The 63617-nt window shown below is 39.9% G+C and overlaps 1 protein-coding gene and 2 long non-coding RNA genes across 3 annotated transcripts; 1 reads left to right on the top strand and 2 right to left on the bottom strand.

Annotated features, from left to right (window-relative positions):
• The first annotated feature begins 2891 nt into the window (after positions 1 to 2891).
• LOC125261145 lies at positions 2892 to 4681 on the top strand. The gene is made up of 3 exons (XR_007183223.1): positions 2892 to 3567; positions 4065 to 4132; positions 4488 to 4681. It is a non-coding gene; the product is annotated as an uncharacterized LOC125261145 (long non-coding RNA).
• Positions 4682 to 12528: 7847 nt separating this feature from the next.
• Positions 12529 to 33975, bottom strand: LOC125261147 (leucine-rich repeat-containing protein 52). Its single transcript, XM_048179748.1, has 2 exons — positions 33336 to 33975; positions 12529 to 13563 (listed from the first exon to the last, which is right to left on the bottom strand). The coding sequence occupies exons 1-2, from the start codon at positions 33973 to 33975 to the stop codon at positions 13277 to 13279; spliced, it is 927 nt and encodes a 308-aa protein (XP_048035705.1). The 3' UTR covers positions 12529 to 13276.
• A 5758-nt stretch (positions 33976 to 39733) lies between these two features.
• Positions 39734 to 41185, bottom strand: LOC125261146. Its single transcript, XR_007183224.1, has 2 exons — positions 41102 to 41185; positions 39734 to 40228 (listed from the first exon to the last, which is right to left on the bottom strand). It is a non-coding gene; the product is annotated as an uncharacterized LOC125261146 (long non-coding RNA).
• Positions 41186 to 63617: the final 22432 nt, after the last annotated feature.

The raw sequence follows: 63617 nt of genomic DNA, 5'->3' as shown, positions 1-63617 counted from the left end.
TGATCCTCTCCTGGGTATGTAAAATCATCAGGGGAAAAATGATTGCTGCAGACCCTCAACAACTTTAGTACGTTAATGGGTGTGTTGATATCCAGCAGAAGAGCAATCAACCATAACTTAAGGCAAGCAGGCTCAAAAGTTGGCAATACGTGGAAAGTCACACAGGTTTAAACAATGAGTGACGTATAAGCGCGAGAGATCACTTCCGGTGCTTGCGTAAACTACGCCAGAGCGCGTACACACCTCACGCACTGGATGCCATGGTATCGTTTGTGTCTTCAGTTATGTGGCTGTTTGCTATTACTCCGTGAGATTTATTAAAGACTGTTTTTGTTTGATTCCTCATCTTTGTGTGATCATTGCAGCCACACCCCTGACAGCTAAAGTCATTTTTGCTTATTAGTATGGATGAATTTAGTCTCAGCCTCAGACGTCATGCCCACGGACCATTGGCTGAATGTCTGATGCATATGGCAAACTTAACTGGAAACACTTCAGGACTTTCAAAGTCATCATCTGGTTGGTTGAACTCTCCAGGATGTCCGGGAGACGCATGTGTCGCGTTCTTTAACCGCCTGGAAACAAATGTTGTGATGCTAAACCCCCTCATGGAAGAATGCCGTCATGTTTACAAGCCCTTACCAGGATCAACTAAACGCTGGATTTTCAAAAGTTTGTGGCTCCATTGTTGCAGTAAACTTGTACAACGCTCTAGAATTAATAATTTATAGATGCACGCCAGTCTGTTATTGTAGGGGCATCGACTTTACATTTTCATGCCCCTTAAACGTGATGCAGAACAAAACAAACTGTGATTGGTGGCGTTACATGTCAGTCAAATGTCCTCTTGGGTGGTCCTTGGCCAATGAAAGCTGCGATTGAGTCCAGACCTTCTGCCGTCAGTCTGAAGGTCTGGCTACACGAGACTAGGTTGACTAAGATCATCAAATGTCAGCAGAAAATCATTGGTTAATAAAGTAATTAAATACATGAAGTATATTTGTGTAATTTAAAGGTGCAATTTGTAAAATTTGGGAGGATCTAATAACAGAAATGCAGTATAATATACATAACTGTTTTCAGTGGTGCATAAAGACCTTACATAATGAACCATTATGTTTTTATTACCTTAGAATGAGCCATTTCTATCTCATACACTGCGGGTCCCCCCTCCATGTCAAGTCACCATCATGCGCCGGCATGTTTCTACAGCAGCCCTAAATGGACATACACTCTACAGAGTGCGTTTAGTCACTATGTTGTTCTTCCTCCAAAACGCTTGTGTTTTTAGAGACAGCTTGCATCACTGCATTCAATACGCACAAAGTAGAAGCGGAGTCCGTTCCTTGTTAGAAAATAGAAGAAACCTCATTGCTTCACACAGGCTACTCTCTGCTGTCTCAGACGATGACATCTTTGTCTTGTTTCAGCCAGATGGCCACCGTTTGAGGAGTACTGAATCTGTTTTGTGCAAGTGAGATGAAAGCATACTCACATTTAGTCTAGAGCTACAATAATCATCATGTTCATACAGCACACACAACGCCTCTGCACCTTATTCCCTTGTTCTCTCAATATGGGGACAGGAGAGGTGTCAGTTAATAGGTAAACAAAGCAACTTGCATTACTTATTTGAAAAAGTAACTCGGGTGTTTTGTTGCACAATTTACAGTAATATGTTACTTTACAATTAATTGAAAAGAGCAACTGATTTCGTAACTCGTAATACTTGTAATGCATTCCCTTGTGAAAAAGAAGTGCACTTAATTGTATTTAAAGTGTACTTTTTGTGTACTTCAAATCTTAAAAGTATACTTTTTAAAAAGTGCACTTGCAGATAATATAATATAATTAAAATTAAAGGCCACTTAATTGTACTTAAAAAGAATATACTTTAATGACAATATTTATTAACACACTTAAGTGCACTTTTTAAAAATGAACTTTGTAATAATGTCTAATTAAGTTGTACTTAAAGAAATTACACTTTAATGACAATATTTATTAACATGCTTAAGTGCACTTTTTAAAAATGCACTTTGTAATAATGTCTAATCAATTTGTACTTAAAGAAATTACACTTTAATGACAATATTTATTAACATGCTTAAGTGCATTTTTTAAAAATGCACTTTGTAATAATGTCTAATTAATTTGTACTTAAAGAAAGTACATTTTAATGACAATATTTATTAACATGCTTAAGTGCACTTTTTAAAAATGCACTTTGTAATAATGTCTAATCAATTTGTACTTAAAGAAAGTACACTTTAATGACAATATTTATTGACATGCTTAAGTGCACTTTTTAAAAATGAACTTTGTAATAATGTCAAAATTAAGTTTTACTTACAGAAAGTACACTTTAATGACAATATTTATTAACATGCTTAAGTGCACTTTTTAAAAATGCACTTTGTAATAATGTCAAAATTAAGTTTTACTTACAGAAAGTACACTTTAATGACAATATTTATTAACATGCTTAAGTGCACTTTTTAAAAATGCACTTTGTAATAATGTCTAATTAATTTGTACTTAAAGAAAGTACACTTTAATGACAATATTTATTAACACGCTTAAGTGCACTTTTTAAAAATGCACTTTGTAATAATGTCTAATTAAATTTTACTTACAGAAAGTACACTTTAATGACAATATTTCTAAATATGCTAAAGTGCACTTTTTAAAAAATGCACTTAATTTTTACTTAAGTATGACTTTATAGTGTTTTAAATAAGTACACTTATTTTGATGTATTGACTAATATGCTAAAGCACATGAAAAAATAATTTATTTTAATTTCAATTTAAGTGTGTTGTTCAAAATTACATTTGTAAATGTATTTTAAATATGCTTAGTCTTTAATATATACTGTGTGCATTAATACACCAGAAATGTATTTTTCTTTTGAATTTCAATACACTTGCTTATACAGTATAATCCAGTACAATTTATTGTTGAAATTTTTATCACCAGCTCCAGCTCTAAACTCAATTAGTGTCAGTTTTCTACATAATATTTGACACAAAATGTCATTTGTGGAGTGCTGAATTTGTGATACTTAATGCAATAGTGCTGTACTTTACATATGTGTCTAATAATTTTAATATCATTATGTTGTTCTAAGTCGATTAAACATATTTAATTGCATTAGTTGCAAGCAAAGATTTAACAAATCTAAACAAAATTTATTTGAATTCATATTCAGTTAAAATACATTAATAATTTTAATCAGACTAAACTGTAAAAATGATTGACTTTTAGTTAGGTGAATGAGTCAAGTTCTCTAAACGTACAGTCGAACTACAACAATGAACTAGAAAAACTACAATTTGAACAGAAATTAAATCATGCACGTATTATAGCCTATAAACTTTTTGTTTAATGCGCATGCGCTAAAATACTACGTCATGACGGCACACTACTTCACCAGAGTTTGAAAAATGCACTTTCAGCCATCTTTCTGTGATCGCGATGCGCGAGGCAACATTGCTGATCAAAGAAGAAAACAAAGGAGCGCACGTTTGGATGACTAGACGTTATGTACTACAAATGAAGAAGCAAGTAAGTATCTTGATATGCTCTCTTCATTTTTATTTTTTCACCGTAACATAACAGTTCTTATTGCCATTAAGAGTGTAACTTGTTTAGTTTAATCGCAATATGGAGGTGAATTATTCATGTTTACTATAATTTATTTATGATTGCATTATAATAATTTCTTATATATGAATGTGATCGCGTGTGTGGGCGTGTTCAAAGAATTTGGTTGCTGAAAATATTTTAATTGAACTCTGACTTTTTAAATCATTTTAAATGACTTAAGGTTAAATTTGCAGAACTAAATTCAAAGATCTGATCTTGTAACATTCAAAGACATTTACATTTAATCCATCTAATCGCTATTAACCACCAGTAATGTTCAATATATTACCCCCTCTAGAAATACTGCTTATAATCTATTTTTCTTTTTGCTTTTGAAAAGTGAGGTGTTCAATTACTGTTTGTGTTTGTAATATGTAATATTTTTGTGCTTATCTAGTTACATATTCATTTTGTAGGATCAGTACAGATCTGTCAATGGAGATACAGTGCAAGCTGTGTGGAATCAAAGACCCGTATTGATGAGGTGATGTTACAAGTTTTGCCATTAATTCTGCCATTAATTCAGCCAGCACACCCTGATCACACATTACAAGCTAAACACTGCCATCAACTATCCTTATAGCTTTTAAATGCTTTGAATCTTTTCTATTTGCAAGTAATAAATTCTCCCTGTGCACTTACAAATCCCCATCTCATCATTATATATTTATAATGATATTATATCATTATTTTCAAAGCAAAACGCATTCTGTGTGAACGCCCGCTCAATTTGCTTGGGTCTTGGGTTATTTATCTATATTTGTGTAATTGATAGTTATGTTTAATTCCCTGTAAAGTAGGAATAAAAATGTTTATAAAAATGTTCTCTATTTTTAAAGGCCAGTGTCAGTGAAGATGGTGTGGCCACTGGAATCCTTGTGTTTGTGGGAAATGTGAAGGAGCTTCTCCCAGGATTCTACAACAGTGTTGACCTGATGACTGAGGTAATTCATCTTGGGTGATGCAGTTGCGGTCAAAAGTTTACTTACACCTTGCAGAATGAACTGCTTCATCAGGGAAGTACTAAATAAAAAGACAACATGCAAATTTTTATGATCCCTTTTATTGTTAAAATTATTTTGCAGATACTGCAAGATGTTAGTGTCACAAATCCTGTCAGTTCCCCGGACTACAGTTAGGGTGATTTGCCTACAGTGGTTTAGGCTGCAGGATGGCCGAATGACTAAAGAAACGTTATCAGACAAGAAACTTATAGTTTTCTACCATCTTGCTATTACCACCCACTGCCACTTATACCAACAACGGAAATAAGTGCAGTTATAATAGCAAAATATGTGGGAGAGCATTATGATCATCGCACATCAAAGTTAATACCGAATCTAAACTGGTTAGCACATAATTTATAATTGAAATAGTTTAATAATATTTGGTTTAGGGCTGCACAATATTGGCAAAAAAAAAAATTCTGCAGTATATATTGCGATATGAAAAAAATTCACCAGATGACTTAAATAGCTCTATTTGGAAAGAAGTAATCATTCTAGGAGGATTGGGTTGATTTTGTAGGTGAGTGAATGCACAGAGAAAATAATGAACAAATTTTAAGCATAGATAAATATAGAACAAAGATACAAATTAAATAAATAGTGCTTTATATTTTTCAGCTAAGTCTAACAGTATTCAGTAGGGCTGGGTATTGACAATTTTCACGATTCGATTCGATTTCTATTCACAAGCTTGCGATTCGATTTCGATTCAATATCGATTATTTTGGATGTATATCAGATACAGTTAATGACAAATTTTCTTGAGGAAAAAAAATCTCTCAAATAATGCTATAAACTAGATGAGGGAGTCACTTGGTACTATATTACTATAATATTGAAGGTTAAAATTAACTTATTTACATACAAACACTTAAATTACAATAAATAGGTTTTTTTTATAATTAAGTTATAATACTAACTTTAGAATTATATAATAATATTTCTACTCCAATTCGTTTTTTGAAATATAAACATTTAAATCATGGCTGTTATAAATGATTTATTCAAACATGCATTAAATACATAAATTAATTATAAATAAAATAAATATTTAAAATAAAATTATAATGAATATGTAACGTGGTGCATATAATTAGCAGTATGCTCCTCTCTATAGCTGACTAAAGAGTTTATGCTGAATATGATTTTTCTGAAGTAAATGTGACATTACGTGACATTGTTTACAAGCTGTTTTATTGACGTCTTTCCACGGTTGAAACACTGATCTAAGCGATTAAATGTGACATGTTATGGATCAGTTGTACTGTATCTTGTAACATACCTTCAGATGTTCATTCATATTTATTTCACACTGTAACTGGTTTTAAAGTGGAGGAGATGATTGTTACACAGTACACATCTTGGCTTCAATCACTATCAGCAACTCTTTGCCTTTAGGAATACCAAATGGGTCTAGGAGGGTGGTGGAAAAGGACATCAAATGTCTTTGTTCATTTGATTATTTTCAAACCTACAAAGGTGTATATAAACTTTGGAGTGCAACTATATCTATTGCTTTCATTCAATTGAGCCAATTATAATAATGGACTGACTCTGTTTACAAACAATTGTTTTCCTTCTGTTTATCTTTTTCCTCAAGGTATTTTTTTTTTTTTTTTTTTTTAACTTTCCTGCCTCTTTGGAACATGTCCATTTACGCATACTGTGTAGAGATGGTGCGCAGCTTCATGGACATTTGAGGTTTTCTGCCGATGGAGAGCTTCTGGGACATTGACATAAACAGCACTTTTTCCTACAACTTCAAAAAAGTTGGTGATAGACAATTTTGGTTTCTTGTTTTTGTGCCTTTGGAATTCGTCAAGTTTTTTGTTTTGTTTTGTTTTGTTTTGTTTTGTTTTGTTTTTCTTTTCAAAATTACATTCACTGTAATGCTGGAGAAAGATTTTAGAAGAAACCTTTTGGTCCTGTTTAATGTTCGTGCTAGTAAAGGTTTCAGAGCTTATAAGTAACTAGGTTCGATAACACTTTACAATATGGTCTCATTTGTTAACATCAATTAATATATTAGACAGCATGATCTAACTATGTGCATTAACTTTTTTACAGTATTTATTCATCTTTTGTTAACATTAGGTAATAAAAAATATAGTTTTTTCAAGTTAGTTAATAAAATGTATAGTCATTGTTCATGTTAGTTTACAGTGCATTATCTATTAACATATGTAACTTTTGATTTTAATCATGCATAAGTAAATGTTAAACTGAATATTAACCAGGATTAATAAATGCTTTAAAGTATTTTTCATTCATAGTTCGTTAACTAAAATAGTTAACTAATAAAAAGTTATTATAAAGTGTTACCCAAAGTTTTGAATCTTTTCTTTTCTTTACATTTTGTTTGTATCTTATGTATCATCTTATAGATCATACCGAATGATTTTTTCTGAAAATGTAAAAATGCAGAAAGTGATGGGTAGGTTAAGCTTTAGGCACCTTTGTATGTGAGGGAGAAAATGATAATAAGCCTCTCTGTCCTCCAGACTCTTTCTATATGAGAGTTAAAGTGTTGTAATTGTTTGTGTTTGTATAGTGTTTCTTGGTTTTTTCTTGTGCATCAACAAAAAGGTTTTTGTGTTTTTTTTTTATAGATTGTTTTGTCAATAAATGTAGAGGGTTTCAATTTGCATTTGTGTTGATTGTAATATTTTGAAATATACTAAATTGTAACTTCATTATTATATGTAATAACAAATGTATTAAATTAAATAAAGTATGTAAATAATGTAATTACAAATGTATTAAATGATATAACAGTGTACATGTAAATTACATTTAAGTATATTTTAGTTCACATTAATTGCTTGTCACTACATTCGGAAGTACACTTTTACCATATTTCAAAGTACATAAAAAGTTGTATTAAAGTTGCACTTAAGTAGTTTTATTGCATTTAATATGAACTTAATCTGTGATATATTTAAAATTAATTACAAATAGAATGCACTTAAGCGGCTGAAAACATTACATTTAATTCACACTTAAGTGTATTAATAACTGATATTAAAATATATTTTATTTTACATTAATTGCTTGTCAGTACATTAAGCAGTGCACTTCAACTATATTTTAAAGATACTAGACGCAATTATGAAGGTTATCATAAAGTTGTATTAAAGTACCACTTAAGTTGTTCAAAAAAATCACTCAAAAGTTCAACTTATTGCATTTAATATGAACTTAATCTGTGATACATTTGAAATTAATTACAAATAGAATGCACTTAAGCGCTGAAAACATTACATTTAATTCACACTTAAGTGTATTTATGTCATGATCACCGTCTGTTCCTGTCAGTTCCCGGACTACATCTCCCATCATCCTCTCTGCCACTCACCTGCACACACTTAACACTAATCACTAATCACCACACCCAGCTGCAGCTCATTACCAGGACTATAAAAGACTCTTACACACATCACCTCACGGCTAGGTCTTGTTTTCCCTGTGTGACATTTCCAAGCGTTGTTATTCTGTTTCCCTGTCTGTTCTGGTTCCTGTTGCTGATCCCTGTCTGGTTCTACAGTTCTGTGATTGTTAGCTGCCTGCCTTTTGACCTCTGCCTGTTCTCTGACTACGATTCTGCCTGTCTCTGATGTTCTTGTTCGCCCCGTTTGACCATGCCTGTACGACCACGCTCAACATTTAATAAAGCTTTGCATGTGGATCTTACTCTGAGTCCCGCCTACGTTACAGAAGACCTAGCCCCATCAAGATCCAGCAGCTATGTTGGGCGTCCTAGTCCCAGCATGGATCCCGCAACACATCTGGTCAGCCTTCGTCAAGGTAACTGCACCCTGGAGGTTCATATCCAGAAATTCCTGGACATTGCCCATTTTTCTGATTTACCGGACTGTGCCCTCATTGACTTTTTTGTTTATGGACTAAATGAACCTCTTAAGGGTTATTTAATCACCAATGGTCCCCGAGGGACGTTTATGGAATTCTTGGACTTTGCCCTGCTTACCGTTGGTTCACGTTTTACTGTGGGTGTCGCGGGGAAATGCGACACCGTAGTAAACCACGTAATGGCCGCCGCATCAGCATCAGAGAACACTCACAAAATGGCGGGCACTACGACTTCACATCACGTCTTCACTGATCTCCCAGAGCCAAGTCACGCCTCCGCTGATCGCCCAGAGCAACGTCACGCCTCCGCTGATCGCCCAGAGCAACGTCACGTCTCCGCTGATCGCCCAGAGTCCCGTCACGTCTCTAGATCCGTTCGACAGCGGAGAGGATTGTTGTCCAGTGTGAACGATCCTCCACTGATTTCAGCACGAGCGGCTGGTATTCCCAAGCATACACCAGCCGCTTCGCTCTCAAGTCAGCCGGCCGCGTCGCTCTCGAGCCCGCCGGCCGCGTCGCACTCAAGCTCGTCTGTTTCAACGCACTCAAGCTCGTCTGTTTCAACGCACTCAAGCTCGTCTGTTTCAACGCACTCAAGCTCGTCTGTTTCAACGCACTCAAGCTCGTCTGTTTCAACGCACTCAAGCTCGTCTGTTTCAACGCACTCAAGCTCGTCTGTTTCAACGCACTCAAGCTCGTCTGTTTCAACGCACTCAAACTCTCTGGATGTGAAGGACGAGATGGCCGTTTCGCCAGTGCCCACGGGCAAGATGGCCGCCCCTTCAGTGTCTGGAATAGAAGGGGTGGTCCCAGCCATTGAGTCCGCTCCAGAACCCGCTCCAGCCAGTGAGTCCGCTCTAGCCAGTGAGCCCGCTCCAGAGCCCGATCCAGCCAGTGAGTCCGCTCCAGCGCAGCCTGCTCTCCTGGTCTGTCCTGTCCTGGCCCAGAGGGCTGTGCTCACTTTTTATGTCTTGGCTGTCATGCGTGCATTGAGGAACTCGAGGCCTATTGACTTTGGAGCAGCCCGCTGTCGTCCCCGAGCAGCCCGCTGTCGTCCCCGAGCAGCCCGCTGTCGTCCCCGAGCAGCCCGCTGTCGTCCCCGAGCAGCCCGCTGTCGTCCCCGAGCAGCCCGCTGTCGTCCCGAGCAGCCCGCTGTCGTCCCCGAGCAGCCCGCTGTCGTCCCCGAGCAGCCCGCTGTCGTCCCCGAGCAGCCCGCTGTCGTCCCGAGCAGCCCGCTGTCGTCCCCGAGCAGCCCGCTGTCGTCCCCGAGCAGCCCGCTGTCGTCCCCGAGCAGCCCGCTGTCGTCCCCGAGCAGCCCGCTGTCGTCCCCGAGCAGCCCGCTGTCGTCCCGAGCAGCCCGCTGTCGTCCCCGAGCAGCCCGCTGTCGTCCCGAGCAGCCCGCTGTCGTCCCCGAGCAGCCCGCTGTCGTCCCCGAGCAGCCCGAGCAGCCCGCTGTCACTGAGCTGTCCGCTCTCCTTGATGTGGCCACTGAGCACCCTTGGCCAGCCCTGCCGCCGCCTGCCCTGCCGCTGCCACCGCCCAAGCGTTTTGCCCTGCTGGCGCCACCCAGGCCTTCTGTCCACGAACCTACTAAGGACCCTGCTGAAATCCCCAAGAACTTTTTTGGGGGGGGGCAGTATACCCAAGGGTGGGGAGCTTGTGGGTGGGGACCATGCCCTGCCACCTTTGGTTTGCAACTTGTTGTGGTCACTAATGGACTCTGACCCACCATGGACATCTTTGGACTCTGTCCCGCAGTGGCTGCCCGAGCCTCCTGACCGGCCGTGGCCGCCTGAGCCTCCTGACCCGCCGTGGCTGCCCGAGGCTCCTGGACCTGCATTGGGGACACCGTTCCTGTCTGCATGCAGGTCTCCAATGCACCCACCCTCCCTCCCTCCCTAGCTGTTCCTTTTACGCCGCGAGGACGCGCCTTCCGGGAGGGGGGCGCTATGTCATGATCACCGTCTGTTCCTGTCAGTTCCCGGACTACATCTCCCATCATCCTCTCTGCCACTCACCTGCACACACTTAACACTAATCACTAATCACCACACCCAGCTGCAGCTCATTACCAGGACTATAAAAGACTCTTACACACATCACCTCACGGCTAGGTCTTGTTTTTTTTCCAAGCGTTGTTATTCTGTTTCCCTGTCTTTTCCGGTTCCTGTTGCTGATCCCTGTCTGGTTCTACAGTTCTGTGATTGTTAGCTGCCTGCCTTTTGACCTCTGCCTGTTCTCTGACTACGATTCTGCCTGTCTCTGATGTTCCTGTTCGCCCCGTTTGACCATGCCTGTACGACCACGCTCAACATTTAATAAAGCTTTGCATGTGGATCTTACTCTGAGTCCCGCCTACGTTACAATTTATAACTGATATTAAAATATATTTTATTTCACATTAATTGCTTGTCAGTACATTAAGCAGTGCACTTCAACTATATTTTAAAGATACTAGATGCAATTATGAAGGTTATCATAAAGTTGTATTAAAGTACCACTTAAGTTGTTCAAAAAAATCACTCAAAAGTTCAACTTATTGCATTTAATATGAACTTAATCTGTGATACATTTGAAATTAATTACAAATAGAATGCACTTAAGCGATGAAAACATTACATTTAATTCACACTTAATTGTGTTCTTTTTAAGTATATTATTTGTGCAATAAGTACACTTTATAAAAGTATACTAAAGTGCACTTTTTTTTCACAAGGGTTACCCCAACACTGGTTCTCATTATGATATATTACCAATGTGTGTGTGTGTGTGTGTGTGTGTTTGTGTCCATGCAGGTAGTCACACTTACTGTATCTTCTATGAACACATTTCTTACCAATTGACCCTTTGCAAAGAATGTTGTTTCAAACGTGGAAAGATGTCAGTACACACCATTTTTCAAGTTCAAGTCCACCAAGGTTAATCTTCTAACTTCTGACTGCTTTGTCGGACAAAATGGCAGATTCGGCGTTATGATTGGTTTGATCGCTTGTCAATCCAACTCCCGGCAAAGGATCAATTAAACTTAATTATATTACATATGAAATGCATAACGAAAATTTGTGCAATATATGTTTTACGTTAACTCAAACTCTTCTGCCATCTCACTTTAAAACCAATCGTGATGACTCACCACCCTGGGTCACTTGACCGTAAACGATAAAATTAGGGCCTTGAAGTGACCATTACATGAACCCTTCACTAACAAATTTGTGGAAAGGGATTCAGTTTTTCACTTTCATTTGGAACGCCCCTACAAATGGCATCCCCCCTCTCAACTTGCTCTTCCAGGCTGCAAAAGCACTGTTAAGAATTCAACCAAGAACTTGTCACAGTTTTGTTTTCTGCTAACACGTCTGTACAATAAACTGTATATGGATCTCAACCCAAACACATCTGAGTCTGTGTCTATAGAATATTTTAGTCCTGGTGAGGACGAGGTCCTGAAAGTTCCTGAGATTTATTCAAAATCAAGAGGACAAGCCAACATTTACAAGGTGTTAAATTCAATTCTGGGTAGATTACTTGGTGGATTAATTCTAATTAGTTAATGATTATAAACTACATGACAAAAATTTGCATTCGGTAACATAATTTCTTAGATTACAAATGTTTTTGGTATTGTAATCTGACTATTTTTGATTACATTTAGTTTACTTTGATCTTATATACATTTAAGTAGGATAATCTTGTACTATTTTGACCTACAAAGATGAAGAAAAAATATTATGTTCTTTATAAAACAAACAAGAGCCTCACAAAAGCTTCAGACATGTTTTAAAAGCATTTCATGTAAAAGCATTAAACATTATAACATCAATGACATTATAAGGACGTTGTTAATATTTCAAAACACTACTGATATACCTTTCTGTTAGTGTTTGCTGATAAGAACACTGAAAAAAACATACAAAAGTTTACTTTGCACAGTAATGCTTTCCATGTCTTTCCTTAAAAGTGAAATGATTTCTATAAATCCTTAGGTCAAATGTTGAGTTTTGCCGCTTCTTGTCTCGTGACTGGTTTGTGCATGTGATTCGACAGCTCTCCCTAAATAATATATTACATGCATGTGTAATGTAATGCATGTAATATAGTATGTAATCAATAAAATAGTATTTGTACCCTGATTATGAGTATTATAAAACATATAATTTAATTACAAGTACTTCATTTTTGGAATCTGATTATGTAATCCATATAACATATAATCAGTTACTACCCAGCACTGTGACAGGGTTTGGCTGTTATTAAGATGTGCGCTACGAAAGGAGATTCTTTGGAACACTTTTAATAAAATGAAAATGCAATCAAGAGAGTACAACCAAAAATGCCATAAAACAACATCAACACAAGACAACGACTAGATAGAAACTGAGGGCTTATATACAAGGTGAACAAAGGACTAAACAAGACTAATTAACAAGACACAGCTGAACTGAGGACACTAAAATTACAGAGAAACTTAAATATGAACAGGATGGAGAAACAGATTAAAAGACAAACTCAAAACGTGACAATATGCCCTCAATACAGAATGTGATACAATATCTATGATTCTGATGTGCCTTGTTGCCTTCCTGTTTTACTTATGTTGCCTGTGAGGCAACATTTTTTCAACTTTGGCATGCAGCCTATTATCAGCTGGCTCATGATCATGATCAAAACAATTGTCACCTCGTATTCTGTCGTAGTTCCCAGTCAGAACTCATTGGAGTCAGGTTTATGCTAGTTCAAGTATTTCTCAAGTCCCCTCAACCACTTTTTCCTGTTAAGCCACTTTTATTTTCCTCTTCAGTCACATCAACATTTGGTCTAGCCTTCCTCCATCTGACACAACGTTGGCAGAACACTATTACCATGCCGGCTACCCATGCCAGTACCGTGCCTACTCCAAAGATGACAAAACCAATGGCCACAAAGAACAGGTAGTCCTGGTGACCCAGTCCTGGATGGCATTGTTTTCTCAGCCAAAGGCCCAATTCCGAGAGACGCTGTCCACGTATGTAAGAAGGACTTTCACACACTGTCTGTCCCTCTCCTAGTCACATAAAACACAAGAAAAAAGATTCCATTAACTCCAAAAACATTTACATTGTTGGTATATAAGTAATACTAATACTATTAAGTAAAACTATTTAAGAAGTGTGGCATTGTTGGGAGCACACTACCATGCTATTTACACTACTTCTATAGTATGCATTATATACTATGCACAAAACGATCATTTTTTAACAAAATGTGCAGTGTACATCCAAAGCACATCACATAGAATACTGTCATAGTTCGGTCACTTCAGTCGGGTTTATGCTTAGTTTTGTGACAGAGCCCTGACACTCATGTATCGTCTTATCTTTATGTAAGCGTGCACTTCGTTTCATGTGTGGAGCATGGTGTTCAGATCCCGGCACTCCTGTCTAGTTCGCCATGCGCTCTTGTCTCGTGTTTTTGTAGAGCACCAGATTTATGTTTTCATTTGCCAGATTTTATTGTGTTCTCATGTTCTCTGTTTTCATCGGCCGGGTGCTTTCGTGTTCTCATTGGCTGCATGTTCGTGTCATGTTTTGAGCACATGGCTTATGATTGTGTTCGCTGGCCATGTGCACTTGTTTTTGTCATATTCAGTGTGAGCACATGGCTTGTCATGTTTGTTTCTATGTACCATGTGCTCTCCTGTCTATTGTCTAAACCAAGCCCTTCTTGTTATCTGATTATTGGTTTATTTGCCCCACCTGTCCTTCCTCATTACCCTCTTAATTTATTTTCCCTGTTTTCTGTCCTGTGCTAGTTCGTTATCATATGAAGAGTTCAGATGCAAAAGCCGCTAAATGCCATCTCTGTCAAAAATGAGATAATGACATTGAACGAATGCTTACGGCACGTAGTACACGTTCAACAAATCACGTGCTTCAAATCCTCTAAATCGCAGCGTCAGCCCATTCAGAAATATCGGTTTGTTGGCAAAAGCCTCTAGACGGCACTTCCCTTTGGCAGCAAAAGCCGCTATATTCCGAGAACCAATCAGAAGGCGCGAATCGAATCATATGATTCCGAGCGGTTTCAATATAGCGGCGCGCTGACGAGATTTTTTTAGAGTCAGATTCAGATTGAGATTTTTAAAATAAAAGATGGAGTACGATGAAATGGATCAGCCTGTCCTACTAATATTGAATGGCAGAAGAAAACGTTATTTACCTCAGAACTCCGCCTGTCATAAGGCAAAATAGCCTACAGTGGAAACAGGCCCGGCTCCAGATATGAGATGAAAGGTGGGCCAAATGATATTCCAGGTGGGCCGGTCGGATTGGTGGAAGGTTGTTGGATTTTAATGCTTTAATCTCACATGTCTATTGATATAGATAAGGCAATTGTTAGGGTTGTTTGTTATTGTTATAAACTATTATACTATTTTGAAAAAAATCGCATTACAAAATATAATGTGAGATAACACACATAATATTTGCAACATTTATTATTTTAATTTTTTTGCACGAGCTGTTTATACTGTACGAAATTAGAAGTTTTGTCCAATACCTCCTCTAGGGGGGTCCGGGGGCATGCACCCCCGTAAGAAAATTTTGTACATTTTAAGGTTAAATGCATCAATCTGGTGCACTTTGGAAGCTCAAAATTAAGAGCTTCAACTCATGTACAGTGTGCACATTGAACAAAGAAACAGCATTGACTTGTACCTGGACATTAAAGAGGGCTCAAACATCTTTTTAGTTGTGATATAAAGTCTACATCGTTTTAGGTGTTTTAGGATGCCAAACAATTATTACAATAAAATAATAATATAATAATGTTTTAGGCTATATAATTATACATATGACAGTAATATCCATATAGGCTATTGTAACAAATGCACTCTAATATATATATATATATATATATATATATATATATATATATATATATATATATATATATATATAGCTATATATATTGGTTAGGCTACTTTACTTTACTAATTAAAATACTTGTAGCCAATTTCTAATCCTTGAGCTTTAATTTTGATCACCAAATCGCCAGCTGATCGTGTGAGCAAAGTGCACACTTCTCTTTAAAACACGCAGCACAAACAGACTAAATATATACTTAATCACTGTATTTTGGTGCTTTATTAAGGCACAAAGCCATTACGGTTTCGATTTTAGTTCATTGGCAAAATACAATGTAGAGACCATTTATGTTTTAAATTTTCGGTTCATTATGAAACGGTGGCGGCGCACAGGGTCATTAATGGGAAACACTGAATGAATGAATGCTAAAGTTGTCATATCAGTTGTTATCATAACAAAAACGCTTCAACCGGACCGAACGAGAGTCTCGAGGCCTGCCGCTGCGCTGAGTGAGTGACAGGAGGCTGCGATGTGCGTGAACTCGCTGTCATATGGATACTGTAGAGAAGCGGTATTGAACGGTTTAATATATTTTAGAGATATGTTTAGAAAAAATATATATTTTAACAGCACTATTAAGAAACCTCTATGCTGTATGCTGGCCAGACTTTTTTGCAATGTATTTGCGGATTATTTTGAACAAGATATAAAACGGAGACATTTCCGGGGACAGCTCCAGTCGGGGACGGAGCACCAAAAACCGGGACTGTCCGTTTTTTTATAACGGGGACGTCTGGTCACCCTAGTGTATTTGTGCTTTTGACACCATCGGAAGCTGCTGATGAACTCGACTCATCAATTTCTCCGACCTCATTGCCGCAAATGGATGAGGAGGTGGTAGCTGTGTCCTGGTGAGCTAAAATGGTTTTCTTTTGTCCTTTCGGAACAAGAAATCTGTGCATGTTGTATTTTATTAGGCTACTATAGTGTCTTAATTGAGTTCACTAACAGTTTATTAATAAAATGAATTGGCTGTTACTGTCGTTTATTGCTTTATAATTCAGCACGTCCGTTTACCTCAAAGGTTGCGAAGTGGATGAGCTAACGTTAAGTCTGTCTGTCTCTGAGGGAAAGAAAGAGGGGGTTGGGCAGAAATTAGAAAATAACGTGTCTGGACCTGAATTGAATATCGCACTAATTTTGTGATTGGCTGTTATGTGGTGTGGGGCCAGGGTGGGCCCAGAGCCTCTCTATGGCTCTGGGTGGGCCAAGCCTCTGATTGGGTGGGCCAGGCCCACCCTGGCCCCCCCGTGGAGCCGGGCCTGAGTGGAAATGGCTTGGTCATAATAGTTCTTCGTGCAGTGCCGTTACTTTGAAGGAATCGGATTTATTATACATCAAACAACAGCTCTATTTCGCCAAAGACAAAGTCAAACAAGATGCTATTCTTCTGTCTCATATGGAAGCTGTGCCATATAAACAGAGGAGGCAAAAAGTGGAGGCTGAATAGAAGAGACGTGTTAGATCCCTGTATAAAGAGGTTTGTCTACTGTTTAGTTTTTAAGTGATAAGTGCTCTCATCTTTTTCAGGATTTTTAGTTGCATCTTTAGTGATTTTTCAACTATTTACCATGTCTTGTCCCAAATAGGTGGATTTAGAGGTTTTTGCAAAAAAAGCACAAGTGGATTTAGCTGGTTTTGACGCAAAAGAAAATCTAACTTGTTAAAAACCAATAAATTGTCTAGAGTGACATTTTTGAAAAAAAGTTATTTTATTCACTAGCTAATAACCTTATCATTACCTTTAAAATGAAACTCCTGAACTTGATCGTAAAAGCCTGGTAAAAAATGCTAATCTTAAAGAAAAGAAGTCTGATGGATTTAGAGGGTTTTGCATCTGAACTCTTCATATACTCCATGTGTGCTATCCTGTTCCCAACCTTGTTGTGTCCTGCCCTGCTCCAAGCCTTGCCGTGTCCTGCTCCCAGCCTTGTGCTCAAGCCCTACTCTACCTGCTGCCTTGGTGTTTTTCTCCTACAGGGTAGTTTTAGTTTGACTTTTGTTATATTTTCGAAATAAATAACATTGAAATGCATCTCTGAATTTGGGTCCTCACTTCCTGGTCACAGGCTTGAGGATTTCGATTTTCGGGTAACAGGCTGGAGGACAGAGGAGCAAGGAAATGAGGAAGCATCAATTTGAGTATTGAGAAGAACCCAAGGCCTTAGCTGCATTCCAAATGACAGGGGCCCTATGCAGTATTCACTGTTCCCTTCTTCTTAAATTGTATTTGAAAGCACTAAACTGAGTGGTACATGTCTGTTGTGATTTTTAATATGAAAATAAATGTAATTTGATTTATTAGACTTGTCATTTATCATATTTAATCCTAATCATTATACAGCTTTTCTCAATCGATTTGGCACAGTTCTCTAAATAAATGTAATTGGTCTCAAATCAATTAACACACCAAACTAAACATGTTGGTGAAACACTTCAGTATTTACTGAAGAATTTTATTCAGTCACCTTTTATATTAGGTGTCTTTTCCCCAGTTTCACAGACAAGGCTTAAAGCAGGGGTCTCAAACTCAAATTGTCGGGGGGCCGTTTCTGTGATTGACACCTCATAGGAGGGCCATATTATCCTTCAAGTGCAAGAAAGCACAACATTTCAGAAAATTTACTTTCCTTTGCATTATTTCTCATTTAGCCTACTTCAAATTTCATTAGGCCTACTAAAATATTTTTTATACCTATACTATAAATATCTTATTTACCATACTAAATGTAAACAGCAGTGTCTCTCTCATTGTTACAGAGTGTAATATAATTATATAATACTATTACTAATATAATACTATTAATTGAAATAGTCTGGCGCGACTTCTCACATCCAACAAGATATATGGAATAAAAAATCAGTAATTTAGGAACAAAACCAGCAACACTTGTGGCGTGGAGGGGTCAGAAATAAACAAAAAAACTGGAGCTATATATCAACTTTATTTTGCCAAAAAAATAAAAATCTCTCATTGTTACATACATTATTAGTTTTTAACATCTAGTGGAAGTATTTTCCCTTACTTTATGTTAGTTTAAATAACATTAAAATCTTGCACTGAACAACACTGTACTGAACAAATACAATCCCTGAATACATTTGTACACTTTGTTTCTTGACAGACACCTGCAGCGCTTGTGCTCACACAGCTGGGCCACATTTGTCCAAGATGCCGTTTGAGCATCGGTAACATTTAATGGCTGCATCGGACGCGTTTCGGTGGTTTAAATCGGCGCTCATGACTTAAAGTCGAGTGCTTTTACTGTAATTTAGGCAAGCGCGCTCATAATAGAAGCGATTGAGAGCGCGGCTCATGGTTGCATAGCAACGACAGACGCCACAGGAGCGAAAGCGCATTGGAAAGGAGAATGCGGCGCGGCCGCTTATGTGACGCGATATGTGAATGCCCCTTAGAACGGCGACTTTTTCTTTGCATATCAGACAGGTAGCAACTAGAGAATAATAATAATAATTTAGCGGGCCAGATTAAGTTTTATTTTTGAGATCAGTTGCGGGCCGGGTAGAGGTAGTAGGCGTGCCGTAAATGGCCCGCGGGCCGGTGTTACAATATATTCAGTTCCTGAAATATTCTGTTCCACTGGGTGGCGCTTACGCGAATATTCATGATATCCTCCTATTGTGGGCGTGTCCTCGAAACAACGCGCAAGCGAATGGAACTGAAAATATTAGTACACGCTCCTCAAATCGCATCGGTTTAATTATTTCGAAAAGGTAAATTCCTTTGGAATATAAATCTTTGGAGCTTTGTTTTGATGACAGTCTTCATGCCAGCAGCTACTTAAAGAATGTTATTTTTGTTTAAAATATTATAATTATGATAAGAAAATTATAGTTTAGTTTAGTTTTATTTAAAGTTTGACAAGGCAGGATATTGCAGCACAAAACCATGAAATGTGTCAAACATAACACATACTCAAACAACTTTATGTACCTGATTTAAAACAATTTCAAAAGCAGTCAAATAAAAAAAATCTGATAATAATCATATAATTTATTCTGTGAGGTAATGCAGCACAAATGCACAGAAAAAATAGACAGCTACTTTACAAGATGACGTTATACTTGTTATTATCACCAATGTCATATGGTTTTGTTTTGCTTTTGTGATGTTTCCACATTACATTCATCATCTTGTAAAGTCACTGTCTGTTTCAGGCTGGATGTGAGAGCTGAAGTCTTGGATAGCTCTGGCAGCGTGTGATCTGGACATGCATGAAGGCTGTTCCCGAGTGCCAAGGCCCTGTTTTAATATTTACCTCAGAACCTCACATTTAGCATTGCTTCTTTTCACACATTGTTTTGAATTTTTTAATGTCTTTTCAATTTGAGTTACATTCATAGAGTAATTACTTCTGTACTTGTTATAACATTTAATGTATTTAATATTTATATAGGCTACAACTGAATTTGTTGTTTTAAAAAAATTAAACTAAGAAAAGATGAAAACATTTTCAGGATAATATTTTAAAGATAACTTTGTACAATCCAAATAAGCTTTACAGATATTAAGAAAAGGTTTTAGCAATGTTTGTCATGTTTTTCAATTATTTCACATGCACCTATAGGTCAATCAAGGTAATCAGTTACAAAAACTTAGGACACTAAAGAGACCTTTCTCTGAAAAACACCAGAATAAAGATGCCCAGGGTCTCTGATCACCTGTGCGAACGTGCCTTAGTCCTGCTGCAGGAGGTATGAGGAATGTAGATGTGAACAGAGCAATAAACTGCAATGTTCCTAAAATGTGTAAAGGAGTCAAAACAGCGGCGGGAATCCCTCCATCACACACACACACACACACATGAAGATGCCTGAGACAATGCTACAGGGAGAAAGAAGGACAGCTGATTGTCCTTCCAGTGCCAAACCACATGTAACCATAAGTCCCACCAGACATGTTTGAGAATGTGAAATGCCTTGATGGAAGAGTGGAGTAACATCTCACAGCAAGAGCTGCAAATCTGGTGCTGTCCATGAGGATGATATGCTCTGTAAAGCAGCTGGTGCCACATCAGACTTTCAGATACTCTGTTGATCAAACGCCTATGAAATTTGTTCAGTTTATGTCTCAGTTGTTGAATCTTTTTGTTTGTACAAATAGATTTTTAAGAAATGTGCTGGAAAAACAGTTGAAAGTGAAAAACTCAACACACACACAAAAAAAATTATGTTGCTTTGCAACAAAAATATGTGACAAATAACATCAAGTGTGCATTTACTTGTTGGACTATAATGATAATTTGTCATGATATCCAGTAAAATATGAGAAAACAGGACATATTTGCAGTTTGGTGTTGATAAAGGGTAGCCTATGTAAGTCTTACTGTGGTGATAAACACTGAAATATCAAAATAATCAAGAAATGAAGGATGACAGAATAATCACACCAGGCTATAGCTTTTTATTAGGTCACAGATACATTTGTAGAGGTTTGTTTCAAGTTGTCAATTACAACAAAGGAAGCAAAATAATCAAACTATTCAAAAACTTTTTAAAGCCTCACAAATAAAAAAGCTAAACAGAAATCGTTGTAAAACAAGGTTATTCGCTCATGTTTGCTATGATGTATCATTACGTTACAGTTTTTCTCAGTCGCTTTGGTGCATTTCTCACATCACTATTTACATTTGCACAACAGTTAGTTCAACCTCCACAACATTTAGTCATTTGTGCACATCATAGTAGCAGTTTCTCATTCCTTCGAACAAATTGCAAATGCTTTTGGACATGCATCAATTGCTTTCATACAACTCTCTGCTGTTTTATAACATTATCATTTGCTTATGTCATGTCAGTCAAAATTAACTATACTTGTGAATGCTGAATAGTCATTCCATATAAAACAAATAGTCCTCATTTCATTGCTTGAGTCATTACATACAAAAATGTTGAACTAGTTGTCAAAATCTGTCAAGCAAATTTTACAAAAAATTTTTAAATCTTTTTTTCCTGAAAATGTCTCCTAAATTGAACAATTTCTCTCAAGTGAATCTCAACTTTCACTGATGAGAAGGGGTGTGTGAAGCATTAGTTGCAACCAATGATAAGCCACTTCTCTACAATCACTGTCAGAGGTGAATCCCATAAACCCCCACTTTACAAGCATATACGAACCAAGCAGGACATAGTGTGTACCATTTCTACAATACTGTGACACAGAAATGGAAGGTCAGCCTCGTGGAAGAGGGGTAAGGGTGCGGGGAAGAAGGGGAAGGGGACAAAACAGGGGAAGAGGAAGAAGAGGCCAATAGGCAGATCCCTGATGAAATTAGGGCTACAATTGTGGATCATGTTGTCAATCACGGCCTCACAATGGTTGAGTCTGGTCGAAGGGTGCAGCCAAATGTTGGGAGAACCACTGTAAATTCAATTATTCAAACATTTCGTTGGGAGAACAGGTGTGTATAAATGGACAGTAATTCAGCACTAAACAATCTCCACTGCACTACTGTCATCGTGTCATACATGAAGCTTGCAGTGGGACAAGAACTTGTCACTGTACATTTTACATTTAGACGTACAGCTTTACTGCATCACACATTTAGTGTATTGTAGTGTACAGTAGTGTTACAGTAAAGATTTGCCATATGTACTGCAATATTGTTTACAGTTGTGCACAGCTCTACCCAAAGGGAGTTTATGTTTGTTGCAAATAAGGGTGTATTTTTTCTTTTGCACAATGCTGTGAACAAATTAGAATTGCAAAGAGCATATGCAGTAAAAATGTGAAACATACATATTCAGTGTCTTGTACTCAGTTACCTCACTAAATACAGTAATGTGTAACTTTACTGTATTTTTCAAATGGCTGTGCAAATAGTATATAGTGCTGTCTTGAGCATTTTCAGGTAGTGTCACCAAGATCTGACTTTTTTGCATTGGAAAACATTGACATTGAGTAAACTGTCATAATGAAAACATGACAAAGCCATTTGACTATCTTGTTCATAAACAATGGTGTCAGGACTTTTCATCTTGATGACACTGACACTTTCATTGACACGAATACTTGCTTTTGAGGAATGACCTATCCATTTTGAGCAAGTGACACGCTTTTGCAGGTTATCAACTAGGTTTTGCAGTTTGTACTAATTGTTTTGAGAACTGCATTAACTGTTGTGCAAATGTAAATAGTGATGTGAGAAATGCACCAAAGCGACTGAGAAAAACTGTAACTGTTTATCTGAATGCCTGTCCTGTACTCAATCAGGCAAAATAGTTCTGACGATTTATATCACACAAACTATGCATTGCTTTGAACATGTGAATTGTTGCTTAACGCTGAATATTTTATTACCTTTTCGAAATAATCCATTAAACCGATGCGATTTGAGGAGCGTGTACTAATATTTTCAGTTCCATTCACTTGCGCGTTGTCTCAGGGACACGCCCACAATAGAAGGATATCATGAATATTCGCGTAAGAGCCACCCAGTGGAACAGAATATTTCAGGAACCGAATATATTGTAACACCGGCAGTTTGAGACCACTGGCTTAAAGGGATAGTTATGGAGTTATTGTACCATGATTAAACAAACAAATCCAGCATTTTGCAAACAAACACAATCTGCTTTGCAAAGGAAAACTCGACTCGCAAACAAACAGAAATTGATGTGCAAATACAAAGGTCAATTTGATCGAAAACGCAGAGGAGTAACAAATATATGTATTGTGTTTTACAAATATAAACAAATGTGCCTACATCATATTTCACAAATAAATACAAACCATCTTACAAATGGCATGTAACGTTTGAACAAATAACAAATCTAGTGCATACATATGCACTGCTAGTGGTGCATTTTGCAGATAATGCAGAATTACCAGACTTTGCGTACTTGTTATTGAGAAACGCCCAACTCACCTGTTCACCACTCATTTTCGTCAGCTGTAAACTCCTTGTAAACTTATTTTTTTTCAGGCTATACATGATTATTTTGTTATATATATATATATATATATATATATATATATATATATATATATATATATATATATATATATATATATGTCTTTAAATGAGTTTTGATGCATGTTTCTATCTTTTAGGCTACTTCCCCTATTCCATTGTATTTTATTTGTATGTTCTCATAAAGCGTTTTAAGATAAAGGCACTATAAAATGTATTATTATTTTTATAAAAGCAATGTATGCCCTAGATTTGGTATTTGTTCAAAGGTTCTCAATACCAATTACGCAAAGTCTGGTAATTCTGCATTATCTGCAAAATGCAACCACTAGCAGTGCATATGTATGCACTAGATTTGTTATTTGTTCAAACGTTACATGCCATTTGTAAGATGGTTTGTATTTATTTGTGAAATATGATGTAGGCACATTTGTTTATATTTGTAAAACACAATACATATATTTGTTACTTATCTGCAAAAATGCAACACCAGCAGTGCGTATGCCCAGGTGAAAAAAAGTACACTTCTATAATGTACTTAAATGCTCTAATTTCTCGCACTAATTTTGTAATTAATATACTAAAAATTCTTCTTTAGTACTTCTTAAGATCATCTTAAGAACATCTAAGTGTACTCAACTGTGCTATTTTGAGACACCATGAAATATGAACTTAAATGTGCTTTTAATATACTATCTCTGTATTTAAAAAATATATTTAGATACCACTTGTAGTACACTATAAGTGGTATCTAAATACATTACATCATTACATTACAATACATCAAGTGACGGCTCCCAGACAGCAGCGGCATCTACCTGTCTCTCAAGTGACCACGCCCTTAATTATGCAGAACTTTAAGGCTTAATATAATTTAAACGAATGAGTTAGAAAAAAAATTCACCCCCCTCAGAGTTGTCATGAAGGGCAACATTAGCAGTATAGACCAAAACCACAATTTGAACCAACTTGTAAACATGTTTTTTTCTGCTATAAACTTGGTCAATTTAACATGGGACTCAATGAGATTCTGCTCTCTTTTGGAGCCTGTCCCTAGCGGCCAGTCGATGAATCGCAGTTTAAGTCACTTCCGTATTGGCTTCACGAGAGACTGGGGGAGGTTGCCGCTTGGCTAGAAGTAAGAACTGCTTGCGTCAGGGGCTGGGGGCGGGGTTACCGTGACCAACAAGAAACTTGTGACCGTCATTTTTGAAATAGCAGCTCGAATGTAATCGCCGTCTATATACAAATTACGGCGAGCCGTGTTTGGATGCCGATGTAGGTTCGCAAAGTCATGAGCATCAACAGTAGTGAAACATCTGCGATTGTTGATAGAAGGCTTGTTCGAGATGCATCGGAGCAGCGCCGACCGATTCGGCGGGTGCCGCGGATCCGTGGGAGTGTTTGAAGAGCATACGACTCCTTGTGCTTGTGGATCGTTCTCGCGGTGCTTTGATGTCATGCGCCGATCGATCTGCGAGAAGCCGATGCATCTCGAACAAGCCTGGTGTGTTTGTGTTTGGCGCTGTGGCGCTAGCTTTGCTGTGACTTATGAGACGTATACAGTGACATAAGACCTGGCTCTGTGCTGGCTCTCTAGCCCGTGGAAAGACAAACCGGTTCTTAGAAGGCTCGTCAGTTGAACCAACTCCGAACTGGCCCTAGCACTAGCTCTGAACTAGCACCCGGTTCATGCTGGGGGAAAGGGGGTATTAGATGTTCTTAAGATGATCTTAAGAAGTAATAAAGAAGAAATTTTAGTATATTAAGTACAAAACTAGATTAAAAAGTTTGTCGAGACAAACTTTAAGTTGGCTTGAAAAAGCCTAGCCAGAAAGTTTAAAGTAGATTATAAAGTTTAAAGTTTGAAAGTTTTCAGTTTGAAAGTTTCAGTTTTAGTTTAGTAGCTTTGATAGATAGATAGATAGATAGATAGATAGATAGATAGATAGATAGATAGATAGATAGATAGATGAGTTTGAATGAGTTTCAATGGATTAGAAATAGTACATAGAATGGCACTTGAGTCTAATTGAGTTTTTGAGTCTAATGGGCTTCCGTAGTTTAAATTTGAATTTTGACAGTTGGAATTTGAAAGTCTTGGCTCAGTTGAACATTCCGTCAATGAAAGTCAATGGGATTTTTCCGAGCTTTAACAGTCATTTTTAGGAAAACCGTAAGTCGGATCACTTAGAAAAGATATAGCACACTTGGTCAGAACAGTCTTAAGGTTTGAGCCGAATTTAGTAGTTCTAGCTTTAAAGCTCTAGGAGGAGTTAGTGTCAGAAATTTTAGTCTCAGAAGAAGAATAATAACTAGAATGTACATTTCCTGAAGAAAATGTGAATGGTGCTTGCAGTGCCAAAATTCGCCACTCGGTTTGCTAGGGTGTTCCTAGGCAGTTTCTAAGGTGTTCTGAGCAGTTGCTAGGGTGTTTTGTGTGGTTGCTAGGTGGTTGCTATGGTAACCTGAGTGGTTGCTAGGGTGTTGCTAGGCAGTTGCTAAGGTACTTGGGGTGGTTGCTAAGGTGATGCTAGGCAGTTGCTAGGGTGTTATGGGTGATTGCTAGGTGGTTGCTAGGCGGTTGCTATAGTAACCTGGGTGGTTGCTAGGATGTTGCTAGGCAGTTGCTAAGGTGTTCTAGGCGGTTGCTAGGCGGTTGCTATGGTAACCGGGGTGGTTGCTAGGGTGTTGCTAGGCAGTTGCTAAGGTACTTGGGGTGGTTGCTAAGGTGTTGCTAGGCGGTTTCTAGGCAGTTGCTATGGTAACCAGGGTGGTTGCTAGGGTGTTGCTAGGCAGTTGATAAGGTATTTGGAATGGTTGCTAAGGTGTTGCTAGGGTGTTCTGGGTGGTTGCTAGGCGGTTGCTAGGGTGTTCTGGGTGGTTGCTAGGTGGTTGCTCTGGTAACCTGGGTGGTTGCTAGGGTGTTGCTAGGCAGTTGCTAAGGTACCTGGGGTGGTCACTATGTTGTTGCTAGGTGGTTGCTAGGGTGTTCTGAATGGTTGCTTTGGTAACCTGGATGGTTGCTATGGTGTTACTAGGTGGTTAGTAGTTGTCACAGATAGTTACTATGGGGTTTCTATAGAGTTCTTAGCATGTTCTCTGTCCACTTTAACACTTAGCTAATCACTATTAGCATGTAGCTATTCACTGCTAGCATGTGTAGCATGTTGGAACTCCAGTTTGCTAGCATGAGTCAAAAGAGCCAACCGCCATGTCTCTACGATGCTCTGATGCAGAGGTATAGGTCTTGCTAAACGGTTGCTAGGGTACTCTGTTTGGTTGCTAGGGAGTGGCTTGGCAGCTGCCAATTATGACACACCAAAGGCTGCTTGCCATTATAAACCAACCCCCATGTCTCTACGATGTTCTGATGCAGAGATATTGGTCTTGCTAAACGGTTGCTAGGGTACTCTGTTTGGTTGCTAGGGAGTGGCCTGGCAGCTGCCAATGATGATACACCAAAGGATGCTTGCCAGTAGGAATAATATAAACCAACCCCCATGCCTCTATGATATTCAGATTTGATGTTATCCTCTCTATTCTTTGGGTTGCTAGGGTGCTCTAAATGGTTGCTAGGGCATGGCTATGAAGTCTTTAAGGTGATTTGTGATTGGCCGTTTGCTACCCTGAGTCAAATGAGCCCACCCTCATGTTTCTATGACACTTTTATCCAAAGATATTCATTTGATCTTTTTCAATGGAAGTCTATGGAACTTGTTACTAAGGTGCTCTATATGGTTGCTAGGGCGTGGCTTGATAGCTTCACAATGATCCTGAGAGACTGATTGGTTGCCTGAGTAAAATGAGCCCACCCTCTTGTCTCTATGTCATTGTGATCCAGAGTTATGTTCAATACAAAATCCCTATGTAATTTCCCATAGTAGGAAAAACGCAGTACTTCCTGGTTCATGGGCACGGCTTCACCATAGTATGTCTATGGGGCAACTTTGGGCAGCTCTTGCGCCCCAGGGGTACAACTTACACCCCATTTTGAGGTATGCCAGCCTCTTCAAATGTGGTGACCCACATGTTTCTACGAAACACACCAGTAATGTTTTTTTCTAAGGCATGTTTATAAAAGGTACTATAATGTCTTAATTGAACTAATCCTGGATTACTCTAAGCGTTGTCTTTAATGACTATGTACTTAAATTAAAAAAAAAAAAGGAAAAAAGAAGAATTCTTCCTGTTTTATTGCGAAACACTTTTGCTGCTATTGCGGTGGAATACGGGTAAGGTTAGGCACAAATTAATTACAGATGTAATTACATGCAAGTGGTTTTAAATATAAGGCAGGTCCATGTACTATACACAAGATTTAATGTCTTCCTCTAAGGTTAATTTCTTGAGTAGCACTGGAAATGAGCATTGCTGATTTAGGTGTAAATTAAAGCAGTGCCCTTTGGCTTCCTTTCATACATTGATATTACGTTACCATACACACTGAATAATTCAAACCCATGGTTGCCCTCTGCTCCGGCTGAGTCATTTAGCCTTTGTACTTATGCTTTTGTAAGGAGACACTTCTTCTGCTCCAATTGTTTCTTTATTTTACTTTTATTAAGTAATCTAAAATAGAAATTCTAAGCATCTTTGTAAAATAATAGTGATTCCATCCTTAACAAACAATACAATACTAATAAATGTGTTTTACATGAGTAGCCTATGATGTAGATGAACTCCTATGATGAACTCCTTAGAGTAATCTCACCATTTTCCACTGTCTCGATCCTTGCAATTACTTTCTTATTAGTTGTGGTGACTGAATCAACCCATCTGATGTGCAATATTGTATGGTCTGTCTCTTCCTTTATCTTTCTGTCATCTAATACCCTTTGTACTTAGGCCATGTTTTCTTATCCTCACACTTTGAATATGTCTTAAAAGCTTTTCACTTTTATTGTAATAAATATATAAATAGCTGATATGCTTATGTTACAAACCCCAAAAAAATGTTTTTTGTGTAACACCATTTTTGAAGAAAAAAAAAAAAAAAAAAAAAAAAAAAAATATATATATATATATATATATATATATATAGTGTTAAGTCTGATGTTTGAGAAAATATATAGGGGTCACTAACTTTATTTTACTGAACTGTACTGTAAATGTGTCCTATGGTGTGACACAGCAAAAATTAAGGAAAAAAGAAACTCTTAGTAATATACAAATAGCATGAGAGAGATTTATCTTCATTGTTAGAAACTTATTTTTATACAGTGCTATTTATTTAATTTAAAATTATGAATAACATTTTTTCCCTTGACTTGTAGGACTCATTGGACATTTTCCATAAATGCGCGACAAACTTTGCTGTCATCCTTTCAAGACTGCTGAAAATTATACCATTTTAAATGAGTAATGATAAATGATTATATCTCCCCCACTGCAATACTCAACTGTTCTTTTAAGATATTTTGAGATAAAAACAAATCTGTGGTTCTTTTATGTGTCACACCAAAGGACATTATGTCACACTTAAGGACAGAAATGGTAGTTATTGCATTAAAGAAAGTGAGGGGTATTACATTAAAGTAACTTTAACTTTGATTGTGTAAAAGAAGAAAGAAAATTTAATTTTGATAGAAGCAATACTATGTTTTTGTTTGTTTGTTTGTTTGTTTGTTTGTTTTTTTAATCAAAATGAACGGTGGACTCCTTGACAGAGCAAATACTTTTGAAACTTTAAAGCCCAAAAATCTTTTTTATTGCAATTCATTTGTTTGTTAAAGAAGAAATAACATTTCCATTATTTATTTATTTATTTATTTTTATTTTTATTTTTATTTATTTGATTTTTTACATCAACCATGTTTTTAAAAATCAATTTTTTTAAGTATATGGCTGCTCTTTTTAAGGCATCATTTCAATTCTATTTGCATTGCATCATTTTTATGGATCCCTGTTAATTTTTTCTCTATACTTCCTTGTTTTCTCCCTCCCATGCATTTCTCTCCCTCAGTTCTAAAAAACAAGTCTCAAATAAAGTTTTCACATTTTATATTTATTTTCATGACACTTTATAACAGTCCAAATTTTCTGCAAAACATCAGAAAAAAATTATTCAATGTAATTATTGCATTTAAGAACACTGAAAATTAGCAAACGAATAAAAAGGAGTGGAACCACTTTTATAGCGGTTCCAAAAAAGTCAAATATTTGAACAATTCTGAGACAAAAACTAACCATGTCATGGGCTTCACAGGGGGCTTCATGATCTTGTCCTTCAACTAATTAAAGTTGTCTGTGGAATTGCCCGATTTAAAATTTGCATACGGTGTCACACCAGAGGACATAGTTTTCAGTGACAAAATGTATCAAGATCCTATGCTTTTAGAAATATATGGATGAAAATAATGATTGCCATTTACTAAAATAGAAATCTTTTGAAAATTATGCCTGAGGTATTTATTAACATTTTTATGCTTTTCTTTTTAATTTATAAAAGTTGTAATTTATTGAACCATGCTTGAGACAGTCACACCATAGGACAATTTTGAGGTTTGGCACAAAAATGTTAAAAAAAATCTAATAATAAAGCAGTTTTAATAACATCAGGTCCATGTAAGACAAAGAAATGTTTAATCATTTACTGCATTTTAAATGATGACAATACTAATTATATTCATTTTTATCTTGTGTGACAGTGAAAATGTCATGTCACGTCAACAACCCATTGACAGCTGTACAGATGTATAATAATGCAATGCAACAATTTGAGAACCACTGATTTAATGTGGGGGCTCAGGTCCAAATAAGCCCCTATAAAGCCAGTAAAAGGTAAAAAATAGGCCAGCACATAAGGGGCTAGAGTAGCTTACAGCAGAGGAAGAGATATTGTTTGCGTTTGATCTTGCATTTCTATGTATAGCAGCATGTTAATTTGTAGAGCAAAATAATTAGCTGCACTTGAGGGAATACATCTGGGCCAATTAAATGTCTGTAATATTCCTCACACTGTGTGTTTGTTTTATGTCTGTGTGAGTGTTCAGTGTGGCTTTGTATACTAAGAGGCCCTTAGCAGCCTAAATATATCTGGTTATAAGTGGAGTCTATGAACATTCCAAAAAGATTAACACAGAGATAAGCTTAACCAATGATCTGCAGATATAGTATAGAATGTATGTATGCATATGTATGCACTGTATGCATGTTTTTGCATGTAGGGCCTGTATATGTACTGCATGCCTATATATATATATATATATATATATATATATATATATATATATATATATATATATATATATATATATGTATATATCCTTCTATCCATCCACTAAGCATCACATACGGGATCAGTCAGACGGCCTTTACAAATCCATTGCTGGCTGTTAGTCTATTTTTTCGGAGCCCTGCACATGACATGCAAGAAAAAAAATGTAATCGTGCGCACAATTTACTAATTCGTTCACTCGATTTACTAAATCGTGCACACAATTTACTATTTCATCATGCTTATGATTTATAAATCGAGGGAATGAAATAGTAAATTGTGTGCACGTTTTAGTAAATCAAGGGAACAAATTAGTAAATCGTACGCACGGTTTAGCCTGCTATTTTTTTCCTGCATGTCATGTCCGGGGGCTCCGTACATCACATATGGAAAGCTAGCACAAACACTGAAGGTTTGTTTCAGCTGCGCCCTCTAATGTACAGGCTTGAATTTGCATTTCCTTCAGCCCGAGGCTTATAGAGTGGTGCAGGTATGACGTCACTTTGTAGGCCAACCCAGAAGTTAAGCCTGTTAAGTTAAGTTCCCTCGATCGAAAGTCTGTGCATTTTCCCCATAGACTTGTGGAAAATCGCAAAAAATAAGCTCTGTGTTTAACAAAGGGTTATGATACTTACACGTTTTGTCCATCAAGATAATTTTCACAGATGAACATAACTTTTATGAAGTTTGAAGCCTAAATGCAGTCGCCAGAAGTAAAAAGCTAGGCTATAAACGAACTACACCGCGGTCGCTCGACTTCAACGTCACCATCACTAAGCTTCCAACAACTCTTTCAGTTTTTATCTAAAAACATTTTCCCAGCACGTTTGAGTTAGAATAGTTTATAAGAGTGTAATTATGAGCATAATGAGGCTGTAAAAGCAGACTGAGCTTACCCTCTCAGAGTGATGACGTTTAATATCCCAGACTGCCTGTGTAGTCCCATTTAGCCACTTGTTAGCAACTGCCTTTTTCAAGACACATAAAAGCTTAAAAAAATCACAAGTGGGGTAATACTGATACATTTTATGTCGTAGAATAAAACGTGAAACTGTCTTGTTCACCACAGACCTAATTTTAGCCATTTAACCAAAATCCCATTCAAAAAACCCACTGACTTCGGGGTGATGGAACCGGAAGTGCTAAAATGCTAACTCACTTCCACATTTTGGCCTACAAAATGTCATACCTGCACCACTCTATTCATTTCACTTTTGGCGTAAAAGGGCCTTTACATTTGCCAGAAATAGAACTTTTGTAATGCAATATTGTAATGCACTAATTTTAAAAGTAACTTTTCCCAACACTGTCAGTAACTAGTTTTTGAGACAACACTGCAATAGAAATACACTGTAAAAAATGACCGTGATTTTAACAGTAAAAGACTGTAAAAATGCTGCGGTGAAAAACTGTTGATTGGTTTACAGAAAGTTTCCGTACTATATACGGTGAATAACTGTAATAGATCTAATGGTACATTTAATGTAATTTTACGGTAAAATACCGTTAAATTCAAAGTTTTTGGAAGTGAAAAATAACAATTCATTGTAAAATTTACAGTGAAAAACAGTATATTGACATTCCCACAATTCCCTGCGTGACACTTCACATTTATATATTTTCATTGAAATAACTCTGTTTCTTCTTAGTTTTTCTCATTTTTTTTCTAATCAGTTATGTACATTAGGGTTTTATGTTACATCTAATGTTGTTAAATTAATGTTTATTGCATTTTTAAAATTTCATGCATGTTACCATGATGGTGTTTAGTGTGTGTGTGAATGACACTGTGTGCACCTTCTATATATTAGTATTGTGCTTCTCAGCTTGTGGAAAAGCTGCTTGTGATGAACTTTGATTCATCATGTGACTCTCATCACCACTGTGTTTGGTGACTGTCAGTGTATTATAAAGGTACAAAACAGATATTAGTACTTCATTAGGTTAGTAAATTAACATTATATCAGTTAATGAAATACATTATTTTACCGTAAATTTAACAGATTTAAAATGTAAAATTCACATGTAACTCCGTAAGTATGTTTACGGTTTGATATCATTTTTACAGTATTGTTCTGGTAACCACAGCTGCCGGTATTTTTCCGTAGAAACAACGGGATTTTTTTTTACAGAGTATTCGCTGGATTAAAAGGTATCAGCTAGCCGTGTAGCATTTAATTTTAAATCAATTGTTGTAAAACTGCCCAAACTATAAAATCTGCCAAGTGGGCATACATCTCAAATTCACTCTCACACACACACACACACACACACACACACACACACACACACACACACACACACACACACACACACACACACACACACACACACACACAGGTTTGTTTTTGTGAATTGTGGAGACATTCCATAGGCGTAATGGTTTTTGTACAAACCATATTTTCTATCGCCCTACACCTAAACCTACCCATCACATAAGTCACCCCCTTTCCTTGTAATAACTATGTCATACCATGTCTTTAGACAAATTTGTGTCCTCATATGTCACAAAAACACACACACACACTCACACACTGCACATAATCACTAAGTTACAGATGCTAAAACAAAACAGTGTTCAAGCATTGCCCAGTCTCTCTGACATAATCTGTTAAGCTTTAGGCTATACAATATGCCTATTTGTTATATTATTCAAGAGCAACATTATTAAATAAAGTTATTTAAAAAAATACCCAACATGCCTAAACAGGCAGAACGGCAAACCCCAGACCCAAACTGGTGTAACCTACATCTCTACCTTGAAATTTAAAGGTGTCGGTGTGCATCCATAAGCAGAGCTCTTCCGTGTCACAGGCACACAGCCACGGGTTCCCGCTCAGTCCGAGAGACCTGAGCCCGCCTAGTGCCATGAGGGAACTCACATTTAGTCTGCTCAGATTGTTCCTGCTGATGTCCAGCACCTGAAGAGCACTTGCATGCGAGAAGGCCTGAGGGTGAAACTCTGACAGCCTGAGGTTATCCGTCAGTCTCAACATCACCAGGCTCTCCAGTGCTCTGAAGGTCTGCTCTTCAATCTTACAGAAGGAATTGAAGGACAAGTCCAAATATGCCAAATTTCTCAGGTTCCCAAATGTGGATTCAGATATGTGTGTGAGAGAATTATTGCTGCAGTCCAGATACATGAGGTCGGACAGGAAATTGAGCTTGAGCGCAGGTAAATCAGAGATTCGGTTGTTGGACAGGATGAGCTGGCGGGTGGTCAGCGGGAGTCCTGTTGGGAATCTGCGGAGATCTTGTTCAGCGCACTGAACAACATGCTGGTCATCACACACACAGCGCTCTGGGCAGCCTGAAGGGATCGAGGACACCACATGTACCAAAAGCACCAGCAATATCTGCAAGGATTCCGATACACATGCTTTGGCTGCGAGCTTCATGAAGCCTTTACAGGTTATGGATACGCCAAAGAGAATACGAGACCCTCTAATGTTCCCTCCTTGTGAGTGAGTGAGTGAGTGTGAGAGAGAGAGCGCTCCGTGGCTGCGCTTCTTGCTTTCATCGCAGTAGGACAGTTGCTATTCCTGCTGTGTTAATATGTAGGCTAATTATGTGAAGATGACAAAAAGGAATTAAAAAATAGTTTTATACGCATGTATCAGGAGTTCTTAGGCAAGTAATAATTTCAGAAGTTTTAGGAAAGTGATACTTTTATTTATGTAGCCTACTATACTATTTTCTACAAATGTTTTGATTTAATGATAAAAAGACTGTTATGTTGGATAAATGATTTTTGCTAAAAAATTATTATTATTTTTTTTTTCTTCAAACAAGGTAAAAGGATTTTTTAAAATGAAAAGCTTTTATATGTTTTGTTTCTCAGGAAACCTATCAAGAAATCTGGTTATATTACACTGCACCCCAAAAGAAAGGATATAGGAAAATGATAGGATTATTAAAATGGGCTTAATATTCTTCATTCAAAATATTATTTCATACCTTTTTTCTTCTGATATTGCAGTGAAACATGAATATTTATTTTTGTGAGATTTATCCAACAATGCTTTTTAGGAAATAATAATACAATTTTAAAACATTTAAAATTAACTTTGTGAATTTCCTTAAACTTTACAGTTTTTTTTTTTTTTTCTAACATGCATTTATAGTGTAAATATAGACTGAATATGCATATCAGCTACATACTTTTTATACAGTATTTGTGCACACATGTGTAGCAAATTAGCTCAAAATAAATATGATAATTAATCATAACTAATTATAATTAATTATAAATATTTGGATCAATTAATAAAATTAAATTAATGTAATAAAATTAATATTACAATCAATTAACCTGTTTGGCCAATTGACAGTGTTAATTGTTTATTAATTCTAAGAAATGTTCATTTCCAGGTTATGGGAAATAACAATCTTATTGTACAGTACTACTCAGAGCATGTAGTCAGGATCGGCATAATTAGGGACTCCAGTATATGAGCATGAAACACGGACAACTTTACGTGTGACATGAACAAGACTTTATTAACTAGACTAAACTCTTAACGACTCTAACATTCACACACATACATGCATAGTTTACCAAGGGAAAGAGAGAGCTGAAGCAGAGTACAGGAAAGCAAGAATTTACAGCATTGTTTGAAATTCAGCAGATCAACAGCCTTGAGCAAACCATCAGTTTAGTTCTAACATGCCTTTCTTTAAAAGGGGTAAGGATACTCAATGTATCAAATAATGAGACTAAGTTTGATACTTGCATGTCTCGCCCATTTTAATTAAAACTGTCCTGTTGCAATTTGTGGAGGCTCCAGTTGATTCTTTGCTGATATTGTCTTGATGAAAGAGAACCAGTTGGATTCAGAGGATCTTTGGTGAATGGAAGGTCTAGGCCGAAGCCTTAGCACAAACTTGGGATTCCTTAGAAACTTCTAGCTTCTTGTCATCATCTTCACATCAGCATTTTCAGTACAGGAAAAGAGAGGAAAGAGACTGTGATCTTGTGATCAGTGATTTTAAAGGGTGAAGATGTCACACCCTCTTGAGGTGTCTTAGCCAATAAGGAGTTGCCCCTTTAGAGGGAAGTTTTACGAGCCTTTGTTCTGTAGCAAGATATTAGCATAAGACATTGGATTGGATGTATGAGAGAAGAACCTTCTAGATTTTTATAATACTAATGTGTCACAGAGTTAGCAACGTGTAACATTAATTAACAAATAGGAAACGGAAATTGGAGTTCATCGATACCAAACATGCTACCCATGTGATTTTAGTTAACCATAAATTTTCAAAATTAATACCAAAATAGTTCAAAAGAGAGAATTAATACAAAATTAACCATATAAAAGGAAAGTCATGAGATGGGAAAATTGGATACATGTTTATACATTTCTCAAGTGGAATATAGGATTAAGATGGTTTATTTGTCCTTATCAGAAAGAATGAAGTCAGAGTCACTAGTCTCTGCAAAATTCTTTCTGATTGTAAAAGTTCTTATCAGTTTTCCTGTATGCTAAATATATGAAGAGTTTTGAAAAACTACCTTTAGTATTAACCAATGCTTATGTTAGCAATTGAAAAAATCCATTTTTATTTTCAGGAGGACTTACACCATCATATACCAATATCACAATGAATTTTAAAGGTGCCCTAGAACGTTTTTTTCACAAAATGTAATATAAGTCTAAGTTGTACCCTGAAGTTTCAGCTCAAAATACCCCATAGATTCTTTTTAATGATTTTTTTTAACTGCCTATTTTAGGGCATCATTATAAATGCGCAGATTCAGGCTGCTGCCCCTTTAAATCCTTGCGCTCCCCACCACCCCCCGAGCTCTCGACTATAATACAGTGCATAAACAAAGTTCACACAGCTAATATAACCCTCAAAATGGATCTTTACAAAATGTTTGTCATGCATGCTGCATGCATGCATTGGATCATGTGAGTATAGTATTTATTTGGATGTTTACATTTGATTCTGAATGAGTTTGAGGCTATGCTCTGTGGCTAAAGCTAACATTACACACATTTTGAGAGATTTATAAAGAATGAAGATGTGTTTATGAATTATACAGACTGCAAGTGTTTAAAAATGAAAATAACGACGGCTCTTATCTCCATGAATACAGTAAGAAACTATGGTAACTTTAACCACATTTAACAGTACATTAGCAACATGCAAACAAAACATTTAGAAAGACAATTTACAAATATCACTAAAAATATCATGTTATCATGGATCATGTCAGTTATTATTGCTCCATCTGCCATTTTTCGCTATTGTCCTTGCTTTCTTACCTAGTCTGATGATTCTGCTGTGCACATCCAGACGTCCTGCCCTTGTTTAATGCCTTGAACATGGGCTGGTATATGCAAATATTGGGGGCGTACATATTAATGATCCCGACTGTTACGTAACAGTCTGTGTTATGTTGAGATTCGCCTGTTCTTCGGAGGTCTTTTAAACAAATGAGATTTACATAAGAAGGAGGAAACAATGGTGTTTGAGACTCACTTGTAGTGATTTTTACTCCATTCACCGGTGACGTAGTGATTTTTGATTATGTGTCACTTGGTTATGAGTGTATCAGATGACCCCTCCCCCTTTTGTAATACGGGGCACCAGTTAAGAATACTATCTTAACAATTTAAGAACACTCCAAAAGAGCTGTTCAATAATTCAGAATTAATATAAAATGGAGGGAGTCGGTCAACTGATTTATCTGAAGGATTTGTGAGTCTGGTCAACTAGTAGAATCTTTGATCATCAACACAAGGAAGACACAGTTATAATAAAATCAATGAAATTTATTAACAATAAACATGCAAGAGTAAATACCACAACGATTAATAATGAAATAATGAATATGCACTTCTAAAAGATAGTAAAATAATAATCAAAGGAGAATACTGAATTAAATCAAAGAAACAACTAAATGAAGTGAACACAGAATGGATAAATGCAATGCTGTTGAACTGAATGTAGGATGGAAGAGAATCGTATGGGAATGCTTATGGGAGCCACCTAATGGCTCTGGTAAAATGGTGATAAATAATTGCTTATTTATCATTCAACAAATAATATCCCTATTATTTGTAACAAACTGACCTCAAATAACTGTTATCTAAACAGGTTAGAAAAACATATGCTGCATGTATAAACTAATGCCAAGGTCTCTAGAAAAGAGGTTTGGTAAGTTTATATTTACATTCCACACAGTCGGTGATCAGTCCGGTAGCGGAGACGTCTTCCACTGATGATGCAGGCTGCGTGCAGTGGGAGGGCATGGAGTTGCGATCCAGTAGTCGTGCCATGCTGGGCTGGAGGATGCATTTGTTTATCTGTTAACAGGTCTGTCCCATGACCTGTTGTTTTAGCAGTCAGTAACCATTAACATAAACTGTGCTTTGCATGAAGATGGAGTGGATGTGATGCAGTTTAGAACAAATTAAGGCCTCCAAACATAGGTATGAATGGATTTAGATAGATCTCTGTGGCCTCTCTTTATTTCAGTCACTGCTGCTCCATCCAGGAGGTCCTGAAGGAATTTTTATGGCAGTCCTTGCCTAAACCTTAGGAATGAGTTTAATGGTTAGACTCAATGTGTCGTCCAATGAGAAGTCTTCTCCTTGGTTTTGGTGGGTGCAGAAGGTCTATGGAATTACATTTGATCCAAAAATAATGAATGTAACTTTTCAAAAAAACTAATAAAAATATAAACTGAAACTGAATAAAGTGTCTTTGAAACTTAAAAAAATAAATCGCAGGCAAAATGTTTGACTTTGTTTTTAATACACTGCATGTTTTGCTGACAGTTTCTTTTCTTTCTTTCACTGATCTTTACTTACAAAAGCATTTCCAGAGTTTTCATTTATGCTTCGGAAGTTTTCGTTTACGATCCCAGAGTTTTCGTTCGTCTTTCTGGCACAAATCTCTTGCAGGGGCGGGGGCAGCAGTGGTGTGTTCTCATTGGCTACTGAGTTTTTGATTGACAGCTTCTTCTTGACCTGGAAGTGAAGACGTCAGCGTTGTGTTTACAATTACATGTGTGGAGGTGAGCGTCTGTAAGCGGCTTCTTATTTCATTTAAAGCTTTTTTTTAAAAAATTTTATCTGTATTTATCTGCGGCTTCTACTTTGTCGACAAACTTTTAGGAGCGTGAGAGATCAAACGCGAGAGAAAATGAATGTCTTGAGGTTTAATTGTACATTAAAGGTTATAATACTGAAGATATTGCATAATGTCCAATGTTTTTAGAGAATATTTGATTATTTATGATGATTCTTCTCTATTGTTGGGTCTGATTAGGTTGTGCTGTTACAGTTTAAAGAGAATACTAGTATCATATACATGTATATATTCAGCCGTCAAGAAAGTCTCACTCCAACCAGGTAATCAAGGTTGGCAACCATGGCCATCACTCTACCCATTGTTAGCATATGCACATACACCATCACAATTAATGATCACTCAATTCTGAAGGATTCAAACAATATGAAAATAACAGTCGTGGCTTGCTGTAAGACGGTATAGACCTCAAAGGGCATTTCAGTACTCCACACAAAGAATGATCTTGTTGCCATTTTTTATCATTCTAAAAATTTTATTTAGTTATTTTATTTAGTTAACATTATCATCTAACATATAAAAGTAGATTTTTTAACAATCATCAACAGTTTCAATTGTGACAGTTGAATAAATGTAAATGAAAATATGAATCAATTCAAATAAATTTAAATTCTTGTCACTACAGCATACACACAGGTATCAAAGTGAAAGTGATGGATGCAATTATGTTGTGAAAGGAACGACCAGAATCCACAAAACACTAACTGCATATTCATGTAATGCACAGTATTCTCATGATATACAGTACATTACTATAAAAATGCACAAGCACCTATTATAGAATACATGTGTAAAATTAATAAAATTCATTTTATTACCATTTTTTTTAAATATAGAGAATAAACTGTATTAATGAATGGAATGAAATGTTCATGTTGTCTGAATACATTTTGGTTTGACTGTATGACTTTCATTCTCCACATAAGCACAAATATCTTTAAGAAAATAGTCCATCTCTGTGAGCCCATAAGTGGACTGTAACCCATACACGTATGATGGTTGGTGGGAAACGACTGTTAATAATTAAAACAGTTTAAATTATTAGTATTGTTTTCATCTATTGTTTCACTTCAGAAGACATTGATTCATCCACTGGGGTCGCATGGATTACTGTGTCTTTAGGACTCGAAGACATGTATTATTTTCCTAAAAATACTAATTCATGTTTATCTGTAGAAAGAAAGTAATATGCATCTTGGACGGCATGAGGGTGAGTAAAATATATGAGAATTTTTTTGGGGTGAACTATCACTTTAACATTCATATGTTGTTGGTATGCTAATCCAAGATCAGTATGGACTAATAAGAATAAAGTACAACCTCTCTTGTGTGTTTGTGAACAGTGTCTTGTTTTAATCTAGAGCTCCAAAAAAATTAAAATATTTGCATAATATCAGGTGTCTGAAGATCAAAATCCCAGTCAGTCAAAGGTGATGTGTCTGAACAAAATAAGATTCTTGTCTGATGGGAACAGTGGATCTCTGGGGCTACCACTCCCTCCTCTGGGTCAGCATCAGAATTTTGTTAATGGAAAAGTTGCTCCACTCCCTGGAAAATAAGAAATCAGATGTATTATAATCTAACAATACAAACTGCTTTGAATTCCCACATAACAAATTATGCAGACTTAAAATATTTATTTCAAAGAAATTATATATCATTTCAGCCATAATTACTTTCATGTATTAGGTTTTGCATCTGGCCATACAGTACTGCGCAAAAGTCTTAGCTTTGTTGTTTTAGCAATGTTTTAATGACCACCCATGTTTATTTTTTGGTCTTTATTACAATGCAAACAGAAAATACAGGAAATATGCACGCAAAAAAAAAAATCAGAACAAAATGGATTCTATAAGCAAAAATCAGTATTTAATGTGACCTCCTAGACTTCCAGTTTTTTTCAAAGGAGAAACTTCTGATCAGATTTTGAAAGTTTTCTTGGCCTTCCAGTCATTTTCTATTCCATTTAGGTTTGAGAGAGCCAGGTTCTCACTATTACTCAAGTGTAAGGAGAGGTCACTAAATACTTGCCACTTTAGCCTGTAGAAGTCTTTTTTCTGTTTTTAATAATGCTTACAAATTTAAAGTATTTCCTGGTCATATTCTAATAAGAAGTCTGAAAAAAAAATTATATGGTCACTATACCATTGCTAAAACAACATCTAATGGTGTCCTAAGACTTTTGCACAGTACTTTATATGTATTATTATTAAAGACTACCTTTTCCCCTTTAAATATGATCTAATCCAAGGCTGTATGTACAGTACATAACCAGATCCTGTAATGATTGGGTTAAATCAAGACAACACTGCTGTATAAAGTGGGCTCTAAATTATCTCTAAAATACCTCTCCATCTGAAAAAGCAAAAGCAAGTAATGTTACTTATATTGATTTTGTAAACGTAAAAAATACTGACTTACCGCGAGTATCCAGATAACGACGATGTTTGATGATAATGATGATTATATCATTCGTCTGTGCTAGGCCTAAGAAATCATCTCACTATAGTAGCAGTAGATACAGATGAAATAATAAAAACGCCTATCTTTACATCAATAAAATGAAATAAGAAGCCGCTTACAGACGCTCACCTCCACACATGCAATTGTAAACACAACACTGACGTCTTCACTTCCAGGTCAAGAAAAAGCTGTCAATCAAAAACTCAGTAGCCAATGAGAACACACCACTGCTGGCCCCGCCCCCGCGAGAGATTTGTGCCAGAAAGACGAACGAAAACTCTGGGATCGTAAACGAAAACTTCAGAAGCATAAATGAAAACTCTGGAAATGCTTTTGTAAGTAAAGATCAGTGAAAGAAAGAAAAGAAACTGTTAGCAAAACATGCAGTGTATTAAAAACAAAGTCTTGCCTGCGATTTATTTTTTTAAGTTTCAAAGACATTTTATTCAGTTTCAATTTATATATTTATTAGTTTTTTTTAAAAGTTACGTTCATTATTTTTGGATCAAATGTAATTCCATAAAGGTCCCCCTTCCTGCTCTGGAAGAGGTGTCTGGTAGTTGTCCCAATATCTTATCTGATGTTGCTGAACATTTATTTATGTTCATTCACCAAAGATCCAATCACGGTGTGGCACATCTTCCTACACACCAGCAGTTAGAGAGGGGCCCTGTCGTAAACTGGTCCCTGGAATGCCATCTTGACTGGTGTTCACAACACACTGTATGTCATTTCCATGTACTGAACTCTTGTTATTCAACTATGCCCAGGTAAATTCAATTTTCAATTCTACGGCACCTTTAATTCAGAAATTCTAAACATGTTCATCATAGATTAGGTGTAGATTAAAGTTATATTTCTGTAAATGGCATTTTATGTATTTTGAATAGATTCACATAAAAATCAGTCACTGACACACCTGCAATTCAAATCTTCTGCAATGTCCAACTTCTGTATGTCTCAACCTTTAGATGGCATTTGAAAATATGCAATTAATGACACAAATGGCTCAGTAAGTCTTTATGTACTTTTTAAATACACTTAGCCATACTTACATGTTTCATAATTCATGAATGACCACTGCAACAAGGACAGGTAAACACATATTTTATATTTTGTAATAAAGGGTTAGTTCACTCAAAAATTAAGTTTCTGTCATTAATTACTCACCCTCGTGTCGTTCCACATCTGCAAACAAAAATTAAAATATTTTTGATGAAATCTGAGAGTTTTTTTTTATTCCCCATAGAAAGCAACATAATTACCACATTCAAGGTCTAGAAAATTAGCAAAGACATCGTTAAATAGTCAACGTGACTACAGTGGTTCCACCATAATGTTATGAAGCAATAAGAATACTTTTTTGTGTGCAAAAACAAAACAAAAATAACCACTTTATTCAACAATTTCATCTCTCCCCTGTCAGTCTCCTATGCAGTTGACGTTGTATAGACAGTGCAGGCTTCCATGTTCTACGTCAGAACGCTGACTCATTATTGGCTGGCTCCTGCGTCAGCATCACACACATGCGTTGTGCTGCTCACGTGAATAATGTTGGCCAATACTGAGTCAGTGTTCTGACGTAGTACATGGACACCTGCACTGTCTATACTACATACATAGCATAGGAGACTGACAGGGGAGAGACGAATTTGTTAAATAAAGTCATTATTTTTGTTTTGTTTTTGCACACAAAAAAGTATTCTCGTCGCTTTATAACATTAAGGTTGAACCACTGTAGTCACGTTGACTATTTTAAAGATCTTTATTACCTTTCTGGACCTTGAATGTAGTAATTATGCTGCTTTCTGGGGATGAAAAAAAAAAACTCTTTTCATCAAAAATATCCTAATTTTTGTTCCCAAGATGAACGAAGGTCTTACGGTTTTGGAACAACATGAGGGTAAGTAATTAATTCAGGTCAAGTCACCTTTTTTTACAATGTAGATTGTGTCAAAGCAGCTTTACAGTGATAAAGGGAACATCATTTTGGCAGTAAAGCAGCTCAAAAAAATAGTGTCATTGTCCAGCTTCAGTAAGTACAGTATTGAGTCATTCCATTGTAAAAAATCATTAGTTATTAATTTAGTTAATGTATTGTTGTGGAGAAAAATCATCTCTTCCTTGCAAATGAAGCTCAAGAGGCAGAGTTTCAGAAGTCAAAATAAGCTTTTATTGTACAAAGCAACAAAGCCGAGATGCCTGCTCTGGCCTGGGTGCAATTCTTATACCCTTTCCTTATCTGTTATTTCACAATAACCATGTGACTTATCTCTCTGGTAAGATTCACCCTCAGTTTCAGGGGAGGGAAGCCTCACCATGACATCATTCACAACCACCTGTGGTGTCCTGAAAATAGTGTACTTGATTGTACTTGTCACGGTTCGCAGGTTCACTGGTTCACTCTGTCTCTCTGTGAGTGTGTTACTGTTAAATTGTGAATTTCAGTACACATTTAACCTGCATGTTTTTTTTTCATGAAAATCCATTAAAATAGAACTTAGTGACAGTATATACAAAAATCCACAAAAACATTATGTAAAGCATTCATAGCACACTTTTAAGTAATTCATTTATAAAACACTTGTATATTTAATTTACTTCTGTCTACACTTAAGTGTTAGAGCTAATTAGTGCATTTATATTTCCTATCACTTCATTATCCCTGTGTCTCTCTCCCTATTTACCCAGTTCAGTTGTCTCGTTGTGAAGTCTTATCTGTACAGCATTACTTAGCATTTCCCCTGTTTTCCATGTTCTTGGTTTTTGATATCTCTCTGTGTCCTAGTTTTCTCTTTCCTGTCTCACCCTCTGGATAGTGATGGGCAAATGAAGCCTCATGAAGCACTGAGGCTTCGCAGCCCATTGATTCACCAAAAGGTTCATTACCCGAAGCTTCATTCAGCATTGCTCACTAGTGACACCTAGCTACTGTGCAAAGAAATAGCAGACAAATCAATTAATCCTGAACTTATGACCTGAGCAGACATGTGTGCATTGCCTGGGTATAAAATAAAATATGTAACTTTCTCTGTCTGACTTTACTTTTGCAGAGACAACTGTCACACACACACACAGTTAATTAATTATTCATAAACTGTTTGGATAGTGACTGTATGAACAACAAAATTGATGCTGTGTTGAGTGCAGTGATTATTGTGGAGGGAGTGTAATACTGCAAACTGCAACAGAGCAGTCTGGGGTGGGAAAAGTTTAGAATTATTACTGTTTTTTGGTGCAGTGAACTGTTTTAGTGCAGTGTTGTGCTTATGGGACTGGGGATATGGAGCAAACTGCAACAGAGCAGTTTGGGGTGGGTGAAGGAAGGATTATAATAGATTTTTATTGAGGAACAGAATTTTTTGAAGTGTGTTGGGGTTTAGACGATTCCTCTTCTTGGACAAAACCTCTCCAGCCTTGGAAAAGATCTTTTCGCAAGGAACAGAGGATGAATGAACATAAGAATGCAAGTGCCAGCTGGTATAAGTGAGGATACGGATGCTTCTGTTGAGGCCAATATACTAGTGGATCCTCAGATCTTGTGGGATTCATTTTCTATAAATATCGGTCCACTTCAACAGTAGCATCTGCTGTTGCACTTGAGCTCCTTCTACTTTGATCGACCGTGCTATACAGCAGATGCCAAAGGTCACCTAATAATAGAGGTACAAAGAGAAAAACTCCATTAACAATGGTTCACAGTACTAATCACTTGTTTGAAAATTCACACATCAAAAAATATACTACTTACTGTTGTTTGTAGATTGACCTGCTTCTGAAGAGGCTGGCAGCTGAGCTGGGGGTGTATTGGTGGAAGCAGAATGGACACCAGAACTTCTGATTACAGTAACACATTCTGATTCTAATCTTGATACTGCTTGTAGTTTGGTTTAAGAATCACAGTTTTTTTAATCTGGGATCCAATAATGTGGTCATCACACTTAATGATTCAAAATGTACTGCATTTTCCCTGACCCTCCGGACCAGGCTGTCACCCCGCTGCCTTGTTAAATTGGACTTGAGGCCTTCCAGCTTACTCGTTACCGTATGATTTAACATCTTCATGAAAGGAATCACTTTGGAGGCAGACACTCTTTTCTCCGCAGAAAGCTCTACTGTAGGAAAGGGGCAAGAACATCTAAGGCATCTTGGACTGCCTCATACTCCAAAGCAGTAGGAGGTGTGATGTCAGTCCTTAGACAGGCAAGGGCTGCCCCCATCTGGCTCTCTCAGCTGATAGAGCCGTTCCAGCATGTTATAAGTGCTGTTCCAGCGAGTGTCCACTTCAATTATCAGCTTCAGAACTGGTCTCTCCATCTGCTTCTGTACTTGGGCCAGTCTTTCTTTTGCTGTAGTGCTTGTTCCGAAATAGGTCACAAGTTTCCTACATTTGGATCTGATTTCATTGAAGCTACTGATGTCATCAAAGGACTTCCTCACAATGAGATTTAGTGCATGTGCAATGCATAACATATATTGATCTTACACATGCAATCATATTGGCTGCGGCATCAGTTACCAGGCACTTCACTTTCTCCTTTATGCCCCACACTGTCACAGACACGTCAGGCTCCACCGCTCACCAATCACAGCGCACCCAGTCACCAGAGTAATGATCACCGACACCTGCACCTCATTAAGTACCTCATCACTTCCAGCATAAAGAGCACTCACACACACCACTCGATGTACGGTCTCGTTTGCATTAACTTACCTGTATGCTTACCTTAAGGACTCCCAGTGATCTACTTACCTGTCTCCAGTATTCTCCTCGTGTGTTATCTCCTCTCTGTGTGAGTGCTCCTCGTCTCCAGCGTCTCCATCGTCTCCATCGTCTCCATCTCCAAGTTCGACTCCACCTGAAACCACAAAGGACTCCATCATCACTCTGCACTTCAAGAACCTGCACTGCTTCACTTATCACTCACCTGCACTTCTGCCTTAACTCATACTGGTTCTCAATAAAGCTCCATCTCCTGTTAAAGACTGTCTCTGTCCCTTCTGTACTGTAACAGAAGACCGGACCATAACAGCGCGAGGCCAGTATGAGTTCCCCGGATCCATTCCAAGAGCTCGTGGATGTTCTCCGACAAGCTCTCACCGCCAGCGCACCTCCACCGTCACCAGCCATCATTCCGCAAACACGTCACCTCTCCTTCTCCGCCAGCGCATGCCAGTCCCATGGCCAGACCGGCGCCCTACACAGGATCGGCGGAGGACTGCAGCGGTTTCCTCCTGCAGTGTGCACTGGTCCTGGAGATGCAACCGCACCTCTACCCCAACGACACATCCAAGGTAGCGTTCATCATTTCCCAGTTGCAAGGCAAAGCGTTACAGTGGGCTGAATCCATCTGGTCTCAAAATGGTCCCGTCACACGTTCATATGCATCCTTCGTGTCCCACTTCCGGGAAGTGTTCGACAAACCTTCCTTCGACGACTCTGTTGGTGAGAAACTGTGTAATCTCAAACAAGGTTCCATGACCATTAACGATTATGCTTTGCAATTCAGAACGCTAGCCGCTTCAAGTGGATGGAATGAGCAGGCTCTCATAACCACCTACCGACAAGGGTTGGATCCTCGGGTGCGGTTGCATCTCACTGCATACGAGGATTCCATCGGCCTCGAGTGCTTCATCCAGCTTTCCATCCGCTTCTCCTCCCGTATGCACTCGTGTATCGAAGAACACCAGGACCAGTCACTTTTCCATAACCTCCTATGCCGACCTGAACCCGTCAGCCCTCCAGAACCAGCCAACGAACCTATGAACATCGACAATTCCAGACTTACTCCCTCCGAGCGTCAAAGACAGCTGACCCTGAATCTCTGCCTGTACTGTGGTTTACCTGGGCACATCATCTCTGCGTGCCCAACTCGTCCACCTCGCCCCATGGTGAGTGCCATTATTCCTTCTCTCAATAAAATGAAGCCACTCACCACTGTTGTCAATCTTACTGCTGCTGGTGTCTCCCTTCCAGTGGTGGCGCTCCTCGATTCAGGGTCAGCCGGCAACTTCATCTCCGGCGCCCTCTGCCGGCAGCTCAAGCTCAAGACTACGCCCTCTCTGTCCGTCTACCAGATCCACTCAATAACGGGAAAGCCTCTGAGCCGAAGATGTGTGCGCCGATGTGTGGGTCCCATCCAACTAGGTGTCGGTATACTTCATCTCGAAGATATACATCTGATGGTTCTGGAGGAATCCACCTCTGACATGGTATTAGGGCGTCCCTGGTTGGAGCAGCACAACCCTACCATCTCTTGGAAAACTGGCGAGATCCTGAAGTGGGGCGAAACATGTTTCTCTAACTGCTTCTCTGACCTTCCAGTCCCTCGAGTACCATCCTCTCATGACATCTCCGTTTGTGCCACCTCCATAGAGAGTCCAGTTGAGAAATGTTCCACCGACATCCCTGAATGTTACGCCCCCTTCAGCGACGTCTTCTGCCCACAGAAAGCCTCTAAGCTGCCTCCACACCGGCCATGGGACTGTGCCATCGATCTGTTTCCAGGTGACCCAGTGCCTAGGGGTAAGATCTATCCCCTTTCCATCCCGGAGGAGAAGGCCATGGAGGAATACATCAAAGAGGCCCTTGCACAAGGATACATCTGCCCGTCTACTTCCCCTGCTGCTTCGAGCTTCTTCTTTGTGGCAAAAAAGGACGGAGGCTTGAGGCCCTGCATCGACTACCGCTCATTAAACAAGATCACAGTCAAGTTCCGTTATCCCCTTCCTCTCGTCCCAGCGGCCCTGGAACATCTCCGTGGTGCCATTGTGTTCACGAAGTTGGACCTCCGCAGCGCGTACAACCTCATCCAGATACACAAGGGGGACGAGTGGAAGACCGCCTTCATCACGCCCACCGGCCACTACGAGTACCTTGTAATGCCCTATGGCCTGGTCAACGCCCCCTCCGTATTCCAGGACTTCATACATGAGGTGCTCCGGGAGTTCTTCCACAAGTTTGTGCTGGTTTATATTGACGACATCTTGATATACTCCCGGAGCCTAGCCGAACATCGCCACCACGTTGCGGAGGTCCTCCAACGACTTCGTCAATTCCATCTCTTCCTAAAAGCAGAAAAGCGCTCATTCCACCAGTCTTCAGTCCACTTCCTCGGATATATCATCGATCACAGTGGCATCCGGATGGACGAGGGGAAGGTGGACGCCATCAAGACCTGGCCAATTACAACATCCATCAAAGAACTCCAATGCTTCCTTGGCTTCGCAAACTTTTATAGACGGTTTATCAAGAATTACAGTTCCATCACCCATCCACTCACCAACCTGCTCTGTAATCAGCCCAAGTCTCTGTCCTGGACACCAGCTGCCACCAACGCCTTCGAAAGCCTCAAGGAAGCCTTCACCACCGCTCCCCTCCTCGTCCACCCCAATCCAGAGCTCCCTTTCGTCGTGGAAGTGGACGCTTCCACCACAGGAGTGGGAGCCGTCTTGTCTCAGCAGCAGGAGACACCAAGTAGGCTCCATCCATGTGCCTTCTTCTCCTGCAAGCTAAACCCGGCGGAGGTCAACTACGACATAGGAAACAGAGAACTCCTAGCCGTGAAGTTGGCTCTAGAAGAGTGGAGGCATTGGCTGGAGGGAGCCAAACATCAGTTCCTCGTGCTAACAGACCATAAGAACCTTGAGTATTTACGAGCTGCCAAAAGGTTAAACCCCAGACAAGCACGCCTGGCCCTGTTCTTCTCCCGGTTTGACTTTACCATCTCCTATCGCCCTGGGTCTAAAAATGTTAAAGCAGTGCCCTCTCTCGCCTTCATTCTCCTGAAGAAACCATCACTGAGCCTGAATCCATCCTTCCAAGTTCCATCATCGTGAGTCCCATCTCCTGGTCGGAGGAAACCATCCCCTCCTCCAATGCCTCCACGAACCCTCCGCCGGGTTGCCCACCTGGCTTGCTGTACATCACTCGAGCACGACGCACTCCACTGATTCACACAGCCCACTCGTCGCTTGGCACTGGCCACCCGGGGGTCAATGAAACCCTCTCGTTGCTAAGGGAACGCTTCTGGTGGCCGAGTATGGCATCCGACGTCAGAAGGTACGTGCAGGGCTGCAGGGAGTGCGCCATTTCCAAGAGCCCACGCCATCTCCCATCCGGCAAGCTCCATCCTCTGCCCGTTCCAAACCGACCTTGGTCACACCTAGGAGTGGACTTCGTAACCGATCTGCCCACATCCGAAGGTTGTACCTGCATCCAAGTCATCATCGATTGATTTTCCAAGTCATGTCGCCTAATTCCACTGAGAGGTTTGCCCACTGCCATGGAGACAGCGGAACTAATGTTCAATCACGTGTTCAGGTACTTTGGATTACCGGAGGATATCGTCTCGGACAGAGGACCCCAGTTCATCTCCCGGGTATGGAAGGCCTTCCACTCGCTCCTAGGTGTGACCGTCAGTCTATCGTCTGGCTACCATCCACAGTCGAACGGGCAGATGGAAAGAAAGATCCAGGAGATCAGCCGCTTCCTCCGTACCTTCTGCCACAACCACCAGGACTCTTGGAACCAGTATTTGGGTTGGGCCGAGTACGCACAGAACTCCCTGTGTCAGCCATCCACAGGACTCACTCCATTCCAGTGCGTGCTTGGCTACCAACCCCCACTGTTCCCGTTGACCGGGGAACGATCGGAAGTCCCAGCTGTGGATTACTAGTTCCCAGAGAGCGAGAGGGTCTGGGACTCAGCACACCACCACCTGCAGCGAGCCCTGCGCAGACGCAGGATGACGGCCGACCTTCGTCGCTCCCACGCTCCCAGCTACCAACCTGGACAGAAGGTCTGGCTGTCCACACGAGACATCTGACTGCATCTGCCCTGCAAGAAGCTGAGTCCCAGGTTCATTGGCCCATTCACGATCATCAAGCAGATCAACCCGGTTACCTATCAGCTTCAACTACCCTCACAGTATCGCATACATCCCACCTTCCACGTTTCTCTCCTCAAACCTCACCATCCCTCTGTTCCTCTCTCCATAGGGCCTGACGTGGCAGCCGCTGAACCCCCCCTTCCACTCATCGTGGAAGACAGAGCTGCTTATGAGGTACATGACATCTTGGACTCCCGGTGCCATGGTGGCCAGCTGGAATACCTGGTGGACTGGGAGGGATATGGCCCTGAAGAGCGCTCTTGGGTCCCCAGGAACGACATCCTTGATCCCAACCTACTACTTACCTTCCACGCCAATCACCCTGACAGAACTGCCCCACGTGCAAGAGGACGGCCACCTCGAGGCCGGGGTCCTCGGCCCTCAGGAGCAGGCCGTGGAGAGGGGGGGGGGTACTGTCACAGACACGTCAGGCTCCACCGCTCACCAATCATAGCGCAACCAGTCACCAGAGTACTAATCACCGACACCTGCACCTCATTAAGTACCTCATCACTTCCAGCATAAAGAGCACTCACACACACCACTCGATGTCCGGTCTCGTTTGCATTAACTTACCTGTATGCTTACCTTAAGGACTCCCAGTGATCTACTTACCTGTCTCCAGTATTCTCCTTGTGTGTTATCTCCTCTCTGTGTGAGTGCTCCTCGTCTCCAGCGTCTCCATCTCCAAGTTCGACTCCACCTGAAACCACAAAGGACTCCATCATCACTCTGCACTTCAAGAACCTGCACTGCTTCACGTATCACTCACCTGCACTTCTGCCTTAACTCATACTGGTTCTCAATAAAGCTCCATCTCCTGTTAAAGACTGTCTCTGTCCCTTCTGTACTGTAACACACTCCTCCATGAGCTTTTTTTGTGCATTGAAATAAAGTATACTACCGCAAAAATAAACAGAGGAGTTTTATTAGTGTATTTCTTAAAAATGTGCTTTGAATGCTTTAAAAATTAGTAGATCTTAGATTAAAAATCTTAGTAGACCTTTATATAGTAATCCTAAATTTAAATTATTATTATTTTTTAAATACATTATTAATGTACTAGTTATAAGTACATTTTCCCAACTGTGGTACTTAAGTACACTTAATATAAATGCACTAATTAGCACAAACACTTAAAATGACGTGTAGTCAAGTAAAGTAAACAAAATATACAGATGTGTTTTATAAGTGCATTACTTAAAAGTATGCTATGAACACTTTACATAAAACTTTAGTGGATTTTTATATATACTGTCACTAAGTTCTATTTTGATGGATTTTCATGAAAAATAAAACATGCAGGTTAAATGCGTATTAAAATTCACAATTTAACAGTAAGTATACTTTTAGCATAAAGTGCTACTAATAGTGTACTTGATTGTACTTGTCATGGTTCGCAGGTTCACTGGTTCACTCTGTCTCTCTGTGAGTGTGTTACTGTTAAATTGTGAATTTCAGTACACATTTAATCTGCATGTTTTATTTTTCATGAAAATCCATTAAAATACAAACCCGATTCCAAAAAAGTTGGGACACTGTACAAATTGTGAATAAAAAAAGAATGCAATAATTTACAAATCTCATAAACTTACATTTTATTCACAATAGAATATAGATAACATATCAAATGTTGAAAGTGAGACATTTTGAAATATCATGCCAAATATTGGCTCATTTTGGATTTCATGAGAGCTACACATTCCAAAAAAGTTGGGACAGGTAGCAATAAGAGGCCGGAAAGTTAAATGTACATATAAGGAACAGCTGGAGGACCAATTTGCAACTTATTAAGTCAATTGGCAATATGAATGGGTATAAAAAGAGCCTCTCAGAGTGGCAGTGTCTCTCAGAAATCAAGATGGGCAGAGGATCACCAATTCCCCCAATGCTGCAGCGAAAAATAGTGGAGCAATATCAGAAAGGAGTTTCTCAGAGAAAAATTGCAAAGAGTTTGAAGTTATCATCATCTGCAGTGCATAATATCATCCAAAGATTCAGAGAATCTGGAACAATCTGCGTAAGGGTCAAGGCTGGAAAACCATACTGGATGCCTGTGATCTTCGGGCCCTTACACGGCACTGCATCACATACAGGGATGCTGCTGTAGTGGAAATCACAACATGGGCTCAGGAATACTTCATGAAAACACTGTTGGTGAACACAACCCACCGTGCCATTCACCGTTGCCGGCTAAAACTCTATAGGTCAAAAAAGAAGCCATATCTAAACATGATCCAGAACTAAAATGGACTGTGGCAAAGTGGAAAACTGTTCTGTGGTCAGATGAATCAAAATTTGAAGTTCTTTTTGGAAAACTGGGACGCCATGTCATCCGGACTAAAGAGGACAAGGACAACCCGAGTTGTTATCAGCGCTCAGTTCAGAAGCCTGCATCTCTGATGGTATGGGATTGCATGAGTGCGTGTGGCATGGGCAGTTTACACATCTGGAAAGGCACCATCAATGCTGAAAGGTATATCCAAGTTCTAGAACAACATATGCTCCCATCCAGATGTCGTCTTTCAGGGAAGACCTTGCATTTTCCAACATGACAATGCCAGACCACTTACTGCATCAATTACAACATCATGGCTGAAATGACCAGCCTGCTGTCACGGAAAAAGAAGGCTGGATACAATTGCAAGTTAATATCTCTTTAATAGAGCTTCACGCCAGGTAAGTATACATAAAACACACAGCAGCAACACAGACAGCAGGAGAGGGGTAACACAGGGACTTCGATGGGCGATGAAATGTCCGTGATGAATGATAATCCGAATGGTGAGTCCGTGTGTCCGTGTGAGTATCCGTGAATGAAATCCAGAAGGAGTTATCCAACAACTGTTCGTTATCCAACGAACAGTTGTTGAACCGTGACAGTACCCTCCCTCCAGAACTCCTTACCTGTTGATTGTAATCATCAATAAGGGAGTGATCCAGAATGTCCCTAGCAGGAACCCAACTTCTCTCCTCCGGACCGTAACCTTCCCAGTCCACCAAGTACTGGAATCCGCGTCCCCTCCGCCTAGAGTCCAGAATACGATTAACCGAATAGGTTGGTTCCCCGTCTATGAGTCGCGGCGGAGGAGGAACCGGAGTAGGCGGATTAAGATGAGAACGGAAAACAGGTTTAATTTTGGACACATGAAAGGCGGGATGAATCCTCCTGTACGCCGGAGGCAATTTGAGGCGGACTGCCACTGGACTAATAATTTTAGTGACAGTAAACGGGCCAATGAATTTGGGAGCAAGCTTATTGGCAACGGAGCGGAGCGGAATGTTCTTAGTAGAAAGCCACACTTTTTGACCCACGACGTATACGGGAGGCTTCGACCGGTGGCGGTCGGTCTTAGCCTTGGTACGCGCCCTCACTTGCAGCAGAGTCTCGCGGGCTCTGTTCCAAGTGTGGCGGCACCTCTGGACGAAGGCGTGAGCGGAGGGGACCGCGACCTCGGACTCCAGACTGGGAAACACAGGTGGCTGGTAACCTAGACTACATTCAAACGGAGAAAGGCCCGTAGAAGACACTGGCAGTGAATTGTGAGCGTACTCAATCATAGAGAGTTGTTGACTCCAGGAGGAAGGATTCTTGGATGCCAAACATCGCAACATTCGCTCTAAATCTTGGTTGGCCCTCTCAGTCTGACCATTGGTCTGGGGATGGAACCCAGAGGAAAGACTAACCGTCGCCCCCAGTAACTTACAAAACTCCTGCCAGAATTTGGACACAAATTGGGGACCCCTGTCAGAAACCACATCCACCGGGAGGCCATGTAACCGGAAGATGTGATCAATGACCGCAACCACTGTCTCCTTAGCAGAGGGTAATTTGGCTAAGGGTATAAAATGGGTCGCCTTCGAGAATCGGTCCACCACGGTCAAAACAACCGTATACCCTTGGGAGGGTGGGAGGGCGGTAACAAAATCTAGTGCGATATGGGACCAGGGTCTCGAAGAGACAGACAGAGGTTGGAGTAACCCATCTGGAGGTCGGTTGGAAGTCTTACCAGTGGCACAAACTGAACAAGCCAAAACAAAACTGCGAATATCACAAGCCATAGCTGGCCACCAGAATCGTTGCTTGATTAAAAACCTGGTTCGATTAACCCCTGGATGGCAAGCCCACTTGATAACCCAGGACCTTAGCTCCTCCGGCACAAACAAACAGTTCGGTGGGCATCCGGGCGGAGGCGTTACCCCTTCTAAGGCCGCTAGGACCTTCGATTCGACCTCCCATGTAAGAGTGGAGACCACTAACGCCTCGGGAAGAATACACTCAGGAGTGGACGGGCGTTCGGAAGGGTCAAAAATACGAGAAAGAGAATCGGGCTTGATGTTTTTGGAGCCCGGGCGGTACAATAGAGTAAAGTCAAAACGTCCGAAAAAAGTGCCCACCGAGCCTGCCTAGAGTTGAGCCTTTTAGCCGATCGTATATACTCTAAATTCTTGTGATCAGTCCAAACAATAAAGGGAACCCCCGATCCCTCTAACCAGTGACGCCATTCTTCCAACGCTAATTTGACTGCCAACAACTCTCTATTACCAATGTCGTAATTGCATTCGGCGGGAGATAAACAATGCGAAAAATACGTGCATGGATGCATCTTGTTGTCTGAGGGAGATCGCTGGGAAAGAACTGCACCTACCCCCACCTCTGACGCATCGACCTCCACCACGAACTGACGCGATGGATCAGGGGCAATCAAAATAGGAGCCGAAACGAAGCGGCTCTTCAGTTTGGCAAATGCAGCGTGGGCTGCATCTGACCACCTGAAGGTCATTCTGGGGGAGGTCAAGGCGGTCAGAGGCGTGATCGCTGAAATTGCGAATAAAATGCCGGTAAAAATTAGCAAACCCCAAAACCGCTGTAGGGCCTTACGGGAATCTGGGTTTGGCCAATCCACCACAGCCTTAACCTTGTCAGGATCCATGCGAATTCCCTCAGACGAGACGATGTACCCTAGAAAAGAAACAGACTGTGCATGAAATTCGCATTTCTCCGCCTTGACAAAAAGCCCATTCTCTAGCAGCCGCTGAAGCACTCGTCTGACGTGTTGAACATGCTCCTGGAGAGACGATGAAAAAATCAATGTGTCATCCAGGTAGACATATGAACTGGTCAACCATGTCTCTCAACACGTCATTGACGAGTGCCTGGAAGACCGCGGGCGAGTTGGACAGCCCGAAGGGCATGACCAAGTATTCAAAGTGCCCTCTGGGGGTGTTAAAAGCGGTCTTCCACTCATCCCCCTTCCTGATGCAGACCAAATGATAAGCGTTCCTTAAGTCCAATTTAGTGAAAACGGACGCTCCTTGCAACCTCTCGAAGGCTGAAGACATCAACGGCAAAGGGTAGGTATTCTTTACCGTGATGTTGTTCAGCCCCCGGTAATCAATACAAGGTCGCAAAGATCCGTCCTTCTTCCCCACAAAAAAGAACCCCGCCCCCGCTGGAGATGAGGAAGGGCGGATGAACTTAGCCGCTAGAGAATCAGAAATATATTTCTCCATGGCCTCCCTCTCGGGAACAGACAGAGAGTAAAGTTTGCCTTTAGGCGGAGACTTACCGGGAACTAAATCTATCGCACAGTCATAGGGACGATGAGGAGGAAGAGAAGCAGCCCGGGACTTACTGAACACTTCCTTCAGATCGATGTACTCCTTGGGCACGTTAGACAAATCCACCGCCTCCTCCTGTAAAACAGAAACAGACACCGTGGGACAAGCAGACAAAAGACAAGACTTGTGACACTGGGTGCTCCACTCAGTGATGGTTCCTTGTTGCCAGTCGATGCGGGGATTGTGTTTGGTGAGCCAGGGATGTCCAAGAACAACAGATGCATGAGGTGAGTCCAAGAGCAGAAATTGGGACTTCTCAGTGTGGTTACCAGATGTGATGAGGGTGATGAAATCAGTAGTATGGGAGACACTGGGAAGAGACTGTCCATTGCGAGCGTTGACTGATATGGAGTGCGTCAGAGATGATGTGGGTAAACCGTGTTGTCGTGCAAAAGAAATGTCCATGAAGTTGCCCTCCGCCCCAGAGTCCAGAAGTGCGTCGCAGGTGATGTTATGCGTTGCCCATCTCAGTCTTACCGGGAGGAGGGTGGCTGGCGAGGACTTCTCGGCGGAGATCCCGCCCGATAGTAGCCTCGAGTTTACTATCGAGCTTGGTCTTTTACCGGGCAGGTCCTGATGATATGTCCTGACGCCCCGCAGTACAGACAGAGACCCTGGGACCTCCGCCTCTCTCTCTCCTCCCGGGAAAGCCGAGCTCTCCCCACCTGCATGGGCTCAGGATCGGAAACAGGACCGACCATATCCACCACGGAGGAAAAACGACTGCCGCCTCCGCTGCGCTTCTCTCCAGATTCTTCTAAAAGCTCTAACCTCTGTAAGCGAGAGTCCACACGTAGAGCGAGTTCAACCAGTCCATTGAAGGTCTTAGGTAGATCCAGCGCGTAGATTTCACGGTGGATACGATCGGCCAGCCCATGCAGGAACACATCCCACTGCGCCTCCTCGTTCCACCGACACTCCGCCGCGAGGGTGCGGAACTGAATGGCATAGTCGGCGACCGTGCGATTGCCCTGTTTCAGGGCGGTGAGTTGACGAGCTTCCTTTCCGGCCACCACACGGTCGAACACCCTCCTCATCTCGGCGGAGAGTGCCGGGAACGAGGAGCAGCATTGATCTTGATTTTCCCACACCGCCGTTCCCCAGAGCGCCGCCTTTCCGGTCAGGAGGGTTAGAACAAACGCTACCTTAGATTCTTCTTTCTCGAAGGTGCGTGGCTGCAGAGCAAAGTGAAGAGAACACTTGTTAAGAAACGCTCGACAAAAATCTGGCTCACCAGCATAGCTCTGTGGGACGGGGAGGCGGGGCTCCGGCAGGTCTCCCCGCTCCGGTGATGGTGGGGGAACAGGTGGCGGGGCTGGCGCAGTGGGAGCGCAAAGTTGTTGCAGCTGCTTGGAGAGCTCGGACACCTGTGTTACCAACGCCTGAACAGCGCGTCCAGTGGAAGAGATGCTCTCCTGCTGCTGATCCATGCGAGAAATACTGTGATTGATGAACTCCGTGATAGTTGCTGAACTTGCTGCATCCATGGTTGGTCAGATCGTTCTGTCACGGAAAAAGAAGGCTGGATACAATTGCAAGTTAATATCTCTTTAATAGAGCTTCACGCCAGGTAAGTATACATAAAACACACAGCAGCAACACAGACAGCAGGAGAGGGGTAACACAGGGACTTCGATGGGCGATGAAATGTCCGTGATGAATGATAATCCGAATGGTGAGTCCGTGTGTCCGTGTGAGTATCCGTGAATGAAATCCAGAACGAGTAATCCAACGAGACAGACAGGAAACAGAGAACCAGCAACGAGAATCCAATCCAGAAACAAGAAACACAAGAAACACGAGAAAACAACGGGACAACACCAGGACTCCAACAAACGATCTGACAAACATGAGACGAAAGACAAGGCATTATATAGGCAGGTGTAATGATCCACAGCTGCCGCTGATCAGCAATCAGCGGCGACGCCCACACAGAACAATCAAGTGACACACCCCAAAACCTACACACAGACAACAGTATGAGACAGCGGATTAGTGAACCGTGACACCTGCAGTCCAGATCTTTCACCCATAGAAAACATTTGGCGCATCATAAAGAGGAAGATGTGACAAAGAAGACCTAAGACAGTTGAGCAACTAGAAGTCTATATTAGACAAGAATGGGACAACATTCCTATTCCTAAACTTGAGCAACTTGTCTCCTCAGTCCCCAGACGTTTGCAGACTATTGTAAAAAGAAGAGGTGATGCCACACAGTGGTAAACAAGGCCTTGTCCCAACTTTTTTGAGATGTGTTGATGCCATGAAATTTAAAATCAACTTATTTTTCCCTTAAAATTATACATTTTCTCAGTTTAAACATTTGATATGTCATCTACGTTGTATTCTGAATAAAATATTGAAATTTGAAACTTCCACATCATTGCATTCTGTTTTTATTCATAATTTGTATAGTGTCCCAACTTTTTTGGAATCGGGTTTGTAGAACTTAGTGACAGTATATACAAAAATCCACAAAAACTTTATGTAAAGCATTCATAGCACACTTTTAAGTAATGCATTTATAAAACACTTGTATATTTAGTTTATTTCTGACTACACTTCAGTGTTAGAGCTAATTAGTGCATTTATATTAAGTGTACTTAAGTACCACAAGTGGGAAAATGTACTTTAGTAATATATTTTTAATAAAATCAATTTAATTTAAACTTAGGATTACTATATAAAAGTCCACTAAAGATTGAACTAATTTTTAAAGGAACACTCCACTTTTTTTGAAAATAGGCTCATTTTCCAACTCCCCTAGAGTTAAACAGTTGAGTTTTACAGTTTTCGAATCCATTCAGCCGATCTCCGGGTCTGGCGGTACCACTTTTAACATAGCTTAGCATAGTTCATTGAATCTGATTAGATCATTAGCATCTTGCTCAAAAATGACCAAAGAGTTGATATTTTTCCTATTTAAAACTTGACTCTTCTGTAGTTACATTATGTACTAAGACCGACGGAAAATTGCGATTTTCTAGGCTGATATGGCTAGGAACTATACTCTCAGTCTGGTGTAATAATGAAGGAACTTTGCTGCCGTACCATGGGTTCAGCAGGTGCAATGATATTTCGCAGCTCACAAATGTCTCCATGGTTGCAAGGCACGCTCCCTGTGCAAGCAGGGGGTCATAGGCGCTGCGTAATATCATTGCGCCTGCTGCACAAATGAGACATTCACATTGTTAAAAATAAATAACCATATTCCTAGCATAAGGATCCTTTGAAAGGTAATGTTGCAATGATGAAGTAGGCGTTGATTTCTTCTGCGAAGGCGGAGTTTCACCTATAGATAGGCACATTTCAGGATCAGTCGTTCAGTGGGCCTGGTGTTAATAAAAGTTTTTTTTTGACTAACAAGGATGTTTTCAGTTCTGAAACTTACAGGATATTCTTATAGTATGATGACCTCTTATATATCAAAAGCTCAAGGAAAAGTTGATTTCTCAATTCCTGACCCCTTTAAATGGACTCTGACTTTGGACTGTGCTCTCAATAAACTGCATTTGGATCTTCTATCGTTGTCGCTCGGTGCTTGCTACAGCTAACACCAGCAAATCATAACAATAACTTTTACAATTTTATTTAGCACAAAAAAAAATAAGAATGTACTTGTTGTGGCAAAAAAAAAAAAAAATCAACTCCGACTCTACTGCATAAGAGACAAACACGTCCAATTGTCTTTAAAGCTTTTATTTCTTGCAAGAAAGGTCAGACAGGTCATTCAGAAACACAAGTAGCTGCAGAGTGTAAGACCAAGAACGAAAGCTTCCCCTTACTTTTATATCTCTAACCTCCAAGGCCGAAGCCTCTGTCCTTTTACCATATTTGGAACATCTCTTAGTGGCTGTAACTTTCCACACATTGTTAGCACAGACATGTTTTTAACATACATCTTGCAAATATGAAAAATTAAAATATCCACAACATACTACAAATGTACTTGCTTGTATTTAAGTATTGTTTTAGTGTATTCAAGTCTACTTTTTTTTTTTTTCACCTGGGTTTTCAGCAGAGGTTCTTCATTCTCCTCAGTGTCGATCACATTAGTCATGCTGATTTCTCATTGCACTGAAATAAAATAGAATTAAAAAGATTGATTCAGCTCATCAGCTTCTTAGTGTGTTGAATAGGCATCTAAACATTTCGGAGGTATAGCAAGGTGTAACGAAGGCGGGACTCAGGTAGGGATCCAAATGCAAAGCTTTATTTACAGTGAGCGTTGTCATACAGGCAGGGTCAAACGGGAGCAAACGGGAACAACAAGGAACAGGCAGAATCGTAGTCAGGGTGCAGGCGATGGTCAGGACAGGCAGCAACGGGTCAACAAACAGGAAACAGGCAGGAACGGTAACACAGGACAGGCAGACAGGATATAACGCTTGGTAATGCAACACAGGGAAAACAAGACCTAGCAGTGAGGTGGTGTGTGTAGGTTCGTGGACAGAAGGCCTGGGTGGCGCCAGCAGGGCAAAACGCTTGGGCAGCGGCAGCGGCAGGGCTGCCGGCTCGGGCTGCTCTGGCGCGACAGCGGACGGCTCTGAGACAACAGCGGGCTGCTCGGGCTGGCAGACTGTTCCAAAGTCCATAGAGCTCGAGTTCATCAATGCACGCAGGACAGCCAAGACATAAAAAGTGAGCACAGCCCTCTGGGCCAAGACAGGACAGACCAGGAGAGCAGGCTGTGCTGGAGCAGACTCACTGGCTGGAGCAGACTCACTGGCTGTGGCGGGTTCTGGAGCGGACTCAATGGCTGGAACAACCCCTTCTATTCCAGACACCGAAAGGGCGGCCATCTTGCCCGTGGGCACTGGCGAAACGGCCATCTCGTCCATCGCATCCAGAGAGTTTGAGTGCGTAGCAACCGGCGGACTCGAACTTGAGTGCGTTGAAACAGATGAGCTTGAGAGCGTTGAAACAGATGAGCTTGAGTGTGTTGAAACAGACGAGCTTGAGTGCGTTGAAATAGACGAGCTTGAGTGCGTTGAAACAGACGAGCTTGAGTGCGTTGAAACAGGCGGGCTTGAGTGCGACGCGGCCGGCGGGATTGAGAGCGGCGCGGCCGGCGGGATTGAGAATGAGACGGCTGGTGTATGCTTGGGAATACCAGCCGCTCGTGCTGAAATCAGCGGTGGGTCAACCACACTGGAACGTAATCCTTGCCGTTCTCTGACTGATCTAGAGACGTGACGGTGCTCTTGGCGATCAGCGGCGACGTGACATTGTTCTGGGCGATCAACGAAGGCGTGACGTTGCTCTGGGCGATCTGCGAAGGCATGACGGTGCTCTGGGCGATCAGCGGCGACGTGACATTGCTCTGGGCGATCAACGAAGGCGTGACGTTGCTCTGGGTGATCAGCGAAGACGTGACTTGACTTGAATGTCCTCTTTAGCGGCAGCCATTACGTGATGCAACGTGGTGTCGTGCTCCTCCGCGACACCCACGGTAAAACTAGAGCCACTCAGCTGCAATGCGAGGACAATATATTGCTCCAACGACCACCTGGGATCGTGAAGCGGCATGACGGAACACAGCGGATGAGACAGTCCTCCTCGGAAAAAGATCATGAGACATACCTCATCAAAACACGTTAACTGTGCCAGTCCGATAAACTCCTTGACGTAATCCTCTAACGCTCTGTCTCCTTGACGGAGACACATCAACTGAGCAGATGGATTCATATTGCCGAGACGGGAACGCTCACAAAGCTTGCTGGACCTGGGTATGGCTAGGTCTTCTGTAACGAAGGCGGGACTCAGGTAGGGATCCAAATGCAAAGCTTTATTTACAGTGAGCGTTGTCATACAGGCAGGGTCAAACGGGAGCAAACGGGAACAACAAGGAACAGGCAGAATCGTAGTCAGGGTGCAGGCGATGGTCAGGACAGGCAGCAACGGGTCAACAAACAGGAAACAGGCAGGAACGGTAACACAGGACAGGCAGACAGGATATAACGCTTGGTAATGCAACACAGGGAAAACAAGACCTAGCAGTGAGGTGGTGTGTGTATGAGTCTTTTATAGTCCGTGTAATGAGCTGCAGCTGGGTGTGGTGATTAGTGATTAGTGTGAAGTGTGTGCAGGTGAGTGGCAGAGAGGATGATGGGAGATGTAGTCCGGGAACTGACAGGAACAGACGGTGATCATGACACAAGGCAACATTATACACTATTTTTTGAAAGGTATTTTTGAGAAGATTCAACATGTTCTTTGGACACTTTGCCTTTGCCAATATTTCTCTTTTGTTTTTTAGCCACCCTATTTCTCTGCACCCATATTTCTCATTACATTTTTGTTGATTTCAGGTTTTGCTATCTTTAAGAATATTTGATTCCCCCAGTTTTGCAATGTACATGTTTTCCAGTTTTGTTCTTATACAGATGTTTTGTGTTCAATTTAATAACACCTGCTCTTTTGCTTTTGTGTGTGTGTATATATATATAAGCTTAAATGTAGCAAGCTTTAGTCTTTAGTCTTGTAGCTTAGCTTGTAGCTCTTGTCTGAAACATGTTTTAGAAGTAGTTTGTATTTTAACTAGCTACATTTTTGAGTAGCTAGCCTAAATCTAAGGTCATTTTGTGACGCTAGCTACATCAGTTCCAAGATGTAATAAGATTTAATGATAGGTTGAAAATTCAGTTAAACATCAGCCTTTTCTTGGAGGCCCCATAACAATACACATTTTGATTTAAAACCTGTGACAATATTTGGAACATCAAACTATTAGCCTATCAGTATGGAAGTTTATTAATGCCAAAGTGTTTGAAATAAAAAAGCATGTTGAATTGCACTGATTGAAAAAAAAAAAATTTGCATTGCATTAACCGTGTTTGCAATTTAATGCATTGTATTTTTAGGGCTTGCATTTTTGTGGGCTGAAATTCAACATGGTCATATATTAATGCTGTGAATATTTCAATTCAAAACATTTCACCCACATTTTCATTATTAAAAATTTGAAGATTCATATTCACCTTTCAGATTTCACTTCCAACATATTCAGTCAGGCAATTTTCTGCCCATTTTATTTCACTTTACAAATTCAGTGGTTCAAATTTGACAGAACATCCGTAAACTGCAGGAATTGCAGCAGATTGCCGATGCATGATCTCCATCTATTAAGGCTGGAATACACTACACGACTTTCAAAATCTGAAAGAATCAGACTTTAAAATCGTTCCGAACACAAATGGAAACATGCGCTTCGTTGCCAGGAGACACATGACAGGCGAAACAAAGGAGATGAGATGAGCCAAGTGCATCTGGAGATGGACAGGGGTGGGTAAACACAGTCAATACCCTGATACCACATGTACATCTCGGAGACGTCTATTTGATGTCCGCGTTTACGCCTGGAAGACATATTTTTTGGAGTGTTTGCTCATCTGCAATACGTCTATAGGACGTTTCCTCTCAGATGTCAAATAAACGTTTAGAAGATGTCTTTAAGATGTTTATGATTTAGAATGTATGTAAAACTGACATCTTAAAGATGTCTATCAGATGTTTGTAAACAGCAGATGCTTTCCAGGTGAAGTGATCTTTAACAGACATCTTGCAGAAGTAGGTTACGTGTGCTATCGGGAATGGACTCAACAGATTACAACAGGAGTTAGAAGTAAATGGTGTAGTTTTATCTATGTTACTTTTAATATAATCCATTATCAGTCGCTGTTTACATTTAATGTGATGTAATCAATCATTCGCAGCAGGTGCCATTAGCGGCTAAAGAAGACCAGAGCAACGGCTACAGTAAGTCATCATTCATTCACAAAAACGGATTTACAGAAATAGAGCAAGTGGTAAGTGTGATTATCGGGATCAGAATATATGTGGAAAAACTGAGACACAATAAAGATGTATTCATTACTACATTCAAGATGGCGCAGGTGTACATGACATGCCGTCGGTCTCGAAGGCTAGTATTTGTATTGTTGTTTTTTTGTTGTTTTTTT

Source organism: Megalobrama amblycephala, unplaced genomic scaffold, assembly GCF_018812025.1.
Source record: "Megalobrama amblycephala isolate DHTTF-2021 unplaced genomic scaffold, ASM1881202v1 scaffold332, whole genome shotgun sequence".
Classification (NCBI taxonomy): domain Eukaryota; kingdom Metazoa; phylum Chordata; class Actinopteri; order Cypriniformes; family Xenocyprididae; genus Megalobrama; species Megalobrama amblycephala.
This window is presented reverse-complemented; position numbering and strand designations above follow the sequence as displayed.

Coding starts and splice junctions, on each gene's coding strand:
- LOC125261147 (XM_048179748.1), bottom strand. CDS start 33,975: ATGAAGCTCGCAGCCAAAGCATGTGTATCGGAATCCTTGCAGATATTG. Junction 13,564..33,335: donor CGACACCTTTAAATTTCAAG/GTAGAGATGTAG, acceptor TTATGTGACTAG/GAGAGGGACAGACAGTGTGT.